General features: G+C 46.7%; 1 protein-coding gene and 1 pseudogene across 1 annotated transcript; both read left to right on the forward strand.

The window, feature by feature from the left end:
• Positions 1-15,895: 15,895 nt before the first annotated feature.
• Positions 15,896-44,142, forward strand: NALF2 (NALCN channel auxiliary factor 2). The gene is made up of 3 exons (XM_043459538.1): positions 15,896-16,903; positions 40,741-40,912; positions 41,273-44,142. The coding sequence occupies exons 1-3, from the start codon at positions 16,031-16,033 to the stop codon at positions 41,656-41,658; spliced, it is 1,431 nt and encodes a 476-aa protein (XP_043315473.1). The 5' UTR covers positions 15,896-16,030; the 3' UTR covers positions 41,659-44,142.
• Positions 30,173-31,173, forward strand: LOC122435393 (annotated as a pseudogene).
• Positions 44,143-71,928: the final 27,786 nt, after the last annotated feature.

Consider the following 71,928-nt stretch of genomic DNA (forward strand, 5'->3'; position numbering starts at 1 on the left):
TAGATTAATGGTTGTTTAGGACTGGGGGTAGGGACAGGGGGAGCTGGAGAGTGGTGGCAAAGGGGTTTAGGGTTTCTTTTTGGGTTAATATTCTAAAATTGGTGTGGTGATGGTTGCATGATTCTGTGAATATACTAAAAATCAGTGTATTGTACACTTCTATGGGTAAATTGTATGGTATGTGAATTGTATCTCAATAAAGCTGCTTCCAAAAAGAGGGGGATAAAGTATCTCATAAACACAATAACATGTAGAATATAAAAACATTATATGACCAAAAAAACCCTAAAAAGTATATACTGTTATTCCATTATATGAAATTCTATAACAGTAACAGAAAATACATGCATGGTGCCTACAGGGGCCGAGTAACTGAAAGTAGAAATGAGAGAACTTTCAAGTGTGATAAAAATGTTTTACACATTTTTGATTTAGAGTGGTAAAAATACAATGTACACATTCATAAAAACGCATTGAGTTATTACATTTGGGATAAGTACATTTCACTGTATGTAAATTTTATCTCAATTGAGACAGAATATAGGAGACAAGAGGAAGGAGAGAAAGGGAGAGGGGAGGGAGCAGATATAGAAGCTATTTAAAGTAAAATCTATAAATTTGGCATTCAGTAGGATACAAAGGGTAAGGAAGAGGAAGGGATCTAAAACAACAAAAGGTGGCAGATTCTATTAGAATCCTGGCTTAAAAACCAGATAATCCTCCAAGACCTGTCTGTGAGACTGGCAATCTCACCTCTCTGAGCCTTGGTTTATTCATCTGTGAAAAAGAATTGTGATCCCTCTTTCACAAGATTTTTATGAGAACTAATGAAATAATACATATAAAGCACCTAGAGGTCTTTATTATTATGACTCCAGATCTCTAACTTTGCCCCTAGATAGGTCAAGTTCCTCCTCTGGGATGGGATAGGGTCTTGGATACAGGAAGGATTTGTATAAGGAATACCTGAAGGAAGGAGCCAAAAGTGAAGATGAGCAGCAGTCTCCCAGCTTGCTGACGGATGGACTTAGAGCCCAAGATGAAAGTCGCTACATCTATTGATATTTCCAGGAGCCCTTCCCCCACCTAATTCTTAAGCTGAGAGGTGAGATGCTGGTGGTATCCTTACTCTGCCAGCTCATATTCAGAGAGGCATAAACCCCTCCAAACCTTCTTATCTCTGTCTGGGCGATCAAGCTTGGCTTTAAACTCATTTTCTGGCTCAATAGGTAGAGCAGTACTCTCTCTGAGAGCAATGGGACATTTCTCTGAGGTCCATGGAAGAGCCTACATCATTTGCATCAGATAAAGAGTCTGTTTCCTCTTCCATTCATGCCCTAATGTCCAAAGGTGTGCAAAGCCCAGAGGGCGAGAGGTGGGCCAGCTGGGTTCTGGATCATGTTTGACCTATCAGAGCTACCTGGCAAAGAAAGATAGAAGCTAAGTCATGACACCTAAGTTAACTTCAAGGCATACTTAGGATGCCTTTGAGAATACTTGTGATAGACTTTGAGACAGATGCTTGGGGATCTTAAGGGGCTTCATGCTGATAATTTTGAGACTGAGCATGCTTTGAGAGGAATTATAACCTTCCCAGTGTCTTGAACACCCTCTTTCTCCATTCACTTTCCATATCCCTAGAAGAGCTCTGACAGAGGAAGTCTGGGTATAGGCCAAAGTGATGGTCTGAGACTTACCAGTCTCAGGACTCGACCAGGTTGTGTCTTCCTCCTGCCCCGACTGAGAGCCATGTTCTTGGCAGCACTGCAGAGAGGGTTGAGAAAGCCACAAGGAGCTAGAGAAAGCAGCCAGCAGTTTGGAGATCTGACAGCCTTATTTCACAAGTCATCTCAGGTGAGGAAAAGTAACCTCAGTTACCATGGGGGGGCAGCAGAGGCCAAATTACAGAGCCCTTAGCCTAGACTCAGAACTCCTGGGTTAGAATCTGTTTGTGCCTGAGCATGGAGCCATGCCGGGGCAGCTCAATCCTGGGCAGCATCACTCCCTGAAGCCCAGTTCATATGGAACCCAATGTAGAGGATGGAGTCAGCCCAAAGAGCAACCAGCGAAGTTAGAGAAGATGAAACGCTCCAGGACAGTGGGGCAGCCTCAGGGACTGAAAATACCGCAAAAGAGAAGTCCAAAGCATGGTAAAGGAGGAAGGCAGTTATTTGCAAATAATTTAATTCAGTCCTTACTATGTCTGTGGGGCTTCCCAGGTGGCACAGAGGTAAAGAATTCACATGCCAATGCAAGAAATGCAAGAGACATGGATTCGATCCCTGGGTCGGGAAGATTCCCTGGAGAAGGAAATGGCAACCCACTCCAGTATTCTTGCCTGGTGAATTCCATGGACAGAGGAGCCTGGTGGGCTATAGTCCATAGGGTTGCAAAGAGTCAGACACAACTGAGCACACATGCAACTTACTACGTCTGTGCACAGAAATCTCTCCCTCCCTAACTGACTCTCACATAGAAACTTTCTCCAACTTTTGATATTCTAGGCTGAGCTGTGTAAGCCTAGAACTTCTGATCAGCTGCTTCAACTTCTCCCCCAGATCATCCTAGCAATGACTTTTATTCCATGTCATTGCTGGGAAACCATGCTGGTTTCTCTGGCCTGGAAAAGCCACCTTCTTACTTTTAAGGTCCATAAATTTAAGGTACCCAGATATTGTAAGAAGGCAATGCAGGGACTCTTCCTAGAGTTTCACCTTCCCCTTGGGTAGACCAAAAGAGTGAATAATCAGTGATTTCTTGGGGAAGAAGGTGAGTCTGGTAACCAGTTCTAGCTTAATTCATTACTAAACTCAGAAGACACTGGCCATCCACATCCTGCAAATGAGCTGAAAGCCAGAAGCACTCCTAAAAAATAGGTCCTTATTGGGAGAGTCCAAAACCAAGCTCAGAGTTCAGAATAGGAAAAGAGAGAGTGCTAACTGACATATCAGAGCCCCAAAGGGGTTCAAAAGACCATGGAGCTGATAGAATAAACAGGCTCAGATTTTAGACCAACCCATGAAGGTGCTGAGCTTCCCTGAGGGATACCTTGCAGAAGGAAGCCTCTCCCATGCTTTTCCTCCTAAGCTCCCAAACCATGTGTGAACTTCATACCAACTCCAAGAGATCCACTAGCTTCCTTCCTGAAGACCTAGGGATTCAGTCTCCTTTCCTTTTCTGTCTTTTTTTTTTTTAATATTATTATTTATATGGCTGTGTCAGGTCTCAGCTGTAGCACACAGGATCTTTGTTGCAGCATGCGGGATCCTTCGCTGTGTTACACGGGCTTCTCTCGTTACGGCACACAGGCCTAATTGCTCCGCAGTATGCGGGAACCTAGTTCCCCGAACAGGGATCGAACACATATCCCCTCCATTGGAAGGGGAAGAATCCCAACCACTGGAACCACCAGGTAAGTCCCTCTTTTCCTGGCTTACCACCAAGGCAATACAGAGCAGAAGCAACACATTGCACATACTAGGTTTGGTGAAGTATTACAGTGGAATGAATATGAACTGGTGAAGTTTCCATCTTCCAAAGTTCCCAGATTGAGGAGACTGAGATTGAAGAGGTTGTGCTCTATCTCCTGACTCCCTTCTGAGATGCCCACTAGAAGGTCTGTGAGGCTTTCTCCCTCTGCATTATTTATCCTGAGGGTGGGAATTACTTCCCCCAACACCCCTTCACACACATTTCTCCCACTCATACCTGAGCAGCAAGGGCATGGAGGCTCCCTTTCTCTGGATCTCAGAGGATGTTTATCCTGAGGGGCATGAAGAAAAGCACCCAGCCCACAAGCATTTTCTCTTAGCCAAGAACCAGACTTAATAACTTGCTAGTGTCTCAAGCAACAGAATAAAGACGCCATGAGAGACAAGAAGGAAATACCTACCTTGTGCTATAGGGGCTTCTCAGGTGGCACAGTGGTAAAGAATCCGCCTGCCAATGCAGGAGACACAGGAGACACGGGTTTGATCCCTGGGTCAGGACCATCCCCTGGAGAAGAGAATGGCAACCCACTCCAGTATTCTTGACTGGAAAATCCCATGGACAGAGGAGCCTGGCGGGCTACAGTCCATGGGGCCGCAAAAGGGCAGACATGACTGAGCATGCATGCACCTGGTGCTTCAAGGAACAGTTCAGGGTGGACTCATACATACTGAGGGCCATATAGCAGACACTTCAGAGCCATCATGACATTTTATCTGCACAAAAGCCTTATGAAGTAGCTATTTTTTCCCATTTTGCTGATAAGGAAACATAGGCTCTGATGGCTTGTGCTGGGCTGGGAGGCAAAACCAGGCCAGGTCTGCCTGACTCCAAAGTCTGTACTGGTTTTACTACAATGTGCTGCTTCCCAAAGATGGTGGGAGCCATAGACTAGAGCTCACAAGGTCAGCTGAAAGAGGCAACTTTTAAATCACTGTGCATGCATGAGTGCTAAGTCGCTTTAGTCATGTCCAGCTCTTTGTGACACTATGGACTGTAGCCCACCAGGCTCCCCTGTCCATGGGATTCTCCAGGCAAGATACTGGAGTGGGTTGTCATTCCTTCCTCCAGGGGATCGTCCCAACCCAGGGATTGAACCCACGTGGCTTAAGTCTCCTGCATTTGCAGGTGGGTTCTTTACCACTAGTGCCACCTAGGAAGGCTTAAATTACCATGCCATACCCCAAAACTAAGGAGGAGAATCACAGACCCTCCAGGGGACAGGACAGCTACAGAGCCAAAGTGCAGCATATGCCAGGATGTGGACCCCAGTCAGAATCAGTGCAAGAGCAGTTGTGGGAGGGACTGGGGAAAAAGCTCAAGTCTAGGAAATCCAGGCCTTCCTTCCTTCAAGGTCCCAGATCATAGATTGAGCAGCATCCAAGGTAATTTGGACTCTAGGGCTCAGCCCAGCTCTGTTGCATTACAATCTCCACTCAGTTCCCTTCTATATTCATCTCTGCTGGTGTCAGAAGATGAAACAGGCAGTGACTTGGTATTGAGTTGTGGAGGATGGAGGCCTACATTTCACCACACAACACACAAAACTACAGAAGGAGACTTTCTGGCAATCGACACTGGATCCCAGACTGGGAGCCTTTTGACCAAGGCCTTGCCCAACCTAGGGGGCTGGTTCCAGAGAAGACCTAAAGGGCAGTGCTGGACAGGCCCCATCTGCCCAATGCCAACTGGAAAATCTACTTGTCTCTATAGATAGGTCCTTTGTTAACCCATAAGAAAGTACTCAGTGAATATAGAAACCAGTTCCCTCATTATGCACTGAAAAGAGCATGGGAAAGAGGCTGTGGTTGCCTCCCAACTCTGGTCTATTAAATCTCCCTTACCTTTAGGGCCCTAGGTCTCACTCTGATCTTACCACTGTCACTCCTTTGGCAAAACAGAATATGGAGTCTCTCAGACTAGAGCAATGACAACCTTGAGAAGGAGGGTATGCAGGAGGGAAGCTCTCACTCCCAGGACCTCCACAGTGGGCCCCATGGTAGGGTTCTGCCTCTTTCTCATTGAACCTGCTGCCATATACACAGCTTCAGAGATATGACACTCTCTTTTTAACACTCTGGCCTAAGAGGGCTACAAAACCAATCTTTGGGTTTTCCTAGGCACAGCAGAGGCAGCGGGAAGCATTTACATGAAGAGCTTCCTAAAGCATCCGGGGGAAGCACAGGACAATGACAGAAACCCAAACAGCCCAGCTTCCACAGCAACATCTCTGAGCCAACTATGGCTAACTCTTCTCTGGGACTCACACTCTGTCTGTACTACATTCAAGCTCCAAAGGATCAGAGGCCAGGCTCCTTCCCTCTCTGCCCCTGGCCCATGTTCACAGGGTAGACCACTCACCTCCAACTTCAGCGAGGAAGCATTTGAGGGCTAAATTCCCTCCCAGCCAATACCACAGAAACCTGATTCCCAGAGACTTTCTAGAGGCCTCCTCCTCAGTCCTGGTTCCCTGTCTGACAAATACATTTCTTTCTCAGGTGATCCTCAGGACTATGATAGATATCATTTATTAGTCCACAGTTCAGGTGAGAACCAGTCCCCTACACTGAGAGGCATGGCTTTGACCCCCATGGTTTTACAATAGTTCAATCTTACAAGACCCTTAATATCTGAATACCAAAAGTAGCCCACATACAGTAAAACAGATGGCACCTCAATTCTCTGTACTGTGAAATGTGGGGACATATATCCAGCCCACAACAATGACCTTTATTAAGAACTCTTTGGAAATAGCTAGGGCAGTGTACTTCTAACCTTACTAGGAGGAACATGAGGAAATAGCTTTAAATTTAAGCAGGAAAGATGAAAATTGGAAGCAAGGTTGTCAGTGAATGACATAACTGAGAGAGCCCTGGAGGTTAAAGAATCTCTAACCACCCCCTAAAGCAATCCTCAATGTAAAAAAAATGTTGGTCTTCCCAAATATGGACTAGGAAAGATCTCAAGGAAGAGATCCTAGGTTTGGTCTTGGATGTGTTGAACTTGAGTTGCATTTTAATCATCTCAGTAGAGATATAAAAATGGGATACATACCATAATCATGGATGAGATTTCCTAGAGAAAGAGAAAGAAGATAATGCAGATTTGAGGAACTCCAACGTTTAAAAGTCAGTTAGAGGAAAATGAGCTCCCAAAGGAAACCAATGAGGCATTCTCAGGTAGGAGAGGTAGGAGAAAAACAAAGAAAAGAGGCTAATGGGAGAAAGTATCTCAACAAAGAGGAAGCAATCAATAACATCAAATGCCACTGAGATGTTAAGGAAGATAATGACTGAAAGAACTCTTTGAATTTAATGGCATGAAGATCATTGGTGACCTGAGTGAAAACACTTTCAGGGTGGTGGGGAGGAAGCATATTTGGAGTAAGCCAAAAGTTAATGTAGACAACTCTTTTGAGTTTATTTTGGCAGGGGAGAATAATGACTGATAACTTCAGAAGAGTGTGGAGTTGAGGGGACATTATTTTTAAGACAGGAAAAATTTACCTGCTACTGAGAAGAGTCCATTTGAGAAAAAAAGATTGAAACAATAGACTAGAAAAGAGACTGTTGATAGTGTGAAAAGGAGGGCAGGAAAAGGCTACAAATACCAGTGGAAGGAATGGGCTTCTGAGAAGAACAGCCACCTCCTCCACTGTTACAGGAGGAAAAGTCCGACAGAGATGTTGATTAGGTAATGTGGGAAGTGGAGGCTCTGCCTAGTGCATCAATCTTTTGATAAAGTAAATGATATTATCTCTCATAGTCACCTGCTATGGTAGAGAGAGAGTAGACACAAGGATTGGAGGTTTAAGAAAAGAGTGGAGAAGATTTGAAATAGTCATTCTGGAGTGTTACAGGTACTAAAACAATTGAGTACCTAGTAAGATTATGAAATAGTATTGATGGCTCGATTGAGATTGCTGGTTTCTAGTAGAGTAGACCCAATTTGTGACAATAGAGGTAGGTGGCTCAGGTGGAGTGGAAGAGATGACGATGTTTAGGAAGCAGGAGGTCCAAGTGATGGCTGAATCATCAACAAGGATAGTGAAGTTCCTTAGGATCATGACAAGATTTGCAGTGGGGAGAAAGCCAGTGAAACAAAAACCAAAGTCTTCACTGAGAAAGAGGATGTATTCATTTCCTAGGGCTGCTCCAACAAATTACCACAAAATGATTTGCCTAAAACAGAAATTTATTCTCTCACAGTTCTGGAGGCCAGAAGTCCTAAATCAAGGTGTTGGAAGGGTCAGTTCCTTCTAGCACCCCTGAGGGATTATCTATCCCATGCATTTCTCCTAGTTTCTGGTGATGGTCAACAATCCTTGGCATCCTTTGACTTGACCTATAGATATCACTTCAATATCTGACTCTGTTATCACATTCCCATCTTCCCTCTGTGCCTGTCACTGTGTTCAAATTTCCCTTGTCTAATAAGGACACCAATCAGGGACCCACCTTAATTTAGTACGACCTTCTCTTAACTTGATTACATTTATAAAGGCTCTATTTCCAAATAAGATCACCTTCACAGGTAACAGGGGTTAGGACTTCAACCCACTATGGAGGATACGTACATGACACCAATGAAAAGGAGCGAGTGATATATCAACATGATGTGAGTCTCAAACAAGCTACAGTTTTTGCAAGAGGGAGGAAAGCTAATGGGCTGGAAGTAGTAGTGGGGAACAAGGAAGGTATCTATCCCACCTCCTGACCTTAAGATACTGGACAAGACACCAAGCAGCCTTCACATAAGAAAGCAGCAGGGGAAACAGAGCCTTCTGGGTAGAACTAGGTTTCTAGGTTTCTAGGTAAAAGAGGTTGAGACTGCTGATTAGGGAGCAGCTGGTCAAGAGGGCTCTAGTGGAAGACTCAAGAAAGTGAAGAAAAACTGGAAGAATGGATTGGATAGTAGTACCACCACTACTCTGATAGTAATGTGAAATTCAATGGGAGGGTAGAGGTGAGGCTTACACTTTGGGAATGAACTGATGACATCAGGAAATATGGATCAGGGTGGATTTACTCCTAATGTCTATAAGGAGTTATCAGACTCTGGGCCTGGTGGCCAGAAAATCAGGTCTCTTGGCCTGGGTTGGTGGTAGCTGCAGGAGCTGCAGGCCCCAGGGTAGAGGTGGCTGACCATCTCTACCATTGTGGGCTACAGTGGAAGAATCTACGGTGAGGTCACTCTGTCAGTTTTCTAGAATTGAGGTTGGATTCCTCACACTAGAAATTGGAAGCAAGAGGGAAAGCCCAAGATGGGCTAAGATATGGACATTTACTTCTCTTGGTTTCAACTGAGAAGCTATCAAAGTATCTAAGAGGAATCCCCTGAGTTGGAGGTCTTAAAATGGTGCCCTATATCTGTCTGCACCATCTATGCCAACTTACTCACCACAGCTGAACAATCAAGCAAGCTGCAAATGGTCTCTGGTATTCAAATCTCAGAAATTACCCAGAATTACCAGCCCTTTTCAAAGAGGAGGTAAGGTGAGCATGAATTTTTATGTTCAACTTCTACCTCAGCCACTTTCTAACTGGGTAATCTTAGACAAATGACTTAAGGTGTCTGTCATCATCTGGAAAATGGAGACAATAACAATTCCTATCTCACAGAATTGCTGTCATAGAGGATTAGTTCAGTTCAGTTCAGTTGCTCAGTCGTGTCCGACTCTTTGCAACCCCATGAACCTCAGCACTCCAGGCCTCCCTGTCCATCACCAACTCCCGGAGTTCACCCAAACCCATGTCCATCGAGTCAGTGATGCCATCTAACCACCTCATCCTCTGTCATCCCCTTCTCCTCCTGCCTTCAATCTTTCCCAGCATCAGGGTCTTTTCAAATGAGTCAGCTCTTTGCATCAGGTGGCCAAAGTATTGGAGTTTCAGCTTCAACATCAGTCCTTCCAATGAACACCCAGGACTGATCTCCTTTAGGATGGACTGGTTGGATCTCCTTGCAGTCCAAGGGACTCAAGAGTCTTCTCCAACACCACAGTTCAAAAGCATCAATTCTTCAGCGCTCAGCTTTCTTTATAGTCCAACTCTCACATCCATACATGACTGCTGGAAAAACCATAGCCTTGACTAGTCTTGACTAGACTTGACCTTTACTGGCTTAATATATGTAAATGCTTAGACTGGTACCTAGGACATAAAACAAGTACTGTATAAATGTTTGTTTTTATTGTTATTGATTCTCTCTCCCACTTAATCTCTTGATACTACCCTGGTTGCTATAACATCCCTAGCTCTGAACCCTAACTTTAAAAATTACATCTGAGCCTTCCCCCTGGGTCTATTTACCTCTAGACAAATAACCCCAGGTCTTTCAAATGTTCCTCATATAATGTGGCTGTTGGTGCACCAGTCTAGTGACTTGCCTTTGGACACTCTGCACTTTGTCATGTATCCTTATTTAAAGGGGATGTCCAGGATGGAGCACAGTGCTCTGGGTGGGATGTGACAAGTGTAGAGAAGGGCAGAACCATCTTTTCTCTTGTTCTGGTTCTACACTTCTATTAATACAGCCTAAAATCTAAGTACCTCTTTTGGCAGCATCATCACTTTGTTGGCTCGCACTGACTTTACAATCAAATCAAGGTCTTTTTCACACGTGCTATGGTTAAACCAGGCAGGTCTCTTCTATCCTATGCTAGAAGAACAAACCAGCTGTAGTTGCTGTGAGGAATTTAAGTCCAACAGTCAAAGCCCAGTATCTGCAGAATTTACTAAAAAAGGAAAGGTGGTCCAGGCAAGCAGTTGGTGGTTGGGGTTCATGACAGATGCTTCCAGTTGCCTACTTAGTATGGATTTCTCTTTCCTGATCATTTACAGTATCCCAACTTTGCTTGGAGCAGCAATGTGCCCAACTAAAAGTATTGGATTTCCCAGCTTCCTCTGTAGCTAGGAGTGTCCATGTGACATAATTCTAGTCAAAGAGATGTAGGTAGAGATCACTGGGTAGAGTGCTCCATTCTGGATTAAAAAAGTAAAGCCTCTCTAGAAGCTCCATTGTCCTTAGCCATCTTGCCCTGTGAATGTTTCCCTTTCTTTCTGTCTATACTATAAACAGGAGGTCCAGAGCGACAGCAGCTGTCTTGTCACTCTGAGACAAAAAGCAAGTAGATGAAAGCTGACCCTAAGGGTGGTGGAGATAATAAGCCAGGGTCTGGATGGCATTTCTGAACTTCCCTTCCATCCCTGGGCCATGTACTCAGGGAAATTTTGTTGCATAAGACAAAGAAACCTATCTATTTAAGCTACTGTTATAGAGTTGTCTATGTCTAGCCTAAAGCACACCTAACTGACTTAGGGTTATAGTATAGGAAAATTGGGGATCCAAATGGAAGGTAAACATGACTAGAGGCATTTAGACATTTATAAATACAAGTGGGCAGCAGGATCAAAGGAATCTATCAGTAAGCCATCAGCCACTGTGTTAGGGCTTGGGGTTAGGACTCTCTCCCTAGATGGTGAACTAAAAGAGCATGACTGGGCCTAGGCCTTAACATGAAACTGGTGATCAGGTTGCAAGACTCAGACATAGAACATGAGACAGAAGGCCAGGGATCAGAACTGAACAATAAGATAACTTCAGTGGAAACTTGAGATCAGACTCAGACCTGTGGCAAAGGGACTACTTGTTCCTGAGTTCCAGTGCACAGAGTGGGGTTAACTTCAACCCTTCCTGTCTTAGGACAGGTATAGCCTGCAGGTGGGAGGGAAATTAGTCCAACTATGGAGGAAGGAAGGGGACAGAAAATGGGATCAGGCAACACCTGACAAGCTTTAGCTCAAGTTGTGCTTTAAGCCATCCTGGCAGTCTTCCTATGCGTTCTTCGATTCACCTTTAATTATGGGCTCTCGTTTTCATCTTTTGCCCATGCCCTTTTAAGATCTGAGCTTAACAAAAATGTCCCTGTGTCACCACATTAGTCTATTTAAATGGATCCCACTTCTATTTCTGCCTAATTGTCAGAATTTCACTATGGGGAAAACCCTTTCCCTCTTCCTTCTACTCCAACTTGTCTTCTCCGCTGTCCAGATCGAAGGCACTCTATCACTCTTCTTGGGCTCCCCTCAGAAGTGATCCACCTTTATCCTCTGGCTTTAGACTCTGCTGACCTGGGAGCGGGTATAGAGAATGGGCTGGAAAGAAGGCTGGCCAGGGCCCACAAGCTCTGGGGAGCAGCAGCCACCCCCCGGCCCCCCACCCCACCCACAAGGCTGTTCTGTTCCAGGGGTCTGATTAGAGGCCAATGCCTTCCCTTCCCTATCCCAATTTCTTGTGTCCTATAGAGCAGGATAATTCCCTCTGACCACAGATGTGCTACCACTTCTTTGTGTGCACTGGGTACTGTGTGGATAAGTTATTGCTACATTGCATTCCTGTGATAAATGGACCTTTGTGAGACACTTTTCATCCTGTCTGTGCTGGACAGAAGGGAGGAAGTCTTGCCTGAGTGATTTCTCACAGAAAGCTCCAGAGGTGCTCAGAGCTGATAGCCTAGGCCTGGCAAGTTGCTCTTTCACTGGCACTCAAGAATGTCAATCATTGTGGTCCTGCCAATCATCTGTGAACTGGGTATCTGTAAGCCATTAGCCTTCTTTTTAAAACAGAACACTGAACCCTCCAAGGACTAAACAAAGAATGGCTCTGGAAAGATAGTTCCTAGGTGGGCAGAGGCAATTGTGCCCATGTCACTAACTCAGACCCTTTAGTTTCATCCTCCTCCTTCAAGCCCTGTCTCTACTTGATTCCTTATATCCAGGCCAGTCCCAGGTTCGTTCAATTCTACGCCTGTCATTTCCCTCCCAGGTGCATTTCTTATCTCTACTCCTGCTGCTGCTGGCCTTGTTCAGCCTCAATACCTCTTACCTGGACTATTAACCAGTCTCATAATTGGTTTCCTTGCCTTGAGTCCTCCTGACCCACCCCCTGCCCCACCCAACCCAGCTCCATCCTACAGCCAAATCAATCTAAAAATGAAAATCTGATTGTGTCACCTCCTGCTGAAAACCTTTCAACCTCTCCCATGGTGCTTAGTACCCTTGGGATAAAGTCCAAACTACTTAGCATGGCACCCAGGGCCCTTCATGATTTGGTTCCTGCCAAACCTTCAGCCTCATTTTTGGCATTGCTCCCATTTCACACCTAGTCACAATGAACTACTTTGCAGGTTTCTGAGCACGCCATTCTTGGCTTTGCTCCTAGGCCTTTACACATGACATTCCCTCTGCCTGGGACATCCTTCACATCCTTCTCTCCTATCTGTCTAGCCAACTCTTACTCATTTCTTAAGACTTGGATTAAACTCTCTCAGCCCAAGACACGTATTTTAGTGCTGTCTGTGTCTCTGATGCCTAGTACAGTGTCTGGAATATAACAGATCCTCAGTAGATGTTTGCTGAGTAAATAAATTCATTTACTCAGCGACCCCATGGACTGTAGCCCACCAGGCTCCTCTGTCCATGGGGATTCTCTAGGCAAGAATACTAGAGTGGATTGCCATGCCCTCCTCCAGGGGATCTTCCCAACCTAGGGATCAAACCCAGGTCTCCTACATTGCAAGTGGATTCTTTACCATCTGAGCCACCAGGGAAGCCCAATAAATGAATGAATGCTCCCCAACTCAGTTGGCTGTGTGCAAAATCATCTCTGACAGATGCTGGCAGAGTTGATCAGTCCCTCCCTCTAAGGAGGGAGCCCTCTCTCTGTCTCTTGCATATTATCCTTATTATACTGGGTTGCAATTCTTTCTCTAAAATTCTGCCTCCCTAATTCAACTGTGAGCATCTCAAGGGCAGAGCCATGTTTGATCCACCTCAGGCTTCTACCTAGTCTGCAGCATAATGCTTGAAGTATAATGAATAAGCCTCCCAAACACCTGACAGTTTTGTCCCTTGTCTCATATTCCTTTACTCTCTTCCCCACAAATTCTCACCACTAATACAGCCAAATTGTCACACTTGTAGCTTCACAACCATACAAAACTCCTCCTCATCCCTGAGACTTTTCACCTGCATTCTCTTATTTAATATGCCCTTCCCTTCCACCCACTCAAATTCTGCTACTTCTTTAAGAACCGGCTCAAATTTTCCCTCCTCCAGAAATCTTTCATGCATCTGTCCCAGCCCACCTCTGAGTAACGCTAATGATGCCCACCCATCTCATTCAGCCCTGGGCATCCCCTCATGTTACTCACGGGAAAACCAAAACTCAGAGAGAGAAAGAGGACTCTCTCAAGGGCACAATGCATGTGCAGTGGTAGAACTATTACCTGAACCCAAGTCTCCAGTCCACGAGTCCTCCCAATAACCAAAATATATGTCTTATCTATACTTTCCTCATGAAGACTACAATTTCCTTGAATGTAAGACTATCTTCCACCCATTTATCTTTCCAGGACTTAACTGGAGTCTTGAAGGCTCTAGAGCCAGACTGCCTGGGTTTCTCTCTTGGTTTCATTGGTTACTAGCCGTGTGACTTTAGACAATCTAACCACTCTAAATCTCAGCTTCCTCATATATAAACGAAGATAAGACCAATGCCTATGTAATCAGACTGTTGTGAATATTAAATGAAATAATGAATATAAAGTGCCTAGCACTCAATGCCTATACACTCAATGAAGGCTATACACATTGAGTGCCTATACACTCAATGAAGGCTACTACTTTCTTAATTGTTGGTATTCTTAATACTAACAAATCCTTACTGGCAGTGGTTGATCAAAAATTGCAGGTGGGAGTTACTGGGGTAGGAGGCAATGAGAAAAGGAAGCAAACAACCAGCTCAGTCTGAGATTTGGTGGAATCCAAACAAGGTTAGTGGCGCGGCAGGACGTTTGTACGTCTGAGTTCCTAGTGCCATGTGACTGTGAGGGCCCCAAGCACATGGTTCCATCCTGGCGGCGTAGCTTCCCTAACTCTCGCTCAGCTATTCTCAGCAGTCTGTAGGGGGAGCCAGGAAGCTAGGACAGGGAGAGGTTGCTGGAAATCTTACTAAGGGCAGACACCCCATCGCTACTACCCACTGTCTTGCCCCTCCAGGACGCTCTCCAAGCTCTGTCCTCTGCGGTAGCTTAGCCGGGAGCTGTCCTTCAGCACCAGAGGCCGCGTTGGCCTCAGGCAGGACAGTAAGGGCGACAGCGGAGTTAGGGACAAGGGACTGGTCCGATCCGCAGCCGGCTCCAGCGTCTCCTAGTCACGGGAACGGGGGCGGCGACCCAGGGTGGCAAAGAGACGCTACGGAGGTGCCTCCTGCTTTCTGCCTCTAACAATCACCCTCAGAAGTCCCCTAGCCCTCGGGGGGTAGTGAGCGGCCGCTACGGGGACGAAGGCGGGCGCCCAGGTCTGCGGGGGAGGGGGAGCGCCGGGGCCTGGGACTCAGCGTGCGGCGTGTGCACGCGGAGAGCGGGCGGATGAACGGAGGCGCTGAAGTGAATGGAGTTGGGGGTGGACTGGAAACATCCCCAAACAGCACAGGCTGCGGCCGGCTGGGGGGTGGCGGGCGGGGCGGGGGGGGGGCGTAAGTCCTGAGGCGCAGGCGCAGTCGGGGCCCCAGTCCCGCTCCCTCCTCCTCTTCGTGGCTCTTTCTCCGCCCCACTCCCCCCCAAACACACTCGCACACGGGCTCTCAAGGTGTTCTCCGCACAGCGGAAGATGGCGACAGACTGAGGGGGCATGGCTAGCGGGAGCCACGGGGCCGTGCCGCTCGGCGGCCGCCACAGCGGTCCGAACGCGAGGCGGAAGCTAGAGGCGCACTAAGTAAAGCCCCGCGTCGGCGTCCGGCGCCTGTGGCGCCGCGGAGAGCTAGGTGGCCCGCCCGAGCCGGAACTCCGGAAACGACGGGCGCTGAGCCGGAGCGGAGCTGGCCCGGGAACGGCCCCGGCGAACAGCCAGAGCGCGAGCGAAGCCCGAAGGGCTGGGCAGCGGGCCGGCCGGCGGGCCCAGGAGGGCGCAAGCGAGGCAGGGAGCGGTGCGGAGCGGGCAGCCGGCCGGCGGGCGGGCGGGTGGACGGGCGGGCGGGAGCGGAGCGGCGCGGGGCGAGCAAGCTGAGCGGAGCGCGGCGACCGGGCCCGCACGGCGGCGCTGAGGGGCGCAGAGCTGCGCCGAGCCGAGACGGCCGGAGCGGAGTGCTAGCCGGGCGGCCGCCGGCGCGGAGTGGAGTGGCGCTGAGCTCGGGGCAGCTGAGGGGCCCGACACTATGAGGAGTGCGGCGCTGCCGCCTCAGCCGCCACCGCCCCAGTGCCCCGCACCGCCCCGCGCCGGGACGCTGGGCAGTGCCTAGCGGGCCGGGCGGCCGCGCCCGGGCGGCGAGCGAGGGAGCGCGGGACGGGCGCGAGGACGGCGCGAGAGCGCCCCGCCACTCCGGCCTGAGCGGGGCCCCGGGCCGGCCTGCCTCGCCATGCAGCCCCCGAGGTAGAGCCTGGACGGCGCCGGGGAGCGCGGAGCGGCGCGCAGCCGCCCGCCCGAGACGGCCGTCCGGCCTCGCGCCCGCCTGCTCCCTCCAGCCCGGACCCCCCTGAAATATGTTCAGGGGCGCTTGGATGTGGCCCGGAAAAGACGCCGCCGCGCTGACTATCTGCTGCTGCTGCTGCTGCTGGGCTCCCAGGCCGAGCGACAAACCTTGCGCCGACTCCGAGCGGGCGCAGCGATGGCGACTGTCCCTGGCGTCCCTGCTCTTCTTCACCGTGCTGCTCGCTGACCATCTGTGGCTGTGCGCGGGGGCCCGGCCCCGAGCCAGGGAGCTGAGCAGCGCCATGCGGCCGCCCTGGGGGGCCGGCCGGGAGCGGCAGCCGGTACCTCCTCGCGCGGTGCTGCCCCTGCCGCCGCCGCCGCCGCCTCCCGGCCAGCCCAGCGCGCCCCCGGGCACCTGCGGCCCGGGATACAGCAACCTGACCAAAGCCGCCGCCGCCGCCGCCGCCGGTCCCGGGCCGGACTGCGGCGGCGTCCCAGAACCCACGGGGCTGGACGCAGCTTGCACCAAATTGCAATCTTTGCAGAGACTTTTCGAACCGACTACCCCAGCGCCCCCTCTGCGGCCCCCCGACTCCCCTTCCCGTGCCCCGGCCGAGTTCCCCACCGCCAAAAAAAACTTGCTCAAAGGCCACTTTCGGAACTTCACTCTTTCCTTTTGCGACACCTACACGGTCTGGGACTTGCTGCTGGGCATGGACCGCCCCGACAGCCTGGACTGCAGCCTGGACAACCTGCTGGGGGACCTGCTGGCCGTGGTGGCTAGCCCGGGCTCCGGGGCCTGGGAGGTGTGTAGCAACTGTATCGAGGCGTACCAGCGGCTCGACCGACATGCTCAGGAAAAATATGACGAGTTCGACCTCGTGCTGCATAAATACTTACAGGCAGAAGAGTATTCAATCCGGTCCTGCACGAAAGGCTGTAAGGTAGGGACTGGCGTCCGCGGCCACAACGGCTACCGCTTTGGCGGCGGGAACGGTGGCGGTGGAACCGGGAGAAAAAAGGTTTCCCCCTGTACCCACCCGACCGCCTCCCATCACCCCCACCGTTGTCAGTGGGCCACGGGTAGTGCTGCTGTGGGACCCTCCGCGGAGAAGGGGCCTCAGGGATTTAGGTCAGGTAACCACCTGGCCAACTTCAATTGATTCTGGGTTTGGGCACCATCGGACAAGGGCTTTCTTGCATCCCGCCCCCTGCATGAGGCGGGAAGGGTTGTGGGGGGGGGGCAAGTCAGCAAAGGGGTGGAAAGAGGGCTCTGGTTCCCCCAGCCCCCATCCTTAGCCAGCGGTGCCCCTTTCCTTTCCTGGACTGGAATGGAAAGTCCTGGGACTGGCTGCTACAAGGGGAAGGCCAAAGGTGAGGGGAAGAATATTTGCCATCTAACCCTCACTCTTCAGCCCCTGCCAGTGGGTGAGGGGAGGGGCGCTTGGTAGTGGGACACAGCACACTGCTGACCTTATATGACCTGAGGTGGCTGGTCAGAGCCTAGGCAAGTGGAGCCCCGGGGTGCCTGTTTTCTCCCAAGAAAGGAAGCTGCTAGCTCCTCTCCCCCGACAAGAGAAGGAGCTGGGAACGGAGCACAACAGCTTGTGAGAGGATCACTGGAGGCTGGTGCATTACAAGTCTCAGGTGTCTTCCCAGCACACTGGGGTGGCAGTGGAAGAAAAGCCGGCTTTCTAGCTGTTGGGGACAGGCATCCAGAGGAGAGGTGAGGCTGCTGCAGAATGCACCCGCCTGGGGCAGAGCTGAGTGTTGAGAAACTTCTTGACCCTGAGCAGGGTCGTTCTGGACAGTCAGTGTGTGAGGGCTGTAAACATTTGGGACATGGTGCTACTCCTTTGTTTGTGCAGCCTGCCAGGTGGCCTGCCTTTGAAAGGAAAAGGAACAGCAAGGTCAAAGGGTCAAGTGAAGAAGAGGCCAGGTGGGGTGCTGGCCTCACCCATCCTAGAACTGGGGGCTGAGAGGGAGACTGTTACCTCCCAGCCTAGCTTGTCTCCCTCTGAGGCTTTGGGGAGGGGCGGAAAGTGCGCCTTTCCATGCAGTGTGACACCGTGGCTTTCTGCAGGGTTCCAAGTTCTCGGTGAGCTCCTTAGGGATTTGAGCAGGGGGTTGGGGAGGAAAGGGGTAGCTCCTTGCTCCTGACTTCACTTTCTTGTTCTCCTTTTTCCTGTTCTCGTAACCTAGCTGTCTCCCTCCCGCCTCCCTCAGCCTCAGCTGACTCACTGCCTCACTCACACTACCAAATGAGATATTCCACTTCTTAAAGGTGTACAGACAGACATGCACACACTGCCAAACAGCACCACCACCACCCCAGGCAAAGTCACACAGAGATGGAGAGAGGTCGGCACACCCACAAACAGTGCCACTGAATCAGACATGGTGTCATACACTTGCGCATCTCCCCAGCATTTCAGGACACACAGGCAGAAAAACCGTCACATGAAAAAAGGACACATTTTGTCACATAGGGATAGGCATACACCCTTGATGTCAGCCACAGATACACACACTCAGCACAAACAGAAGGATGCAGCCCACTAGCAAGTAGAATAAAGGATGTCTGTCTTTTTGTGGTCTTCACTCTGACCCCATGGCCCTGACATTTTCTTTCCCACAATCTGCAGGATAAAAGAGAGACCATGCCACAACTTTCCCATGGGGTTTTCTTTTTCTCCAGGTCACAGTTGGCTTCAAACTCTGTCTGATGTGGCACTAAATAATAACCCCTCCCATTGATTATTTTTATCAGGCAGTTTGATGGAGAAAGGCAACTGGTCTCTTGGATTCAGAAGGCCTGATTATCTCTACCACTTGTTTGTAGTGTGACCTTGGGCACGTCACTTCACTTCTCTAAGCTTTTGTTTCCTCATTCATAAAACAAGGATAATAACCCTGGCTCTGCCCACATCCTGAGACTTTTGTGAAATTGAAGTGGGAAGAGGTAGCTGATAATATTTTGTAAGAATAATAGAACATCTGATGGTGATGTCCTGCTTAGGGTTTTTATCCTCTCTCACATATATTATGAGATCACAACTGCCTGGGGAGGCTGGTAATACCAGCATCATTAGCTCCATTTTACAGATGGGGAAACTGAGGTGCAGGCTCAAGCAGTTTACCCCAACGCCACTCAGCTAACGAGCAGGAGTACCAGGCCTCTAACCCTCATGGTGTTGGTGCTAAGCCCATGCTTTGGCCATGGTGTCTTATGTAGTCCACAGTGGCCTGGGTCCTCCCTGCTCTCCTTTGTCTCCTTGTCGTTTTCGCTCTCTCACTGTCTCTCTCTCTCCCTCTCAAGTGAACTCCGCCTGCTCTCTTGCTGCCTGCTGTGCCGGGAGAAGGGCAGTGCAAGCTCCACGGCTTTCTTCCTGTCTTTCCCACCCTCTCAGAGAATGTGCTCTCCCTCCGCTGAGGCCTACACCCACAGGCCTCTCAATCCAGCTGTATTACAGGCCCTACAGGAAAAGACAGCCCTGTTCCCCTCCTTCCTGCAGCCTCTCTCACTTCACCCCAGTGCCCCATCTCTATCCCAGACCTTTTTTGCAGATCCCTAGTCTGACCTGCAGCTTCAAGCCCTCCTGCCCAGCCCCTCCCCCAAATGGGACCCCTTGGAGATAATGCCCTGTCCTCCAAGCTTCTCCAGGGTGGAAAGCCCACAGCCCCAGGCCAGGGTGAGGAGGCCTCTTCTGCTGCTGGAAAACAAACCTAGAGACTTTGCTCCAGGGCCAGGTGACACCCCCCCCCCATCCCCAGGGGCCTGTCCCGAGTATCTCAGATCTTTCCGGGGCAGCCCCAGAAACCCTGTTCTCTCCCTTTGCAATATCTGCCCCTGTTTTGGGCCACACAGGGCCCCACGCATCATACCTGTCCTCACTGCTGCCTGTGACACCTCCCAATTTAGTACCAGCTGCGACATTTCCTTAATGTGCGACTGACTTCCTCTCTTACAGCCTGGTGATGATAACTTAGACTGATGCCCATCCCCACCCTGGCCTCTCCCAACCCCCAGGGCCACTCTCCACCCCTCCCTTAAGTCCCTGTGCAGGTACCCCCTCAGGCTTTGCCTTCCCGCTCTGCTTGGCCCTCCTGGCCCTGCCTACAGTTACTGGACCACCCCCTCACTCCCCCAGCCCTCTCCATCTCCCAACCCTGCCAGGCCCTGCCTGGTTCTGATTGCATCTTCCTTCACCCCTGCCCCTTCCCTATTCTAAATTCAGTATAGTCTGATGGGGACAGTGGTGAAGATGAGAACAAAACCCTGACCTCTTCTCTCATAACTCTGATCCAGGAGGAGATAGAAGCCCAAGAGAAGGCCAGTTCTCAGCTCTCTCACTAGCCATAGGGCCAGGGAAGGATGCAGTAGTTCTCTTCTCCTCTAGACTGACCTGCACCCACCTGGCAGATTGTATATTTGGTTCCGGGTCTCACACTGAGCAGGTAGGAGGAGGCTGAAACCCAAGTTCTCCTGGATATAGTTGAAGGAGCTATTTCACCAGAAGAGGAGACTCAGGAGGGTATGGTCTCTGACTTCAGACCTCAGAAGAGTTGTCGGGGTGCCAAAGAAGAGGCATGTCCTGCTTAACCCCAGGGGGACTTCATGGTTAGAAAGTCCTAGGCTCAAACCCAGCTCTTTTATGTATTACCCATGTGACCTTGAGCTAGGGACTTCAGTTCTCTCATCCTCAATTTTCTCATCTGTAAAATGGAGCTAATTCATTAGAATGGCCCTGTGAGCTCATTATTAATGAGAAATCTGCACAGTACTTAGACCTGGAATATCAGAGTTGTTCAGTTAACAGTTTTTTTTCCTTCCAGAGAAGAAACAGAGTACCTTGAGAGGTGAGTTCCTGCTCCCAGGGGAAAGGTCTAGGCTGATTCAGGCAGACCCCTGGAGGACTTGCTGTGGAGATGACTGACTCCAGTTTATAGGGCAGGTTGGACCAGCCACCTCTGAGGTCTGTGTCAGCTCAGAGCTCAGGCTCATGAGCAGAGGCTGCTCCCTCAGCAGCAGTATTGAATAGAGAGGGCCAGGAAGGAGGCCTAACACCCACAAGCAGGGGAAGGGGCTGCCGGAGCCAGCACCTTGCCTTCTGCCCTTACTCTAGGGGCCCTGCTCTTCCTCCACTCCGGCTGGCAGCTGTTTCTGCCTCGCTGCCTTCCTCTCTCCTCCCACCTGCCACAGCTTTCCTGCCAATCAGGACTCCCAGGCTAACACTGGTGCTGTGAGCAGGAAGCTCAGGGCACTGGGCTAAGGGCAGGAGCCCCAAGTTGGCAAGTGGTCCCTGTTGTCACCCAAGCTTGGAGGCAGGAAACAGTGCCCCACAGTCAGCTTCCCTGACCCAGGGTTCTTACAGGCAGAGAACCTGTTCACATGTGGGGGGTGGAGGAAGGAAGGGGGGGGTCAGTCAAGAAGCAGGCTCCTAGGAACCATGTCAAAGCTTCGAGGAGGGGCATCCAGATCTGTGGAAGTTCGTTGGCCACAGACTTGAGCACTGGGCTTCTGGGAAGGGCCAGAGATAGGGAAAAGGCAGTGTTTGTAGCTCAGACAGGATGTAGGAGTGTAAATGTGGGAGTGGGAAAGTGTCCTCATGCTGCCCACACCACTCTGAACCCCTTCACCCCATCCTGACCCACCCCACTCCCAATCCCCACATTCGCCCCAATTCTGACCCACCACCAACATCCCCTATCATTACACCAAGGACCACACAAATTTCCCAACCTCCTGCTAGAAGGTCTCCCTATGTTAGTCACTCAGTCGTGTCCAACTCTGTGACCCCATGGACTGTATCCCCCAGGCTCCTCTGTCCACGGAATTCTCCAGGCAAGAATACTGGAGTGGGTAGCCATTCCCTTCTCCAGGGGATGTTTCTGACCCCAGAGATCAAACCCCAGTCTCCTCCATTGCAGGCGGATTCTTTACCGTCTGAGCCACCAGGTAAGCAGAAGGTCACCCTAGACCCTTCCCAAACCACACCTGCACCTCACTCTCTATTTCTTATCCCCACACCTACACTACTCTAGTCCCCACTTCTCCCCACAGTTACCCCCACCTGCTCCCACCCCTTCCTTTCCCCCTCGCCCTTCACTGCTCCCTTCTAACAGCCAGCCCTCTCCCCTCTCCCATCCTGCTCCATTCCCCTTGTCTCTCACACTCCCCAAACCTTTACCCTGCCCCACTGTGATCCTCTTCTGGCCTCATCCCCTAAACACTATACCTCTTGCCCTTGTCACCTCCATGCCCCCTCACCCCTCGCATCCCTCACAGCCCACTCACTGTTTGCCTCTCTGATCCCCATCCATCTTCCTGCCCCCTTTGATCTTCTGGTCCCCTCTTCTCCTGTCCTCTCTCTGCCTTGCTGCTCTTTTTCTCCTTCCTGCCTTCTCTCCTCCCCACTCAGGGTGGACATGTGCACACATGCTTAGACACATAGATACACAGACACACAGTCTTCATGGCAACTTCCCATCCTTCCCACAGGCTGGTGCCTGACTACTATAGTCACCATAGCAACGGGAACCTCCAGGAAGGATACACTGGTATCTCCTGAAGGTGGGGGCGGGGGGAATTAGGTGGAGGAAGGGAGCCCAGCAGCCTCCCACCCATCTCTTGGTCTGGCTGGAAGAGTCTGCTGAACACAGTGGAGGGAAGGGTGAGGAAAGGGGAGACAGTGGGTGCCGGTGGGGCTTGGACTAAAGGAAGGCCAAGGATCTCCAAACACATCACAAGCACGGGAGGGTGCTCCTAAGCCACGTGGCTGTGTGTTGGTCTCCTCCTGCAGCATCAGTATCTCAGGGAAAGGGCACACCCACCCTTCAGTATGTGGGTACATCTATAGGACACCTTAGACTCGAGGGTGGGAGTTTGCCCTAGAAAAACTTCTCCCTCAGGGCAGTCCCACCCTGTGAGGCTGTTTACCTGTTGTGTGCCCTTGCACTGGGGAATCAGACCTGCCCCTCCCTGCCCCCAGCTCACATCTCAGCTGCATGTGGATTCCAGCTGCAGGTGTTTGTTGGAAAGCCAGAGGCAGCTTCTGAGGCTGGGGTAGACAAATGTGGGCCTCCAGGAGCACCATTCTCTGATGCTGACCCAGGAGGCCTCTTGGGAACAGATATGTTATTCCTATGGTTACAGGGGTGCAAACCAGGGTGTGTGCAGTGATGCTGGACCAGACTTTTCTTCCTGGGCATGTAAGGGGGTTCAGAAAAGCCTGAATTTTTTAGCCAGATAGGTGCTTAGAGGGGAGAGCAAGGGTACCAGGTGAGTTGAAGCTGGCCCTGGGGAAGGGAGAAGTTACTGTGGAGTAACAGGAGCTGCCAGGGCCAAAGCTCCTGTTCGAATGGATTCTTGAAAAAGGAGCTGGAACCTGGACTACAAGTCTCTGGGCCAGAAGGCAAAAGGCAGGCTGGCACCAAAGAAGAAAGAGAAAGGGGAAAAGAAAACTGCCAGCTTTCAAGTGCCTAGGAGATGCCAGGGGCTTTATGTGTGTCCATGAACTCAGTTAGTTCTGACAGTCATCCTAGCTGGCAGGTACTCTTATAATCCTTTTTTCACAAATGGGACAACTGAGGTTCATCAACAGAAAGGGACCCATCCCGGCCACATAGCTGAAAGGTGGGAGGATGCCACAGGTCTGTCCGTTGTCTCCCCAGTCACACATGGATAAAGACGTTCTTAATAAACTCCCTCCAGCTGTCAGAGGCAGTGCCCAGCTGACTACTGAGAGACTGGAGCGAGAAGCTGACCAAGTGCCAGGGGATCCAGCAACACCTACTGCCAACTTGTAGGGAGCCCCTGGAGCGGCTCAGATCCAAAGTGGGGACCTACCAGCACCGTCTTTGTTCAGTACCCCAGTCTTTCACCCTTGAGCCCCAGTGATAATCACTGGTATCCTCTTGGGATGGTGACAGAAGATGAGGAAGAGAGGTGTTTACTCCCTTCTATTTCTAAAGGCTCTTCCAAGGAGATGGGAGGAGCTGGATTCCTCTTGCCTGGAGGGAAGGTATCTATTATATTCTCAACCCAAATCTGCTAGAAGGATCAACCAGGATAGGAGAGGAGTACGTCCCCCTAAACAGGCCTGAGCCCTGCCCAGCCTTTGCTGGGAGAGAAAACTATAAGACCTTGTTACCCCAGGGCCTCTGGGCTTTGGACACACAGTTCCCATGCCAGGGTTTTGGTGAGCCCTGGCCTAGGATGGCTAGTTTCTCTTAGAGGTAGAAGGAAGTACAAACTCACCAAGCTCTGCCTGGAGAAAGACATGTGGCAGTGGTGGGTGTTACTATTGTTCCCTGTTTCTGTATTTGGTTTCCAGCAGATACCGTGGCTACCTGGCTGATCTGTGGAAGGTGAGCATATCTGCTTAGTGCTGAACTCAACTAAAACTTCCAACCAGGTTAATCCTTCAGAACTATTATAGCCTCAGAATCTTAAAAGAAAAAAAAAACTTTTTTCTCAATTACCAAAAAAATGATCTTTGAAATGTTTTGAAAAATAGAAATATAACAGTTTGAAAGGGTCCTTGAGATGTTCTTAATGTTAGTGTATTTCCTCCCAATATGTCTTTTTGTGGCATAGTTTTTTACTGTAGTAAAATATACATACATCAAATTTACCATTCTAACCATTTTTAGGTGTACAGTTCAGTGGCATTAAAGTATATTTGCAATGTTGTACAACCACCTCCACTATACATTTCTAAAATGTCTTTATTCTCCTAAATAGAAAGTCTTTACCCATTAAACAATAACTCTCCATTCCTCCTCCCCCAGCCCCTGGTAACTTCTATTCTTCTTCACATCTCTATAAATTTGACTATTCTAGATAATTCATTTAAGTGGAATCATATATACTTTTTGTCCTTTGTGTCTGGCTTATTTCATTTAACATAACATTTTCAAGGTTCATCCACATGGTAGTATGTATCAGTACTTCATTATTTTTTATGGTTGAATAATATTCCATTATCTGGATATACCACATTTTTAAAATTCATTCATCTCTATGGACACTTGGGTTGTTTCCACTTTGGGACAATTATGAATAAAACTGCTATGAATGTTCATGGACAGGTTCTTGTGTGGACCTATATTTTCATTTCCTTCCATCTTTTGGCTACTGTGAGTAATGCTGTTATGAACATTGGTATACAAATATCTATTTGAATCCATGCTTTCAGTTCTTTTGGTTGTATACCTAGACTTGCTGGATTACATGGTAATTCTATATGTAACTTTTTGAGGAGCCTCCTATTGTTTTCTACAGTGCTGCGCCATTTTACATTCTTACGAGCAATGCACAGGGTTCCAATTTCTCTACATCCTCATCAACGCTTACTCTTTTCCTTATTTTTTTTTTGATAGTAGCCATCCTAATGGATGTGACTATATATTTTTTACATAGTTGAAATCATCTAGGTTTTTTACTCTTCTCTTTCTAACTTATTGCTAAAGTTATACTGAGTATCTTTCCATGCAATTAAATATTCACAAACCATATTCTTTTCATTTTTTGGCTGCACCACGTGGCCTGTGGGATTAGTTCCCTTATCAGGGATTGAACCCAGGCCCTTGGCAGTGAAAGCACAGAGTCCTAACCACTGGACGACCAGGAAATTCCCACAAACATCATTCTTGATGAGCATATAATATTCCATCCCATGAATTTAGTGCAGTTTATTTACCTAGTCCCCTATTATTAGATACTTACTTTCAACTTTTATAAATAATGCTGTGATGGATAACTTTGTCCATAAATCTTTGTCACATCTACAATTTTCTTTTTCTAATAAATTTTCTACCTCAGTCATTTTTTCTTATTTCTGTACTTTGCTAAGTTTCTTAAATCACAAAATAATGCACCTTCATTGTACCAAATCTAACAATACAGAGGTTTATAAAAAAATATTTAATAATCTTCCTGTTCCCTCCTCTCCCAGTCCTACTGCCCTGAGGCCACTGATGTTAACAATTTGGTGTGTATCCTTCCATCCCTCTTTCTGAGCTTACATCAGCATTTGTACACAAAATGATTCTTTCCCTTGTTTTGCATACATGTGAAAGCATATACATTAATTCTGCAGAATGAGCTTTTGGGATGAGTCTTATGGAATCAAAGAGTATTAACCTTTTTAAAGCCTGTGGCATACAAATTTCTTTCTTACCAAATTTCTTTCCAGAAGGGTGATTCTAATTTAAACCCTCACCACAAATGTGAGACTAATTTACCACTCTTGTCCAGTATTGAGTATCATATTTTTAAAAACTTTATTAATTTGGAGCTAAAAATGGTATATCATTGGTTATAATTTGCATTCCTTAGGTCAAACATTTGTTTTTCTTATTTATGGGCCATTTGTATTGCTTGCTTTGTGAATTGTCTGTTTATGTCTTATGTCTTTATTATTGATTTGTATGTACTCTTTTATGTGTATTAATGAGTATTAATGAGTTTTTTCTGATTACATTTATGGCATTTTTTTCCATTTATTATTTGACTCTTGGAGCTGAAAGGGGTGCATTGGAAGGAAAGGAACTATCCCAGGCACTTTTATATACTTTATCTCACTTAATTCTTATATCTGTCTTGTGCCTATGTATTTATCCCCGTTTTACTTAGAAGACTGGCTCAGAGAGGTTAGGTAACTAGCTCAAGGTCATCCAGCTAGTAAGAGTTGGAGCTGGAATTTGAATCCAGGTCAAATCCAGGGATTTAGTTACCAGAAGGCAATGATACTACCCAATGTGTACCAGTGTAATTTTACTATAGGTAAAGCTTTGTGCTACTTGATTTACAGACATCATTTACAGAAAGTTTAAGGATATATGCTCATACTATCTCCATATTGTAGATGAGGAAAGTATAGATCAGGGAATTTAAGTAACTTGTGTGAGGTCTCATAACTAGTGACAGCAGACCTGACCTTTGACCACAGGACTGTATGAAGTTAGAGATGTTTGACCCTGTCTTCTCCCTATACATGCTGCCTCCCTAGGGACCATCTTCTTGGATACAAATTGAGGCTCAGGGAGAGAGTACTTTGCTTACAGTCACATAGCAAATTAGTGACTGAGTCTCGCCCTCCTTACAGATGACTTGTCTAAGTTTATACAGCCAGTTCATGGCAGAACCCAGCTCTGGCTAACTACCTGACTGGAGCAAAGGCTTTTCGATGAAGAACATTTACAGAGCAAACTGGGGAGAAAGAACAATTAGGTAGAGTGTGTCGCTGCCCTGAAACCTTTCTAAAGGAATGAACTCTGGTATTGGAGCCTTCTAGAGCAAGGCAGTTCCAGGAGCCCCTACATGATAAGACCTAGGACAGGAAACCTCATGTCCAAAGACAAGAAGACCTTTTTACAAGGAGACAGCTGCCTTCCCATCACCAGTTGCTAAAGCAGGAACAGTTGCCTCTTTTCAACACTCCCAGGGTGTGTGTGTGTGTTTGTGCTTGCACACATGCATACATTTAGAGAAAAGAGGAAAGGGAGTGCTTTGATGGAGGAGTGGAAATGGTCTTTTGTAGCCCCTCATACTTGAATGTTCTTCACCCCACACCCCCTTACAAAGAAAACTTATATCAGGAATGAGCTGCATACACAGATTTTAGAAAATCACTCTCCCATCCAGTCCTGGAAATCTCTCCCCCAACTTGACCTGAAATTCCATCAAAAAGATTTGAGTAACAAGCTAATTACTTCAATGGTCATAGTGAAATGGAGGGACCATCCAAGAGGCAATATCATATATAAGAGCTTGGGCACTGAAGTCCAGGTAAACCTGACTTCAAATTCTGGCTCAAAACCTGCCTACTACATAAAAATCAGTTATTGAGACCTTTCATCTCTCTTGGAACCTCACTTTCTTTGAATTCAAAACTAAGAAATTGGGTCATTGTGAGGTTTCAATAACATATAACACGCTAATCTCTCAAGAACACAGTGCCTATGAAATGGAAAGTGCTCAAGAAATGGTAGCCACCATTATTGTTATTGTCTGTGTGGCCTTGGATGAGCTATTTAAATTCTGATCCTTCCTGTTCTTACCTGTAAATATGTCTCCATCTCAGGAGGTGGTTGTGAGGATTCAATGAGTTAATAAATGTCAGTTGCTTAGAACAGAGCCTGGCATATAGTAAGCACTTAATAAATGGTAGCTATTATTATTCTCACCTTAATTAGATGTGTTTAATCTAAACGACTGCTTAATACTCAATTGAGATCAACAACACTTTCCCTTAGGAGGAGGAAAAGGTAATTTGGGAGCAGGAGGTGATGTGTTCAGCGTGGAGGTGGAAAGTTAGGAGCCAGAAGGCAACTGGAGAGGGTCTAGTGAGTGAGAACACAGAGACGTGTTCAGGTAGGAGAGTGTAGAGCCAGAGATGGAAAGACTCCAAAGCCTTTGTTTACCTCACCCTCAGAGACCAAGCACAACTGACAGGTCCTTTTAGTAGGTCTCTGTTCTCCCCATCCTGTCATCTGTTGAGCAAGGTTCTGTGTCTGAGGATGGAGTAAGGTAAGGGCAAGGAGCTGGTTTCAGAATGATCCCCGCAGGAAGCTGGAGATGCCTGCCTGAGCCTGAGCCCGAGCCCAGGATTAGCAGCATGTGGCAGACAGGCATGCCTATGAGCGGGCAGTGGGATTTCATGCCCAGCATGTTTGTGTGCAGCTCAAATGAAGCTATGGTTGTCAGTGTCACAGTGGCACCATTTCTGTGGTGGGTAGCCTGCACTGCTTGGGTGCAGAGGCCACCAAAGTTCCCCTCCTCTCACACTAGTTCTTCTCTTTGGCTATGGGACCACTCATTAATTTCACTGGCCTGTTAACCTGGCCCAAGCCCATGGCCCAGACAGTGGTGATGGAATAGACGATCCACGACTGGACACTAGGACCTGGGGTTTTGGGGCTGATTCTGGTAAGGTTGATCAGGTCAAGTTTTGGGGACTTTGTTTTGTTGTTTTTGAAGTTCATGGCTGCATATTAGTTTATATTCTTATTTTATTTTCATTTTATCAAAGTAATATTTGTTCATAGTTTTAAAAGACATATAAGCTATACATATATTACTGAATACTAAGTTAAACACTTAGCTTTTTCTTTTGATATTTATTGTCACATTTTTCATGATGTGCCAATACTGCTGTTATTTTTTTACTTTTCTGTTTGAAATATCTTTGTGCATACGAAGATACACACATATACATATATATGTATACCTATCACATATATACATATATATCCTTGTAGCATCTATCTCTTTTAAATTATATATAATATAATATCTTTTAAATAATAAATAGCAATCTCAATGCTTATAATTAAAGCAGAAGCCCTCTGTTCCAACCCTAAGCCTCATTCTTCAGAGTCAAATACTTCTAAACTTCTTAGCTGTTTCTTCTGATATTTACCTCCACATCTCTAAATAATATGCCAATATTATTATTTCTTGTTTTTTTTCTGATTTAAATATGTACTGACTTTTTATAGAGGGGGATTTAGCTGTCTTACTACCAGTAGCACCGTATGCACATTCCTCTCATATATCCAATATTGTCATATCATAATTTCTGGTTTTAACAGTATCCCATATTTATATTATTAGGATTATAAATATTGTTCATAGCTGAGTCATATAGAATACTGTGATTATATTTTCTTCCTTGGCCAACTTGTTTTCCTGGAGTTAATAATTGCCTCTTTTTTCCCCCTATTTGCTTAGTTTTCTATGATTTTTTTTTTTTTTTTTTTGCTAATGCATTCCCAATTTCTCCATCATAGCTGTAAAATTCATGTAGCACATTACATAACCCATTACTTCCATCCTTTTCTTGGAGATCTCCACCTTCCTCCAGTCTGGGCTAGTTGCTGGAGGCTTGGCTTTTAAGTGCTTGGATTTCAAGTACTTAGCAGGCATGTCTTCTATACACCTAGTTCCTTGTGAAGTCCTGAGGGAAATACACAGATATGTAAGATACAACCCCTGTCCTCAGGGAGCCTACAGTCCCAAGAATGTTAATAATTCATTCAGATATCTCACCAGAAGGCTTGAGCGCCTTCCAGGGACTTTGATCTAAGCTATGTCTTTGATCCCACACTCTAGGCAGAACTTCCTCCCTCCATTTCCACTAAATTATCAGAAGAATACATATAGTCTCCCAGAGAGCAAATGTGTTCTTAGACTGTATTAACAGAAACAGAGCTTCCAGGATTGGAGGACTGATACTTCTACTTGACTCTGTTGATAAACTCTGTCTAGGGATTGCGTTTAGTTGCAAGGAACATGGAAAAATAGGAACTTGTCAGAAGATGATGATGGCGTAGCAGCTTGGACCAGTCAGAGGGCCCTGAAAAAGGTGGTTTTGGGATGTTGTCCAAAGTTGGCTGTAGCAGCCAGAGCCCCAGCTCCAGCACAGGGGCCTGTGCAGAATGTCTGATATTTAGCTCCCTGTGGTATACTGATGAGCAGAACACTTCCACTACACACTTCAATTTTGCCTAAGGAGATATATGCAAGAACTTTCTTCAGAATCACTGCACCATTAATAAACAAAAGAAAAGAATATTCAGAGAGGAGAATTATAGGATGTTCTATGCAGGAAATATATGATGTAGTATTAGGAATGGAGGATTACAAGCGTTTTGCTCCTTGGTGCAAAAAATCAGATGTAATATCAAGGAGATCTGAATACTGCAAAACATAATTAGAAATTGGGTTTCTACCTGCAGTGGAGCACTATATATCAGTAGTAACCTTAGTGTAACCACATTTGGTAAAGGCATACTGTGCTGATGGGAAGCTCTTCAATCATTTGGAGACTGTTTGGCATTTTAGCCCAGGTCTTCCTGGCTACCCAAGAACTTGTACTTTGGATTTTTTTAATTTCTTTTGACTTTTGCAAACTTCTACCACAGCTTGCCACCTGGTTTTTCAATGAAGTTGTAAAGCAGATGATGTCTCCCTTTGAAAGAAGAGCATGTAAGCTGGTATGGTCCAGAAACAAATATACTTCGGGAATTAATGCTTCATGAAGTTCATCACACATAAAGAGAAAAACAAAGGTCACCTACTTGCAACTAGTTTATTTACTTTTAGGAAGTGCTTTCATCATTTGCTTTTAGAAGTCAGAAAGAAAGAAAAGTGAAAGAAAGTGAAGTCGCTCAGTCATATCCGACTCTTTGCAACCCCATGAATTGTAGCCTACCAGGCTTCTCTGTCCATGGGATTTTCCAGGCAAGAGTACTGGAGTGGGTTGCCATTTCCTTCTCCAGGGGATCTTTCCAACCCAGGGATCGAACCCAGGTCTCTCACATTGTAGGCAGACACTTTACCATCTGAGCCACCAGGGAAGTCAGAAAGCATTTGTCAAACCTAGCTTTGATTATAAACTTGTACCATTGAAAGTTTGCACTTGAAATATGGAACCACGTGTATGTAGAATTTAATCAAGTTTAATTCAGACTAATATGTATATTAGCATATTTATAATAATGGGGTGTCATCACTGTTACTAGAATACTGACATCACTCTTCTGAACAGAAATCAAAACTGTAAATTTAAACCTTTTAATTATCATGTCACCTGAAGAGGCTGGTTGAGATACTCATGAAGTGTGTATAATATTAACCATATCATGTTTAAATTATTGAATTCAGACTATTTATAACTTATTGTCTTAGGGCCTGCCTCATGGCTTAGGATATTGAGTAGTCATCAGATAAAGTAAAACTTTGACTTAAAAATATTGTTAATGAAGATTCCCTGGCACTTTTCTTATTTTTAAATTGTTCCTATGGGTAGTGTAGATAATTCAATGTTAAACTGAGTTTAGCTTCCAGATAAATAATTTTTTGTTGAGTGGTCCCGAGTTTTAAGCTACTTTTCTCTTTGTTTGCAACCCTCTCCCCAGTCCTTTGACTGCTATTTAATAATGCTGAATCAGTGTCAGATTTTGTCTATAGCAATGGACAGTAGATGAAGATAAATTGGTTGATAAGTTTGCAGCACCATGCATCCTTATTTTCTATTTATTGTGTGTATTCACTTTCAATAATGTATTTCAAACTGATATTTTTGTAAACAAATCAATGTAAGGACTGAAGTGGTAACTTTAATAAAGTTAATTTGTTTAAAAAACGAAAAAAAATAGGAATTTGTCTGAATAGGAACAACCAGGATAAAACAGAAATGGAAACTACATCCCCCAAAATAGCTGAAAAACTAGTTTGGCTTCTTGGAAGAGTAGTGTACACATAGCTCTCTCCATTTTTCTTCCTCACATTCCCTTTTAAATTGGTTTCTGTCCCTACTGCTCCACTGAAACTGCTCTCACCATGATGAAACTGCCAGCATGTCCTCATCTGCTGACCACTCTTATTCTTTGAAACTTTCCTCCCCTAATTTACAGAATGCCACTCTCTTCTGTTTCTTTTCCAAGCTCTTTAACCACTCCCTCATCTTCATCATACTCCTTCTTCTACCTACCCCCTAAATGTTAATGTTTTCCAGGGATCCACTGTTGGTCCTTTTCTCTATGTATTCATTCTCCCTAGGCAACATCCTCTACTTCTTTGGCTTCCACCATTGCTTTATCAGTCAGAGTGAGCTAGGTTGTGCTGTAGTAGCAAACAATTCCCAAATATCAGAGGCTTATCACAACAGTTATTTCTTGCTCATAATACATGTCCAAAACAGGTCATCAGGGAGCATCTGTTCATGATAGTCACCAAGAGACCTAGGCTAGTAAAAGACCCATTTCAACATCACTTCCACAGTCAGCAGCAGAGGGAAGAGAATGTGGCAAATCATACTCCAGCTTCTTAAAGCTTCTCCCCAGAAGTGATCCAGGTCACTTCAACTCACATTTCATTGGCCAAAGTCTTATGGCCACAGCTAATTTCAAAAGATGTGGGAAAGTATAGTCCTGCTATGTTCCTAATGATTAACTCCTTAACCATTGGTAACTCCCAAACCTTTATCTCTAGCCCAGACCCTCCTTCTGAACTCAGACCATTATGTCCAACTGCCTCCTTGACATTCTACCTTGCCTAGTATATATTGACCTATACTTCAAAGTCAGCATGACCAAAAACTGAATTCATCTTATTGACCCCCAAATCTACTTCTCCTGCTTTCCCTTCCTTAATGAATGAAACTACTATTCATCCTGCCACCCAAACAAGAAACCTGGTAGTCATCTTGACCCCCTCCCTCACCCTCAATCCCCATATCCCTAATTTATCTCTTCTCATATCCATCCCCTTCTCTCCATTTCTTAATTCTGCTGCTACTGCTTCAGTTGAGGCCCCTACCATCTCTCACTCAGATTGTGGCAATAGTCTCCTAGCTGATCTCTCTACCTCCAGTCTTGATGCCTATAATCCATCATCCACATTTTCAGAATATAAATCTAAAAGGTTAGTCATAGAAGTGATAAGCAGTCTTTTAAAAAGCAGTTATTTAACACTCACGAAAGGTTCTCTGTTGCCTATGGGATGAAGCCTGGCATCCAGAACATATAATATATTATGATATTATGGGCATGGCCTTCCTCTGCAGCCTTATCTCCCATAATGGCCCCCTTTGTATCCTCTAACTATGCTGAACTACCAACAGTGTCTGAACCTGGCTGTATTTCAAACCCCCAAGCCTTTATACCTGCTTATTCCTTTGCTTTAAGTGCACTTATTCCTGCCATATTCTATCCAGTGAACTTCAACTCATTTTTTCCAAGCCCCAACTCTAGCCTCTCCCATATGGAAATGTTTTCTTATGCTTCACCCCTCAAAACACAGTTGATCCTTCCTCCCTTTATGGGATCACTTGTACCAAGTACATACTACTTATTACAGTGACTTCTAATGATTGATACACAAGGTTGTCTCTCCTGCTCCTTAAAGATAGCAATCTTGTCTTCCCTATCTCTATCATCTTTAGCTCTCCAGCACAGTGCCAGGCACTCAAAACCTGTTCAAAAAGTGATCATTGCAGGAAAAAAATTAATTGGAAGACCTGGCCTGATTCAAGGAAGTTTACAAATACCTCCTGCAGGGCTGGCATGGAGACAGGAAGTTTATGGCCCCAGAAGAGCTAGTAGGAGCCATGAGTAATGCCACAAAGAGGCATTATGTCAGCTCAAAAGGAGAAAGAATTCTTTAGCTGTGAGAGTTGTCTGAAGGTACGGGCTTCCCTAGGAGAATGTGTGCTATGACAAGAGGTTTACAGTCAGTAGCTGGATAAGATGTGGCAGTGATGTTAAAGTGGAACTTCCAACAGCAGATAGGGAGGTGGGGTTATGATTGTCACAGTCCTTTCCACTCTTGCATGGTCATGAACCTGCCTCCTCTGCTCACCTGATTGATATGGGTCATCTAGGCTCCTTCAGAGAGCTGCTCTTGTACCAGGGTCACCACTTCTCCACTAACCAGGCTGCCCCTGGTCTTGGAGCAGGTGGCCTAAGAGGCTTGGAGGTAACTGGCCCCTCTGGAACTACACTGACTCTGGGTTCTTATACACCTCTCCAGCTATCTCCCCTGTCTTTCCTCCAGGCCAGGCCAGGCCACTCTGACTCATGACTGCTCATTCTCAGCAGCAGGAAAGCTATTGCTTATTTTTATAGCCACTTAAGTAAAGCCATGTCACCCACCTGCATTTGCTCTGTAATGCCTCTAATCTCAGTCTGACTTTGCCAGTCCCAAAGAACTACTCCCAGAGTCATGTCCATTATCTCCCTCCCCTGGGTTGGAGAGATTGACTTTAACCTTACCCTGTTCTGATCCAACTCTTTGAAAGCCCAGAATCAGGAATAGGCGCACGTGGCTCTTTTCAGACCTGCCCGCGGAGGTCCTTCACACAATGCTAGGTGTGGACGCAGTGCAAAGAGACCCTGGATTAATCATCAGAGTAACTCCCTTCTAGTCCTGGCTTTATATTAATAGTTGATTTCTTGCATGTTTCTGAGTTGGCTGAAACAAGTCCCTTTTCTGGGCCTCAGTTTCCCCCTAGGTAAAATCTAGAGGCAGGGTGGTTTACTTGTGTGCTGTGGACAGTGGGTTTCATCCCCAAGCCCAGCCCAGACTGCCATTCTGCCTGCACAGTCTCTGCAGGTGCAGCTCCTGGCCAAGTGTCCCAGGGGTGCATTAGGACAACAAGCAGCAATGAAGAGAAGGTCTATTGGGAGTATTTGGATGGGAAAACAGGCCCTAGGGAAGGAAGCAAGTTGGAATCCAAAAAGGAAACTGCCAACTTTCCGGTTGGCAAGAACTGAAGCCCTACTTTCTGGAGGGTTTTCTGGTCCCCAAAACAAGGAGTCCAGGGTGGCCTCCTCTTCCTAAACCTTCTGGCCCTGAGTCTTGGCTGTGGGCTGTGTATGTACACACATACATTCCCGCAGCACCCTGGGGCCCTGGACAGGTCACCTGCTTCTTCGCAGGGGAGCATAGGAATAAGAATGCCTGGGCCAGGGCTGCACGCCAGGGAGCAGGAAGTTAAGGCTCTTTAGGTCCTCCCACTCTACCCTAAACTAGCAGCTGCAGAGCCCAGGATGGGTGGGGATCCCTGTCATCTTACCCGCTCCCATTTCAAGAGTGGTTTAACAGCCCAGCCGGGAGGAGGAATGGGATAGCCTTCTCAGCTTCCTTTTTGGGTTAATTGGTGTTCCCTCTAGTTACTCCCTGCTTCCTTCCCCTCCCAGTTCCCATAGCAACTTGGCTGTATCTGCCAGAACTTGAGTGAGCCCAGCAGCAGCCTGCTGGACGTGGGGAAGGGGCTTCTGTAGGGAAAAGAGGGCACTGCCAGGTCAAGGCTTCCACCCCACCCATCGTCTGCTGCTACCTCAAGGGTCCAGGATGCTTAAGCACAGAGTACAGGGTGTGATAAAGAAGCCTTTCCTGCCAGAGCTGGAGTTTGAAGAAAAGCCCAGAGCAGGCCTGGTTCTCCTCAGCTGTCCTCCCCTCCCCACACACCTGTGTCCTGAGTTTAGCATGCAGTCACTGATAGGATGGTCCAGGAGGAAGAACCCTGGAGTTGGAGTCTAGAAACTGGGTTTCAAGTTCCTCTCTCTGCCACTATTTAGTGTGACTGTAGACAAGTCCTTCCCCCCTTTTCTGAGCCTCAGTTTCCTCAGCTATAAAATAAAGCAAGGCTAAGATCTCTGCATATTAAAATTACCTGAGCTGTTTTGAAAAACTCTAGATGTGTAGGTTCCACCCACAAGGATTCCAGCTGCTTGGTCTAGAGTGCCATGTGAGCCAAGCAGGAGCGTTTTTAAAAGACTGAGTGATTCTAATATGCAGCCAGAATTGAGAAATGGGCAAAAGATCTCCAAGGGTCTCCCAACTGACTGTTGTCTGGTTCTGAGACATTTCTTCCTTTGCCCTGCATGCCCCATCTCCAGCCAACCCTACAGGTCTCGAACCTGGCTCTATCAGCTCTGCCCCTTCCTTGTGGATGAATGCCCAGGACCCCTGCAGCTGCCCAAGCAACACAATCCCCTCTGGCTCAGTCCTAACACTGATGAGACGAGGCAAGTGACTTAGGCCCTTCCAGGGAAGAGGGCTGCAGAGACTAAGGCAGGCTTGCTGTCCAGGTGGTCGCCCTGAAAGCCAGACTTTTCATTTGAGAAGGATCCCAGCCCCTCTTAAAGCATGTAGACCAGTGCAGCGACCTCAGCTGGCCATCTGCTGAGCCAAGGAACTGGATTACCTCTCAGCCCCTTCTTCCTCCATTCCCCTCACTAGTTCCTTGCCTGTTCCTGCCTTGCCACCCACAGGCCTGGTGTCTTCCTCAGGCAATCTGCTCGCCCACTTGTTGCCATGGTGACTCTGAGGAGTGGGGCTTGAGGGAGGGTCATCTAACTAAGGAGAAAGGCCTCCCTCCCACAGTCAGGCCACCTCTCTCCCTGCCTCATCTCCCTCAACTCCCGCCCTCTCTCCTAGGGCAGAGACAGGGAGTGCCCAGCCACCAGTGCCTGCTGTTAGGCTAATTGCAGTTGCCTGGGAGGAGGGCTGACCCTCCACTGCAGCCTCCTCACCTGGGAGCAGGAATATTGAACCAGAATCGCCCAGGGAGAATCCCAAGGGGGCCACTGAACCCCAGTGGTAGAGATCTGTGCTGTTCCACACAGTCCAGGGTGAGGATGGAGGTAGACTCTGGGTCCAGTCTATAGAGATTGGGGAAGAGGCTGTGGACAGAGAGATTTCTCTGGGAACTCTGGGGCCCACAGGATGGAGGGGGGTCTCTGAGGTCCTGAGGCCCTTAGCATTATGGATTTCCTTTTGTCTTTTCTTTCTTTCTTCCCCATATCCTTCTGCTCTTATCCCTCTTTCTTATCTCAGCTTTCCTCTGCTCCCATCTTTTTCACCTTCCATATTCCCATGCTGGCTCTTAAACCCTCTTTCTTACTCCTCCTTTCTTGCCTCTCCTCTTCACAGCCCCTCTTCCACCTCTCCTGTGCCTCACCGTTATCCCCTACTCTTTCTTACCCTTCGTCTTCTCTTAGCCTCACCACACCTGTTTGCCTCCCTTATACCCTCCATCTCTCACTCCCCTGCTTCCTCCCCAACCCTTTTTTTCCTATCCCTCAAGTACCACCATTTCTCCCCCTCCAACTCCCTACTCTTTGTTACCCTGTTTCTTCCTCTCCTATTCCCTTGTACTGCTGACCCCACTACCATTCTCTCCAACCCCTGAGCCCCTCTCGTACCACTCCAGCTCCCTCTTCCCCTGCCTCTTACCTTTACTTGTCGCTTTCCACCCTCCTTCCACTCCCTTCTCACTCCATTGCACAGATCTTTTATGCCAATAATTTCACTCTTAAGAGTTTATGTAAATAAAATATAACACAAGTATTCAAGAGAGATGTGTATAGACCTATTCACTGAAGCATTGTTTGTGATCGTCAAAACCTGGAAATAAATGTCCGTTTACAAGAAATAGGTACCCTTTGCACTTTATTCATACAAAACCACTCTCCATTCTTCCAACACATTGTACACTGCACTCATGTCTGTACCTTTGCTTAAGCTGTTGCCTCAGTCCAAAATGCCCTTTTGTCTCTGTCCCATCTCTGCCTTTCCCATCTAAAATCCTACTTTGAATCCCTGCTCAACTCTTATCCCCTTATTGAAATCTTTCCCAGCTTTCCTATTTGCTTCCCTCCCATGGCCAGTGATTTAATTTCTCTTATAGAAAATGTGCCATAGTTTCAAGTTAGATGAAACCAGAATTTCTCTGAGAGTAGGAACATGTCCTCATATACTTGTCTGGTTCGTTCCATTAACAGTTGTGTTTTTTTACATATATTGTACTGAGTACATAATGGTAGTAAGACACGCCTACATCTGCTTTCATGCAACTCACACTTTAGTGAGGCTGACAGAGAAAAACAAAACAAGGATGCAGACAAACTCATACTTGTGGCAAAGAAACAGTTAAGGAAAAGAATGGTGAGGGGTCATTCTCTAGCTAGAGTGGTCAGAAAGACCCGCTTTGAGGAGATAACATTTGAACTGAGGCTTCAAAGTTGAGAAGGACCCAGGCAGACCAGAAATGGGGAATCAAGAGCATATCAGGCCAAGAGAACAGTGTGTGCCAAGGCCCCAAGGTGGGAAGAAGTAGGGCATGTTCAAGGAAAAGAAAGAAAACCTCAGCGTGTGGAGCATGATGAGCTGGAAGGGAGAGGTAGAAAATGAAGTTGGAGAGACAGACAGAGGCCAAGTTATGCAGGAATTTGAAGTCTGTGGTTGAAAGTTTGGATTTTATTGTAAATGCATTGAAGGATACGAAGCAAGGCAGTAACATGATCAAATGTCATTTTGAGATCCCTCTTACTCTTGTGTAAACAGTAGATTGGAAAGAGCAAAACTGGAGGCAGCGAGGCCACATAGGAGACTGTCATACAGGTGACAGATGACAATGGCCTGCACAGAGTCGTGGACATAGAGGGAGACTTGGCATGCCTTGCTGATGGACTGTGTGTGGGAATGCCTATTAAGAGAAACATGATGGCCGACACCTAAGTTTCTGGCTTGAATATTCAGATGCATGATTGTGACACTTAACTGAAGTGGTCAAGACTTACTGGTGTGGGCAGATTTGGAGTTAAAAAAAAGAAGACAGGAACTGAATTTTAAGATTTAGAACATGTTAAATTTGAGAGGCCAGTGAGATAGCAAAGCTGTGTTCCTCAGGGGGATAATCTGCACCACAACCCACTACCACCATCCCCCACCACCACACCCCTGCCCCCACTTTGGAAAAGGCCAGTGTGGGGTTACATTGCCAAAGTCCAGGTTCACAATGGAGTTATTTGCTTTTGAGTGTAAATGTCTAATGTCTGTGTAAGAAACTCTGACCATGTTGCCCAGAGTGTGGTGGAAAGGAGTCTGGAAGCAAAATGACCTGGACCCTTGTTCCAAAGGCAGATTCCTGAGCCCTCCTCAGTCCTCTTGAAGCTGAATTGGAGGGGGCCTTCTGCCTATTGAACAAGTATCCCAGGGGATTCTGAGGCACACTGAAGTCAGAGAGCCACTGCTACAGGGAGCAACTGAAGACATGAGGACTGGATGTGGGCAGAGCTCTGGGCATCTTGTTAAAATGCAGGTGTGACTTGTCAGGTCTGGGGCAGGGCCTGGGAATCTGCACTTTTCACAAGCTCCTCAGTGATGGTGATGCAGCTGGTCCAGATCCACACTTTCAGGAGCAAGAAGTTAGATCAGTGGTTCTCAATGGGAGATGGTTTTGTGTCCCTTGCCCCCCACCCTGCTCAGGGGATATTTGGCAATAGGCAGAGACAATGGGGGGGGGGGCGATTAGAGGATGTGACTGGCAACTGCTGGGTAGAAGCAAGGAATGCTGCTCAATATTCTACAGTGCACAGAACAGCCCACACTACAAAGAATCCTGCAGTCCAAAATGTCAGAAGTGTCACCATTGAGGAACTCTGGTCTTGACGATAGCCAAATAGTACAGAGCAGGAAACCTTTCTTAGCTAGGACCCAGTGCCCGGTAAGAGAGGGCTAGATGAGGGGCAGAAAGTAAACCTGTGAAGTGAAATGGCCAAGCAAAGTTCGAAGCAAATGAAATGTGGTGCCTGCTCCACTCCAAGGCCGAAGTCAACAGGACAGAGCATGGATTAAGTAGAGCTTGAAGGCACATCTGGTGCTTAGTAAGGCAGATTCCTGTTTTTATTAAAAAATAACCCCTCACATTTGTACTGCACTATAGAATATAAAAACATTTTCATATGTGTCATATTATTTGATCCATACAACACCTTAATGAGATAGAGCAAAGATTATCCTCTCCATCTCTTTTCTTGAGTTTAGAAACTTAACACCATCAGCCAAAGAAATGTTTGCTGAATCGAATGCAAGTGAAATTTACCTCAATATAAGTAACCTCAGAGAAGTCCGGACATCTCTTGGGACCAGTTATAAAATGGTGCAGTTGGTTGGGATGACTGGTAAGACCTTTTCCAGCTCAGATACAGGAGTCATTTTGTGATTTTACCAGTGAATAAATTAAAAGTCTTCGATTACTGCAGACTGGGGACTCTGAGTTCTGGCTATGAAATGTGAGATTTTGGGGTAGGAGGTAGTGGTTTTGACCCAAACCCTTCTTCCCCAGCCCCTGGATCTTGGGGTTGGCTTAGTAAGCACACAATACCCTCCCCCAACAGACTACAGGTACACCCCTCCTCATCACTTTCCTCTGATGCCGGAAGGGGCTGGCACCTGGGCTGATGCTCTTTCCTCTCCCCACAGGCTGTCTACAAGGCCTGGCTGTGCTCAGAATACTTCAGCGTGACCCAGCAGGAATGCCAGCGCTGGGTGCCCTGCAAGCAATACTGCCTGGAGGTGCAGACCCGGTGCCCCTTTATCCTCCCTGACAATGAGGAAATGGTATACGGAGGGCTCCCTGGCTTTATCTGTACAGGTAAAGACAGGGCCCTGGGAGAGGGGGAGGCTGGGGGCCCAAGGCAGGCACCAGGTTAGGGCTGTGGTCGGGGAGGACAACAGGGAAGTTGGGTTAGGGGAAAGTTAGTGGCTGCTGGAGTGGGTAGTAAGACCCCAGGTGGGGATGGGATGAAGTAGAATAGGGCCAGGGAGTTATCCCAGAGAAACTATCTGGGGTCCCTGGGAGATAGTGTCCAGAAAGGGATTGTACTAAGGGACAGGGGGAAGAGTCTTGGGCAGGACTGCCAGAGCAGCCCCAGCTTTGACAATCACCTCTCTCAGAAAGGCATAGCCAGCAGCCCCCTTAGCACCCCACCCCGCCTTCCTTATCCATTGGCAGGGTTGCTGGATACTTCACCAAAGCGGCCAGAAACCAAGTGCTGTGACGTGCAGTGGGTCTCCTGTGAGTCGGAGAAGAAGAAGTTCAAGGAGTCTGAAGCCCCCAAAACCCACCACCAGCAATTCCACCACTCTTATTTCCACCACTACCACCAACAGTACCACCACTACCATCCCCGCCACGAGCCCCCAGGCCGTCTCGGCCACAAGCCCTCCCTGCTGCCGGTTTCTGGGGGCTCCCGCCTCAGCCCCAGCAGGATCCGGCTCTACATCCTTGTTCTCGTGCTCCTCCATACCATGGTGTCCTTCTCCAGCAGTCAGAGTGGTGGGGGACCGGGCCTGGAGGCACTGCCTGCCCTAGACGAGGGCCTGGCTCGGGAAGAGTGACCGCAGGGAGGGAGATCAGACCTCCACCACACACCGACATCAACTCCAGCTCCCCCAGGGGGAGGGGGAGGGGCCCCTCCCATGGGAGGTGTAGGACCAGGTAGGGGGCAGGGGAAATGGGGGATCACACATCACCCCCAACCAACCCCCACCCCAAAAGCAGCTCCAACAGAGCCGCCAAAGGGCCCCCAGGAAACTGCAAAACTCATCCGGGAGAAAAAGGCAGGAGCAGCAGGTGCCCCCCTCCCAGGCTCCATATATGGAGCTTAGCCAAAAGAAAAGGGGAGGGCGGGGTGGGGGCTGGAAATGCCCACCCCTACTGAGAGCCCTGACCCCAGGGAAGAAGGCTGCTTATCTGATCTTGGCCCTGCAGGGAATGTTGGGGGGCACAGAGGGGAGAAACTCTTCCCCCCTCTGCATTCCTTTTGTTGCCACGATCCTTAATTCCCTCCTGCCCATACTCCTACAGGCAACGGCAGACGATGCAGTGGCCTTCCTCCCGCTCCAGCGCCCCTTGTCCCATGGCGGAGGGGGGCCTGCCACAAGGAAGGACCAGGCTGGGACACAAGGTGTATGCAGTTGCAGCTAGGTCGGGGCCCCAGTTAAGCTGTGCCCCAGCACCCTAGGTGATAGGAATAGTGGAGGGTGGGAGTGAAGAGGAGAGAGGAACACAGAGGGCTTAAAAAGATGGCTGAATGGCCTGTCACCACCTGGCACTGGGGAGGCAGATGATCAGTGTTGAGGCAGGCTCAAGGACACCACCCCAAATCAGAAAAGGTTGCAAAAGGAGCCCTCTGGGGAAAAGAGCACAGGGACTGGGGTCTTGGGCCTTGAAACCGAAGACTGAGGGCACATGGTCAGACTGCCACTGTCTGAAGGGCCATATCTTACAGAAGGTGCACATACTCCCAAGGGCCACTCTTGCCCTGGAGATCTTGGCCTTGGGGCCAAAGACGTTTCCATTTCTGATCTCCACGGGGAGGAGGGACTTAAGCCCAAGAGGGTCAGGCCTGGCCTGGGTCCCCAAACTCCCCCAACTCATCCTAGCCCAGGCCTCAATGAAGGAAACCCTGGTGGTGTTGCCCCAGGGCTTTCCAGAGATGAGCCTCCCCATCCCCAGCCTGTCCCCATTCCCAGCCTACCAAAGAGTATTCATCCTTTCCAATCCCTGACCCCATGGGTTACTACCCTAATTGTGGAACCACCAGACTGCTCCTCACCCTACAGCGGGCCCCCTAATCCAGCCACCCTTGCCCCTCGCTGGAGAAAGTCCAGAAACTGGCAAGAGGACCCACTGGATAAAGACAATGTGCTGCGGTCCCTTGGCCAAGAGACTTGAAGTATTTAGTCATGCTACAGTGCTGCACGAGAGAAGAGGCCTGCAGAGACCCTTGGGGGCCATCAGCCTCGTGCTGATCTCCTGGGAGTGGAAGGCCTGGGACATCTACAAACCAATAGGCACAGACAAGAAAGGGAGCCACAACTATGTTTCTGGGACAGGCCAAGTGGCTTTCGGTGCCAGAAGGGCCTGTGTCTGGGATGAGATGCCAGTGAGTTAAGGCAGGGGGTGGGGAGTGGTGGACCTGGAACTGCATTAGGCAAAACAAAGAAGGGGACAGCTGGAACCAGTTGGCTGAGGGATAAATAAGAGACCTCAGTAGTAGAGAGGGAATCATTCAGGGGCCTCATCAGGGTCCCCAAATAGGCTTTGTGAGGCTGCAGAGTCCTTCCACACCAGGTTTCTCATTTCTCACAGCGTGTCCCCCCACCCACCCCCAGCCCTGTGCCCTGGCCACACGCTCCCTGTTGGACCTTCAGCATTTCAGGCCTAGCCACATACCCCATCTCTAGAGTGCTCTTTTCAGCTGGGGAGGGTAAGAGGTGCTGGCTCCTTTCCAGAGATGCTTCTGTAGACGTGAGAGACCCTAGGTACTGCCTTCTAATTCCTGCATCCTCAAGAGGGGCAAAGGGACTGGGAAGTAAAGGGGGGGCCTTAGGGCCCCAGGAAATGGACCCTTGGAGACTCCCACCCCACTTCCCCCTCACCAAGTGCCCAGGAGACCCCTGGCTCAGACCAGCCCAGGGCCTTGCCCAGTGGCAGGGGAAAGGGGCACCTCACTCCACTTCGAAGTCATTTGACTGTCCCCATCCACCCCACTGCCCAGATCTTCCACCACCCCTTCAGTTGCCTCTGCCCTTCGTCACAGGCAGCGGAGCTGGGCAGCTTTCTTACGCCATTTTCTACACTGTGCTTCATGAGTAGGACTTTCTTGCACTAGTTCCTATGACTGAGTCTCCAAGTCGGATTCCTAGTAGTCCCCCTCCCTCACCTGGCTATGACTCACTTGTTGCCCTACCCCTGCCTCTGTGTTTCGGTGAGAGTCTGTATGTGTACCGCTTTCTGTTTTGTTGCATTGTGGGGCAGAGGCCTCTCTGCTCTTGTTTAACCCCATAAAGAAATAAATGGTAAAGAGTTGATGATAACCCTCCCTTCATGGTTTTCTTCCATGGCGTCAAAATTGCCCGAGGGAAAATGTCTGTGGCTTGGAGAGGAGGCGGGACCAGGAGATGCTGACCCCTCTGCCCTGCTGCTTGTCGGCTCAAGTCTCAGAAAAAAAGAGTAACCTCTGTAGCAGGCCATTCGTGAGAAGGAAGTCCAAATTCAACCTCCAGCAGGGATCAGGCAGATAAGTGTGAGCGAAGGAAGTGGACCAGGCTGGGCTGAAGTACAGACACACCAAGGCCGGAAGTGGTGACAAGTGCAGGGTGTAGGCATCTACATGGACAGCTCAAGTCAAGGATTGACTTGTGGGAATATGGGCCCAATGTTGACAGGTCATCTCATTCTTCAAGGGACATCAAGACTTGAGATTTTTATGTGAAGCCTTGAATGTTGAAATGTTGGCTCAAGTCTAAAACAAACAAACAAACCCACATACCTCTCTGTGGGCTAAATATGCAGGCCCCACATGGCCTAGGGATTAGCAGTTTTTCACCTTCATGGCAGCCTTTGTTTTTAGTCTCCCAGCCTCATCTCTCCCACACCACCTCACCAGGCCCATCTTCCCATCCCAGGTGGGAAAGCGCTCAGGTAGCAGAGGAGAGGCGGCAGACAGAGCCCTCTGCCACAGCCACATTCTCACATACCTAGGATAGGGGAGAGTGTGACCTGGGAGGGAATCTTGGCATCCTCACTGAGCTGCCGAATTTCTTCACTGAGAAAACCCAAGTCCCCCAACTCCCCCAGAAAGCAGCAGAGCACGGAGTTTAGGGCGCAGTCTCTGGACCCCGACTGTATGAGTTCACAACTTGGCATGAATTCCTTGACTTCCTTGAGCCTTAGTGTCCTTATCTAGCCTGGTTATTGTGAAAGTTAGATGATAGACATCAAGGGCTCTGCACAACAGCTGGCATGAAGGAGCTGCTGAACTATGGGTCATTATTATTGTCATCAGTCTCTTAATCTTTCAACTCTTTCCTTGAACTCCACCTAAAACAGTCACCAAGTTCTATCAATTCTTCCTGTATGATGTATCAAATCCTTCCCCTCTTTCCCACCCCTGCCTCCCCACGTAGCCACTTCAGGCCCTCTGCAAATTTTGCTTGGTCTACTACAATACCTCCCAACTAATCTCTTGTTCAATTACTCCGATTCTGATCCATCTTCCCCAGCACTACATGCTTTGGCATTTAGGAGGCACACTATAAATATTTTGTGAAAGAACTGCTGTGGTAAAGTACACATCTAATCTTCCCAAAGAGAACATATTATACCTATGATCAAAAACATCAGATGGCTCCACATTGCCTGTAGAATCAAGTTTAAACTTCCTAGCAAGACTTTCAAGGCTCTTTGAATTCTGATTCCCATCCAACCAGTCTGAGACTGTCAAGCACTCCCATCCCATACACCTTCACTGAATGAGCTCTGCACCTTCTCACCTCTTGTCCTTGGCTCACATGGCTTCTTGTGACCAGGATGTCCTCTCTCCATCTCTACCCATCACTGCCTTAGCTAGTTTTCAAAGTCCAGCTCAAATGCCACCTCTGCTACAAAGATTTCCTTATTCCCCTTCTCCCAGGCTAAACACTCTATTCTCCTCTTCTGTACTTCTACACCACTTTGTACCTGAATCATGGTACTTATCACATCCTGCCTGTATTCGACTTAGTCATTCTTTCATTCAAAACATACCTATCAAGGAATTACGATAAGTCAAGTACTATGCTATGTGCTGGGAATACGGCAGTAACAAGACATAGACATGTTATTGGTCCACAAGATAACATGATGTCATGTGCTCAGCAACCATAACATACTTACTATAACATTCAAGTTTTTGTCTCACCATATGTCCATGAGGCAGCCAGGCTCTCTTGACCAAAGCACAGGAAAGTAAGGCAAGAGACTGGGGGAGGCTATGTACCCACAGTGCCAAGAGAGTAAAGGGCACAACGGCTTTGCCAAAGAAGTGACCCTACCAGCCCTACCAGCCCTTTGACTCCTGGATTTTGCCCTGCAGCTGCTCCTTCATCCCGGGCCTGGGCCCTGGTGCACTCCCTTCAGAGCAGTCCAACTGCAGGCAGCCTCAGTCTCTTACAGTCTCAGCATGTGCAGGAGAGGTGGCAGCAGTCACACCCCTGGCCATGCTACAGAATCACCTGGAGAATTTCCACTCTGGTCTCACCAGCAGAGATTCGGATTGAATTAGTCCAGGTTGGGGTCCCAGCTTCAGTATTGTTTAACAAACTCTACAGGAGGTTCTAATGTGCAGCCAGGCATGCCAATCACAGGATGAAGAGATGATTGGGGCTACATGAAGTCCTTGTTATTCTCAGATAAGTGGTGCTAGAAAAAGGCCTCTTACAATGAGTCCATTTGAAGTGGTGACCAATATTTCACAACAGAGAAGGGGAAAAGGAGGAAAAGGTTTGACTGTGACTTTATCTTGGAAAATAAAATGAAATGGTGAGAAACATTTTTATTTAAATTTAAAAAGTGTAAATAATTGCAAATATGCACTCATTCTTTGAACAAAGAATGAATCAATCATTGGGGGATGACAGTCTTCCTGACCAAAGTGCATGACAACACAATATTGACTTTTGCCACACAATCATAAAGTTTTGTTTTGTTTTTCCAAAATTAGAGGCTTCTTCAGTTATCCCTAGGACCTCCTGTAATCCTTTAAGAGTTAAATCATTCTCTTTGAAGCCTTGATCCTGTCATTACCCAGGTCAATTTTCTTTTCTGACAGTGGTAGTGACTGGTCTATCTCTGCCAAATCCCATTTTCAAGGACCTTACATGACGTTAGAGATTGTCTTCTATGTCACTCTCATTGTCTTCATGAAACCCTGAATCTTTTTCAAGACCTGCAGTTTCACTCTGAAATTTATTAGCATTGCATAATACTAGCAATTAACAAGAGGCTGAAAAAGACCTTAGCATAATGGGTTTGGATAAACAGTATTAGGCTATGAAATGGGGGCAGAAGGACTTATGTGTAGGACTCAATTAGTGAATATTTAGTGCTAATAACGATTTTGCCTTTCATAAAGTCACTTTTCCTTTTTGGGCTTTTAATCTACTTATCTATAACATGAAGGAATAGGGTTAGGTGTTTTTAAAAAAAACTAAATAAATTTTTTACAAATTAAATAAATTAACATATGAAGTAGTATATGTGATAGCGTTAAGTGCAGTGTCTGGCACAGAGGAAGAACTCAAAATCCCTGCTTTTCCTTCCCTCCAAAAACATTCTTAGATTCTTTTAGGAGATACTGAGGGACAAAGAAGGAAAAAGGGAGATATGCATCAGAGTAATTAGAAAGGAGACCCAGAACTTCTGCCCTAGGCCAAAGTTTCTATCTTATTATGATTCCCTCCTGTCACAGTCTCTGCGGAGGGTCACAGAGATCTAGTCACTAAACACTAAGCACTGATTAGATTTAGGGGTGTAGAGTGGGAGTTCAAAGATCACTCAGATAGGGAATGTGCCCTCAAGAAACTTCTGGGTTGGTCAGGGAGAAAACACATGAACAGAAATCACTCAAAAATACCTCTAGAAAAAAAACAAAAAAAAAAGAAAGAAATACCTTTAAAAAAAAAAAAAGAAATACCTTTAGAATCCGACAATTTCTCCCACCTCCATTGTCACCACCTAGACCAGGCCACCATCAACTCACTTCTGGACCTCTGCAATGACTTCCTAAATGGTCTCCCTGCTTCCAACTTGGCATCCCACCCCCTCCCCCCAACATACACACATAGTCCACCCATAGTGATCTTCCAAAAATGCAAATCAGACCATGTCTTTCCCCTGCTAAAACATTCCAGTAGTTTCCCACATTAATCAATGGGAAACCCCTTACCATGACCCACAGAGCCCTACATATCCTGTCACTTGCCTACCTCCAATCACCCAATACACTCCCTTTAGTATCCTTCAGTCACTGTGCCTTATTTCTTTTCCTCTGATATACTAAGCCTGTTTCTGTCTCAAGACCTTTCTGTGTGTCCTTCTCAGCTTGAAATGTTCTTCCCTTAGATTTTTTTTTTCCTTCCCTTAGATTTTTGCATTACTGACTCTTTCTTGTTATCGGATCTAAGCTCACATGTCACTTTCTCAGAAAGGCCTTTCCTGACTCTTCTAGGTATGGTACTGCCCTTCTTGCCCCCAGACACTGCATCATACCACTTGTTTCTCCATGATCAAGTGTTGGTAACTATTTGAAATGATCTGTTTATACATCATCTTTCTTGTTCATTGCCTCTCTTTCATTTGAATGTAAACTCTGAGTAAACAAGAGTTTTCTGTCTACTCCCTGCCTCCCCAGTGCCTTAGAAAAGCTTCACTACCTGAATGGATATTAATGCAGGTGAGTGGTTCATCTGGGTAAGAGTGAGTGGTGCTTGGATGTGTGGAGTGCATGGCAAAGGATGAAGACTGAAACACAGCTTGAGGTCAAAATATGGAAGGTCTTGAAGGTCACGCTAAGAAATTTGAACTTTATACGGAGGCCCACGGGGACCACGGAAGATGGTTGAGATTAACAGGAGTATTATCAGCTGACCTGAAGAAAGATTCATTTAGTGCCACCTGCCGGGTGGATTGGTGAGCGAAGCGAATGGGGGCCCTGGTCCACTCAGCTCCCCCCACTCTTCTGGGGCCACTCAAGAGCCCTAACTGCCGTTCCCCGACACTGGCCGCTGGGTGGCGCTGTGGTTCCTCCTACCCGGGCAGGAGGCGCCAGGGAGGCGGAGGCGCAACCGCCGAACCGGGCCTTGGCGCGGGGGGTCCGTCGGCGCCTGCCCAGCGGGCTCTTCCTAGTCCGCCTAGTTCTCCCTCCTCCGCGCTGCTCCACGTCCAGGCCCGTCCCGCCCCAGCCCCCATCTTCACCCCCATCCCACCCCCACCCCAGCCCCGGGGGCCCCTTCTGCCTCTGGCGCTCCTCGGCTTTCCGACCCGCCAGGCCAAAGTGGGGCCAGAGGCGGGCGGGCCAGAGGCTGGGGGCCAAGCGGAATGCAGGGGCTCGTGGGGTCCCGGGGGCGCCCTCCCTTTTCAGCGCATTCGGTCTTCAAGTCTCCCTGGACCCCAGGGACGAGATAGAGCTCCCGCGGCCACCGCCCTGAGCTGCCCCGCCACCCAGTCCAGCCAGACCCGAATTAAAGCGGTATCAGGGATGCAGGGATAGCCTTTTGATGAAAAGAGGCCCCGGTTATGAAAGGGCCAATTCCTCATTTGTGTTAACAGCCCTGCTTTACACCTCGGCCCCCTGAAACTAGAAGTCATTCATCTGGGACTCCTCCTTTGGCCCTTCTACTCCCCTACTATAGGCCCAGATATCTGATAACTCTATGTATATTATATATCCTAAACTGATCCTGCCATTCTTGTCTGCCCAGTGCCTCGTTACCTCCCGACAGGCCTCCCTGCCTCCAGCCTCCTGCCCCTGCAGCCCAGACTTCTTGCACAGGACTAGGAGCCTCCTGGAGCACCGGTCTGGCATCCTGCCCATATAATGGCTCCCATTGCTTGGAAAAATGGAAAGCTGGCGTTCAAGACCCTCCACTGACCTCACTGTTTTGGCCTCTCCTCAACTTACATCTAGAGTAAAAGCCCTACCCCTGGTATGCTGCCCTGAGTAGAAGAGGAACTAGAAGGGGAAGTGAACACAGTGGGAGGCTCTGTGGGGCTCTGTACAGGGCTCCATAGGCATCTGTTTGAACAGCTTTAGCTCATGATCACACTGTCACAGCTGGAGAGGTGCAGAGAACGGAGCACCTGCCTCCCTTAGAGCAGCAGTCCCCAAACTTTTTGGCACCAGGGACTGGTTTCGTGGAAGATAATTTTTTCCATGGATCAGAGGTGGAGGGGGATGGTTTGGGGATGATTCAAGTGCATTATATTTATTGTGCACTTTATTTCCATTATTATTACATCAGCTCCCCCTCAGATCATCAGGCATTAGAAACTAGAGGGTGGGAACCACTGCCCTAGAGCATGAGAACATATCCATGTTTATTCCTTTGCCCCCTCTCTTTGTCTCCTTTGTCCCATGGATCTGTTCTACTCTCCTGCCATCTCCCTGTCCCCCTTCCCAACCACATTGCCCACTCCTTTATGCCCCCTCCTACAGATCCATGAGGCTTTTTTTCAACAAGGGCACACCATCCTTTCACAAAGTGGTTGATGACATGCATGACCAGGTTTCTCCATGATGTTCAGTCTCACTTTCAGCAGTTTTTTCTTGAGTAACTGAATATTCACAGATGCTAAGGCTATAGGGAGCTCTTCGTGAGTAAAGGCTGCTGCTGCTGCTGCTAAGTCACTTCAGTCGTGTCCGACTCTGTGCCACCCCATAGATGGCAGCCCACCAGGCACCCCCGTCCCTGGGATTCTCCAGGCAAGAACACTGGAGTGGGTTGCCATTTCCTTCTCCAGAGTAAAGGCTAGAGATGCGTATATTGAACTTAGCCTTGTTGAACCTGGCACATAAACATGGGAATTAACAAGGAAAAGCATACAAGTGAACAGGAAAACTGGCAAAGGCAGATGTATTGGCAAACAAAACACTAATGGTTAATTCTAGGCTGCCCTGTGCCCTTGAAATCTGTGCCCAGAGTTAGATATGGCTCATTCATGGTCTTAAAAATGGCCTGATAGATGAAAGAGCTTGGGATCAAAAACATAATCCTGAGAAGAGTGGGATAAGAGTAGGCAGCTCATCTTCCCTTACTCCATCTCAGGGTAGCTTCCCCAAAGAAATGACAGCTTTCTGTTCCCCAAACAAGCTCTACTGCTAAAAATACCCTCTTCCATTTGCACTGAACATGTACACACAGTGTCTTGCGCTCCTCACAATAACCCTGTGCATTAGGTATTATCATTTTGAGTTTACAGATGAAGAAACTGAGGCTCAGAGAGGCTACAAGCCCCACCCTCACACCTACCGTCCTCCAAAGAAAGAAAACCATAAATAAAATGCAGAGCAAAAGGCCAGGACTAGAAGCCAAGAAGTCCACCTCCCAGACCAGTGCCAGCACCCTTTCACCCACAATTTGGTGACCTACTGAGGACCCAAAGGTAAGACAGCCGGCCCAAGCCCTGGACCATCACTCTGTTTTCAAGAGTGGTTGAAAATGCAGGCAGTTTGAGTGAAGTAGAGGAAGGGGCTTTTACCTGGATCCTGGGCTATGCTGACACCCACCCTGGCTCTGAATGATGACAGGAGAGCTTAGTGAAACATTAAGGTTTACAGGACCAACAAAGCAAGAACCAGTCTTGCCAGACAGCCTCTAAAGCCAAGGTCTCCAATCAGAGGCTTCCAAAGACATTTTGTTCAGTTTGGCACTGTTGGTCTGTGCAGTGCTTAAATTTGACTTTGGTTCCCTCAATAAGAGGTTTAATAAGAATGTTAAATGAAAGTTCAGTGAGAATATAGTCATTAAGAGCATGGCCCAGTTTTGCCTCCTGACTCTGCCCGTTGTTCTGTATTACTCTGGGAAGGTTACTTAAAACTCTCTGTGCCTCCACTTTGCTCATCTGTGAAATGGAGATACACCATAGCCCTCTACCTCATAGATCTACAGCAGTTTTTGAGTTAGGATATCTAAAGCACCTAGAAGAGTGCCTGATATGTAGTAAGTGCTGTATGCATGTTTGCTGTTACTATTACTATTTTTATTGTCTATAAATTGAGGAGTGTTCACATAAAATCCTTATTTTCTCTTCTTAAAATGTCAGCAGTTCTGATAGTACTGGGGCCCCATTGCCTGCTGGAACAGAATTGGCCCTCTTCAGATGGAGTGCACCGTTGCTTAGTAAACCACTTGGCAAAGTCACTACTACAGTGATTATTCCACGTCCAAGTGTACTTAAGTTAGTTTCACTCTGCTCCTTCCTGCCTGGGCCACTTCATCTACTCTGGTTGGCTTGGCTTTACTCAGCCTCTATGGAGTCCAGGTTTGGGCTGCCTCCTTGGCACCTAGAAGTGAAGCCTTCTGAGCATTTCAGCTGAAGTGAAAACGGATTGGCAAGAGCAATGACCAGAAGACCAGGACTTAAAAACCATACTTCTCCAAAAACATTTCTCCCAGTCATCTGGGAGAGAGGGAGCTCCAAAGTGGGCAAAGTACTTGCATCTGAGTTGGGCACCCTCCCAACCAAGGTACCCCTCCTTTACCCAACCAAAGGTCCCCAGTTCAATCCAACAGACTTCTTTCTTTTACCTTTTTCTCTTTTAAAATTTGCATGAAGCCTTGGGCCAGTGTAAAGGTACAGAGGTACTGGAGAAGCAAGGTAAAGGAGACAGAGCACCTGCCTTCTAGAGACTCGCAGTATAGATTCTGAAAAAGTCTGAGTTGAAAGGACTCTGGAGAGGTAACTGAGGTGATGATGGCTTTCCCTCAGAGTTCTTTGCAGGCCTCAGGCTTTAGAGATGTGCTTTAGGTGTTCTGCAAACACTGGATGTGTTGGTAGATATCAGACAGTAACCCTTTATTTCAGATCACTAATTTAATCAAAGTTGCCCTGTAATTCAGATTGGTTTACATTCTAATAAGGTAAATGAGATAAATTTGAACTCAATAAAAAAGTGGGAAAGTGGAGGAAGTGTTAATTCTTTAGTTGTGTATGACTCTTTGCGATCCCATTGACTGTAGCCTTCCAGACTCCTTAGTCTATGGGATTCTCCAGGCAAGAATACGGGAGTAGGTAGCCATTCCCTTCTTCAGGGGATCTTCCCAACCCAGGGATCGAACTCAGGTCTCCTGCATTGCAGATTCCTTGCTGACTAAGCCACCAAGGAAGCCTATTAAACACATTTTTATTCACAAAGTGCTGCTTTGATCTGTTTTATATAGTAGGGTTCTGTGTAAGAGTTCATGAAAAGTGGGAAGGTTCAGCTGCTTTAAAAGGTTCTTGTATGACAGAAAAGGAAATAGATCTAGAGGAAAGGAAAAGACTTACCTAAGGTCACCCAGCCTGGTCCAGAAGCAGGGCCCCCTGCCAACCAGTACTGGGTGATGACTACTATAAGTATGGAATACAAAATCCAATTTAAGAATTGAGTTGGGTTAGGAGCATCCTTCCCTGTGGGATCTTAGCATGGCTAGAACAGATCATGGCTCCGGATACTTTGGAGCTCAACCATTTTCTCCATCATATGACTTCCTTATGGGGTCTGAGCATTCAACAAGCCCCAGGTGTAGGCTTCTTTCTGTCAGAGGCACCACCCTCCTGCTTGCTCTGTTTTCTGGGGCATCCTGAGGTTCCTTCAAGCCAGAGCCTGGGCTAGGAAAGCCAAAGTTTATTACTTGTTCAATATAGCCTGACTCCCAAAGGCTGGATCTGAGCGCTGAGCCTCTTGCCTACCCTTCATTGGAGCTTGCAGCCCTTGCCATGTTCCTGCTCGTTCCACACCCTTCCTCCCAGGCGTTGGACCCCTTCAACGCTCACTTGCTGGCAGACGTTCCTATGGACCCTCCCCTTTAGTCACCACTCCCCCTGAAACCACTACTGCTGCCTCAGAGCTCCTGCCTTTTATCTTGCCCCAGAAGCTGAGCCCTCTGGTCCCTTAATTGTTTGGGTTGCGCTTTTCTGAACTCGCTCCAATTGAGCTCTATAAATTGAAGATAATTGGACTGTCTCGTTCAGGTTATGAGTCCCTGGGGCAGTGTCTTCTGGGTCTGGTACAGCCCTGCCCAGAAAAGGTGGGAGCCAAGGGGAGGGGCACAGGGGAGACCAGCCTAGGGGTCTGGCTCAGATCCCTGGGGAGAAAGCAGAGGGTCAAGGTACAGACATTCCTCCACCTGCTAAGCTTTGCAGCCTCAATATGCCTGCCCTGTTCCTCCCAGGCCAGTAACTGTGTGAGAAGCCAACCCTTCACCACCAATGATGTTGGCAGCAGTTGTGTGCTATATAAAATTGTTTTTCAAATACTGTCCAAGAAGTTCTAAAATTCTACACAAAAGATCCTCCTTGGAGGACTCCTGAGTGAGTCACCAGTGAAGAGGTAGAAGCTTATAGGAGGAAACCCAGATTGAGAAGAACCCTGGGCAACTTGCCCCTCAGTGAAAGTGCTCCGTTCCATACAATAACATCTTCCCAGGTAAGTTGATGCTGCCACCTATCTTGGAAGGTTGACTTGGCCACATCCAAGGTATCCAGGGAGATGGGATTTATTGTTGCTCTAAGAGGTGGTTACAGTAAGGATTGAGGGGCTAAAGTGATACTGTTTGGCTCTACACTCATGACTCCCTTTCTGCCCATCATCTCATGATGTCATATTGTCATGATGCTGCAGTAAGCCAGGACACATCCTAGAGCATCCCTCTGGCCATTATCCCTGGGTGTGGGACATGCTCACTCCCCACCACTACCAAGATTGTGCTCCAATGGCTCATCCCCCTGCACTTCCCACTGTGTCAAAACCTTCCCATTGCTGTCCAATTCCTGAAGGTAAGAGAACCCACATCATATCTTCAGAGCCTGGCACAAAGTAAATGTCTGTTGAATAAATGAATGTGAGTTAATGAATGCAGGATTATAGTCTGAATTCTTCCATGCTTTACACCTTGACAGAATCTATCTCCTTCCTTCTTTTGTGAGTCTAACATCATAGCATTTCCTCAGAGGAAGTGACAAGGGGACATATTGCCTGTCCTCTTGTCTCCAGTTGGGACTGTAACTATATGCTCCCAAGTAGAAGGTCTTTTAGGGTTTCCACGGCTGAAAGGGAAGCAGCTGGGCTGTGGTTGAAAGAGCACTCAAGCTCGGAATCAGAAGTCCTGTTATGAGATCATTGTTCTTGCACTCACTAGCTAGAACTAAATTGCAAGAGAAGAAATGAGGCTGGAAAGTAGGAATAGGCTTTGTGCACCACTTGAGAGAGAATTTGGACCTCCATTCATTCAACAAAACTTTACTGAAGATCTGATCACTCTGGGTGCTGGGTGAAGCAATCATTGAGGAGCAAGACAATAGACAAGGGGACAAATTAGAAGGCCATATCATTAGTTATGGCAAAATGTAAAGATTGAAAGTGATAGGAGCAGAGAGCACTAGAAACACTGAAGAGCTATTTAGGAAGTAAAATTGATAGGATTTAAGGGAGAGAGGACAGTCTAGACAACTACACTACACCTGGGTTTTTGTTGTGAGAGACTTAGTGGATAATAGTATCACCAATAAACCTGAGAAACGATGGGCTCTGGTTTCACAGTTTGATGGGAGAAGACTCAGGGAAGTTAAGAGCTTGTTTGGGACATGTGAAATACTAGGAGGAGAAGGAAGAGAGAGCCAATAGACAACTGGATATACAGGTTTAGAGCTCAGGCAAGAGGCTCGACTGAAATGAGAGTTTGAAAACTCTTTGGTATGAAGTTAGCTAAGGAGAAGGTCCCCTTCATGGATCACAGCCTTGTTGTGGCAAAGGGGCTTGCATAACTCAATGAAGCTATGAGCCATGCCATGCAGGGCTACCCAAGATGGAAGGGTCATGGTGGAGCGTTCTGATAAAACATGGTCCACTGGAGGAGGGAATGGCAAACCACTCCAGTATTCTTGCCCCGAGAACCCCATGGACAGTATGAAAAGACAAAAAGATATGACACCAGAAGATGAGCCCCCCAGGTCAGAAGGTGTCCAATATGCTACCGGGGAAGAGTGGAGGACAATTACTAATAGCTCCAGAAAGAAGGAAATGGTTGGGCTAAAGCAGAAATGACGCTCAACTGTGGTTGTGTCTGCTGATGAAAGTAAAGTCTGATGCTGCAAAGAACAATATTTGCATAGGAAGCTAGAATGTTAGGTCCATGAATCAAGGTAAATTCGAAGTGGCCAAGCAGGAGATGGCAAGACTGAACATCAACATCTTAGAATCAGTAAACTAAAATAGACAGGAATAGGAGAATTTAATTAAGATAACCATTACATCTACTACTGTGGACAAGAATCCCTTAGAAAAATTGAAGTAGCCCTCATATTCAACAAAGAGTCCAAATGCAGTGAAAGTGAAAGTCCCTCAGTCGTGTCCGACTCTTTGCTACCCCATGGACTCACTATACATTCCATGGACTTCTCCAGGCCAGAAAACTGGAGTGGGTATCCTTTCCCTTCTCCAGGGATCTTCCCAACCCAGGGATCGAACACAGGTCTCCCGCATTGCAGGTGGATTCTTTACCAGCTGAGCCACAAAGTACTTGGATGAAACCTCATAAATGACAGAATGATCTTGCTTAATTTCCAAGGCAAACCATTCAACGTCACAGTAATCCTTGTCTATGTTCCAACCACTAATGCCAAAGAAGCTGAAGTTGAATGGTTCTATGAAGACATACAAGACCTTCTAGAACTAACAGTAAAAAAAGATGTCTTTTTCATCATGAAAGTGTTAGTTGCTCAGACGTGTCCTACACTTTGCAGTCCCATGGACTGTAGCCTGTTAGGCTCCTCTGTCCATGGAATTTTCCAGATAAGAATACTGGAGTGGGTTGCCATTTCCTTCTCTAGGGGACCTTCCCAACCCAGGTATCAAACCTACATCTCTTCTGTCTCTGGCATTGGTGGGTGGGTTCTTTACCACTAGTGCCACCTATCATAGGGGATTGGAACGCCAAAGTAAAAAGTCAAGAGATTCCTGGAGTAACAAGCAAGTTTGGCCTTGGAGTACAAAATGAAGTAGGGCAAAGGCTAACAGAGTTTTGTCAAGAAAACAGACTGGTCATAGCAAACATCCTGTTCCAACAACACAAAAGATGACTCTACACATGGACATCACCAAATGGTCAGTATCAAAATCAGATTGATTACGTTCTTTGAAGCCAAAGATGGAGAAGCTCTGTACAGTCAGCAAAACAAGACCTGGAGCTGACTGTGGCTTGTATCATGAGCTCCTTATTGCAAAATTCAGGCTTAAATTGAAGAAAGTAGGGAAACCACTAGATCATTCAGGTACGACCTAAATGACAGTGGAAGTGACAAATCGATCCAAGGGATTAGATATGGTGGACCGAGTGCCTGAAGAACTGTGCACAAAGGTTCATATTATTGTACAGGAGGCGGTGACCAAAACCATCCCAAAGAAAAAGAAGTGCAAGAAGGCAAAGTGGTTGTCTGAGGAGACTTTACAAATAGCTGAAGAAAGAAGAGAAGTGAAAAAAGGGAGAAAGGGAAAGATATACCCAACTGAATGCAGAGTTTCAGAGAATAAATAGCAAGGAGAGATAAGAAGGCATTCTTGAGTGAACAATGCAAAGAAACAGAGAAAAACAATAAAAGACTAGCAATCTCTTCAAGAAAATTGGAGATAGCAAGGGAATATTTTATGCAAGGATGGGCATGATAAAGGACAGAAACTGTAAGAACCTAATGGAAGCAAAAGAGGTTAAGAAGAGATGGCAAGAATCCACAGAAGAACTATACAAAAGAGGTCTTAATGACCCAGATAATTATGATGGTATGATCACTCTCCTAGAGCCAGACATCATGGAGTGTAAAGTCAAGTGGGCCTTAGGAAGCAGTACTATGAACAAAGCTAGTGGAGGTGATGGAATTCCAGCTGAACTATTTCAAATCCAAAAAGATGATGCTGTTAAAATGCTGTACTCAATATGTCTGCAAGTTTGGAAAACTCAGCAGTGGCCACAGGACTGGAAAATGTCAATTTTCATTTCAATCACAAAGAAGGGCAGTGCCAAGGAATGTTTAAACTACCAGACAATTGTGCTCATTTTGCATGCTAGGAAGGTTATGCTCAAAATCCTTCAAGCCAGGCTTCAGCAGTATGTGAACCAAGAACTTCCAGATGTACTAGCTGGAAAGGCAGAGGAACCAGAGATCAAATTGCCAATATTCATTGGATCACAGAGAAAACAAGGGAATTCCAGAAAAACATCTACTTTTGCTTCATTGACTATCCTAAAGCCTTTGACTGTGTGGATCACAACAAACTGTGGAAAGTTCTTAAAGAGATAGGAATACCAGACCACCTTATCTGCCTCCTGAGAAACCTGTATGTGGGTCAAAAAGCAACAGAACCTTACATGGAACAACTGACTGGTTCAAAATTGGGAAAGGAGTACAACAAGGTTGTATATTGTCACCCTGTTTAACTTGTATGCAGAGCACATCATGAGAAATGCCAGGCTGGATGAATCACAAGCTGGGATCAAGATTTCCAGGAGAAATATCAATAATCTCAGATATGCAGATGACACCACTTTAATGGCTGAAAGTGAAGAGGAACTGAAGAGCTTCTTGATGGTGTGGCAGAGGAGAGTGAAAAAGCTAGCTTTGCTTTTTTTTTTTTTCCGGTAAGTGGCCTGAGGTGACCTCTAAAAGTGGTGCGCTATTCACTCGACCCAGAAAACCCCACAAAATCATGCAAATCAAGAAGTTCAAATCTTCGTGTTCACTTTAAAAACACTCGTGACTTTGCACAGGCTATAAAAGGTATGCATATCTGAAAAGCCACCAAGTATCTGAAGGATGTCACTTTAAAAAAGAAGCAATGTGTGCCATTCCATCATTAAAACAGTGGAGCTGGATTCTGTCATTACCAGTGGAGTTGGTAGGTGTGCACAGGCCAAACAGTGGGGCTGGATGCAGGGTCGGTGGCCCAAAATGAGTGCTGAATTTTTAACTGCATATGCTCAAAAATGCAGAGAGTAATGCTGAACTTAAGGGCTTAGATGTAGGCTCTCTGGTCATTGAGCACATCCAGGTGAACAAAGCCCCCAAGATGTGGCGCAGGACTTACAGAGCTCATGGTCAGATCAACCCCTACATGAGCTCACCCTGCCAAATTGAGGTGATTCTCACTGAAAAAGAACAGATCGTTCCTAAACCAGAAGAAGACGTTGCACAGAAGAAAAAGATATCCCAGAAGAAACTGAAGAAACAAAAACTTATGGCCCAGGAATAAATGCTGCAAAAAGTAAATGCAAACAAAAGTAAAAAAAAAAAAAAGCTAGCTTAAAACTCAACATTCAAAAAAATGAAGATCATGGCATCTCACTTCATGGCAAATAGAAGAGGAAACAATAGAAACAGTGACAGACTTTATTTTCTTGGGCTCCAAAGTCACTGCAGATGGTGACTGCAGCCATGAAATTAAAAGATGCTTGCTGTTTGGAAGAAAAGCTATGACAAACCTATACCACATATTAAAAAGCAAAGATATCACTTTGCCAACAAAGACCTGTCTAGTCAAAGCTATGGTTTTTCCAGATGTAATGTATGGATGGGACAGTTGGACCATAAAGAAGGTTGAGCGTCAAAGAACTGATGCTTTCAAATTGTGGTGCTGGAGAAGACTGTTGAGAGTACAAAAGACTGCAAGGAGATCAAGCCAGTCAATCCTAAAGAAAATCAACCCTGAATATTCATTGGAAAGATTGATGCTGATTGGAGCTCCAGTAACTTTGGCCACCTGATGTGAAGAGCCAACTCATTGGAAAAGACCCTGATGCTGGGAAAGATTGAGGGCAGGAAGAGATGGAGGCAACAGAGGATGAGATGGTTGAATAGAATCACCAACTCAATGGACATGATTTTGAGCAAACTCTGGGAGATAGTGAAGGACAGGGAAGCCTGATGTGCTGCATTCCATGGGGTCACAAAGCGTTGGACACAACTCAGTGACTGAACAACAACAACAAAAGCAAGAAGGTATAGAGACAAGCAATGAGGATTAAAAACAGGACTTTCAAATATGCCAACTTTAAAAATACATATGAAAGACTATGTATAGGGGGATAAGTTAGGAATTTGGGGTTAACAGATACACACTACTATATATAACATATATAAATAATAGAACCTACAGTATAACACAGGGGAACCATGTTCAATATCTTATACTAACTATAGTGGAAGAGAATCCGAAAAGAATTATGTGTGTGTGCATGCTAAGTCTCTTCAGTCGTGTCCGACTCTGCGACCCCATGGACTGTAGCCTGCCAGGCTCCTCTCCATGGGGATTCTCCAGGCAATAAAACTGGAATGAGATCACCAGTCCAGGTTGGATGCATGAGACAAGTGCTCGGGGCTGGTGCACTGGGATGACCCAGAGGGATGGGATGGGGAGGGAGGTGGGAGGGGGGTTCAGGATGAGGAACATATGTAAATCCATGGCTGATTCATGTCAATGTATGGCAAAAACCACTACAATATTGTAAAGTAATTAGCCTCCAACTAATAAAAATAAATGAAAAAATAAATAAATAAATAAAATATTTATTTAAAAAAAAAGAACTGGAATGGGAAAAAAAAGAAATGGAATGGGTTGCCATGCCTTTCTCCAGGGGATCTTCTCGACCCAGGGATCGATCCAACATCTCTTGTCTCCTGCATTGGTTGGCGGGTTCTTTACCACTGGCACTACTACCTGGGAAGCCTGAAAAAGTACACACATATATATATGTGTGTGTGTATATATATATATATAAACTGAATCACTTTACTGTTTATCTGAAACTAACACACACTGTAAATCAACTATATTTCAATTAAAAAAGACTATAGATAAGGCAGCAATGAAGACTGAGAAGAAACAGACCGTCAAAGAGTTAGGAGGTGAGCCATGTTAGGAGACAATCATGAGAACCAAGGTAGGTTTTCAAAAGGCAGTAGTGCTTAGCACAAATGGTGTAGAGAAGAGGTCCAATCAAAGAAAGACTGCAAATGCCCCTGAGGCTTCTGCCCTGACAATTGCCCGTACAATTAACATAGTAGCAGAAGCCTGGTAGCTGTGGTCTGAGGAGTAACTGAGAGGAGAGGAAATGGAGGCAATGAATTAGACCACTTTTTCAAGGTTAGCTGAGGCTCAACACATGAAAATCCTAGCTGAAAGAAAATAGATGCTCAAGAGAGAGTTTTTAGAAGATGAGACGTGTGTGTGTGTGTGTGTGTGTGTGTAATTGCTGGGGAAGAAGCCAGCAGAGATTGAAGAGACAACAAAGAAGCAGGCATGATGATTGCATCCAGAACACAGAAAGAAGAATTAGCCTTTTGCAGGAAAAGAAATACTCCTCTCAGAGCAAAAGGAAAGAGTGAAGACTAGGAGATGCAAAAAAAAGCTTGTGATTCTGGAAGGGGAGCTCATACCTTATGGCCTCTATTCAAAAAAGGGGCAAATGTTTAGAATTGTGGCCAAGGGAAATGGGAGAGAGTTGAATAGAAATAAAAGGATCAACAGTGTTCAGAAAACAACTAAAACAACTAAAGTTAGAAATCACACATTTGTAGTAGTATCCATTTGACGAGCATCCAATTCTTCTCTAGAAGTTCTGGCAGAAGAACAGAGGAGGCGGATTTTCCAGTTGAATCAGGGTTTGGGATTTGTAAGATAAGTGTGATAGATAGGTAAGAGAGCTTGGATGGTAAAGTTATACTGGTCAGAATGATTAACCACAGAATCCAGAATGTGTAGGGAAAGAAGCAAGGACGGAGGATTGCTAATAAATTAGGAGAATGATGGGGTTAAGCGTCTGAAGTTGTAATGAGATAGAAGAGGTATGCAAGTAGGGAAGTATGAGAGCTAGAAGATTGTAGTGGGACTCTTGGGATGACAGAAGTCAGAAGTAATGAGATTCTAGCTGATATCAAGGTCAAGATAAGACCATGAAGTTGGTTTTCTGAAGTTTGGTGGAAATGAAAGTCATTAGAATTGAGGATGTCAAGGATCTGTGAGGCCAGGACAATGGTCCTTGATCCAGCTTGTATTAGAAATCTTAATGTTCATTGCAATCCTGACACACTAGAATCACCTGGGAGCTTTAAAGAAATCTATGCTAACATCCACAGACATTCAGATTCAATTGGTTTGAGTTGGTCCTAAGCATAAGTATTTTTTAAGTTTTCCAAGTGATTGCAGATTGAGAACCACTGGATGCATGCACTCATGCATGAGAATCATCTGCATGCATTTTGAAATCAGCCAGTGGACAACAGCAGTTGAAATAGGAAAGGAATATATATAAACCAGAGGGAACCAAAATCATCTAGGAATGTGGGAGAGTAGATGACAGTGATGGTGGAAGGAGGAGGATAGAGGGTGATAATACCAGGTGGAAAGAGTATTGAAGGAGGAAGTGGTTTTACACAATAGTGGGGAGCAGTGGTCTGGGAGCAGCTGCAGGGATTTAGGTGATGCTGATCCTAATTTGAGGCAGTGCACTGGTGGGATGTGGGAGGCGGAGCTGAGTTGTAGAGAAAGTATTGTGCCCACAAAGAACCTGGTTTTTGGAGTTAGTGCAGGAGGTACAGGGTGCATGCTGAGAAGAGGCTGAGCATGTAGAGGAACTTGCTTACCTTAGAGAGGTATTTGTAGAGCACACATTGGAATCACGGCTGCCACACTGCTCAGCTCCAGAGATGCCATTCATATTGGGAATGATGGGCCGGGTAAGGAAGAAAGTTCAGAGCAGTATGGGGGTGGGAGAATAAAAGAATGTTTGCAACTAGATGAGACTTCTGTGATTCTTCTCCCTCATATTGCTTTAAGTTTTGGTTTGTTTGTTTTTGGCTTCATGAAGAACTGATTAACAAATAGGTTTTGTATCTCACTCATTTCAAGTGGGTTTTTTCTAATGGCCTTCACTTTACATTTCTCAATGCATCTTTTTTCTTGAATTTTTCTCAGCCTTATTTGCCACTTACTCCTTACAATTTCTTGATGTGTCCCAGCTTGAAAGAACACTATTGTGACCTGATTTCACCACATCACCTTGCATTCAAAGGTCAGAGAGGCAACCGAGTCCCCCTACAATAAGGGCTGGTCTGCAGTTTCAGAGAAGCTGTTGAAGCTTTTACCACAAGGCTCCAATTGGGCATTACCTTCTGAAGACCTGATTCTTTCAGAAATAAGAGATGTGATAGATGTCTTCAAGAGAAGTGCAAAGGTACAAAAGGAGTTCCATGGTTAAAAGAAGTCACAGTTAAAAGAAGTTTAACCTTTGGGCCTCAAACACTGATGATTAGCGGACTAGAACATTCATTAGCTGAATAGATCAGAGACAGAATACTGACTCTGGTAAAGGTTAGAAAATAGATTGCAAGAGAGTAGGCATTTCCTATGTTAATTGGGCCTAGGAAAAGCTTCTGCTCTGAGTTGGCTAATCTGAACTCTATTTTCAAGGAAAAAAGCTCACGTAATAGTGCCCTTCCCCCACCCCATGCTTCGCATCCCCATCACAGCTATTTAGTGCAGAGTGAAAGCACCCGGCCCTGACTCTGGGAAGAAACAGCCAAATCATATTTGGCTTGGGGCTTGGCATTTACACATGTACCCTTACCTAACTTCAACAACCTATGGAACTTCCCAAACCAACCATACCTCACCTAGACAAGACACCAAGCCTAGGTAGTCTTTCTCAAACCTAGGGAAAGAAAAAATGGGTATGAATGGATGTTCCCAGCCTGTGATAAAAAGACTTGTAGGATGACCCCCTTCCAGTGATCCATATCCTTATATAACCTCCTCCCTTTGAGTGTAGGTAGGAGTATTAAATATGGTGTGCTATGCTACCACATTTCAAAATGGATGTTCCAGATGTAATTAAAGTCTGTAATCAGTTGACTTTGAGTTAATCAAATGAGAGATTATTCTGAATGGCAACTGAATCAGGTGAGCCCTGAAAAGAGACAAGAAATGTTTTCAACAAACAATGCCGCTGCATTTGGATATCCATAGGCAGAAAAAAAAAATTAAAGTTTGTGTAAACTTTGTACCTCATATAAAAATTAACTCAAAGTGGATCATAGATTTAAATATAAAATGTAAAACTATAAAATTTTTAGAAGAAAACATAGGAAAAAATCTTTGAGACCTAGGAATTGGTAAAGTGTTCTTAGGTTTAATATGAAAAGCCTGATCCATAAAAGAAAAAAATGAATATATTTGATGTCATCAAGATTAAAAACTTTTTCTCTGTGAAAGATTTGTTACAAGAAAGAAAAGAAAGCTACAGACCGGGAAAAAATATTTGCAACCATGTATACGGTAAACAACAAGTATCATGAATGAACTCTCGAAACTCAGTGGTAAAAAACCATCTAATCCAATTAGAAAATAAGCAGAAAGTATGAAGATACACTGAAGAGAATATGGAGATAGTAAATAAGTAAATGAAAATATGTTCAACATCATTAGTCATAACGGGATTAAAGTCACCTATCCAAAAGGCTGGAGAAGGCAATGGCAACCCACTCCAAGATTCTTGCCTGGAAAATCCCATGGATAGAGGAGCCTGGTAGGCTGCAGTCCATGGGGTGGCTAAGAGTCGGACACGACTGAGAGACTTCACTTTCACTTTTCACTTTCATGCATTGGAGAAGGAAATGGCAACCCACTCCAATATTCTTGCCTAGAGAATCCTGTGAACTGAGGAGCCTGGTGGGCTGCTGTCCATAGGGTCACACAGAGTCAGACATGACTGAAGCGACTTAGAATGCATGCCTGCATTGGAGAAGGAAGTGGCAACCCACTCCAGTGTTCTTGCCTGGAGAATCCCAGGGACGGGGGAGCCTGGTGGGCTGCCGTTTATGGGGTCACATAGAGTCGGACACGACTGAAGTGACTTAGCAGCAGCAGCATCCAAAAGGCTAAAATAAACTTTTTTTTAAAGTGACAACACCAAATGCTGGTTAGGAGGTGAAAAACTGGATCACTCATACACTGCTGGTAGAAATGTAAGATAATATAGCCACCTTGGAAAAAGAGTATGGTAATTTCTTTAAAAACTATAAATACACTTACCAAGTAGCTCAGCAACTGTACTCTTATGTTTATCCCAGGAAAATGAAAACCTATGTTGACACAAAAATCTGCACACAGTTGTTCATATCAGCTTTATTTGTAACAACCAGAACTGTAAACACCAAGATGTCCCTCACAAGTGAGTGAGTAAACAAACTGTCTTACATCCAGACCATGGAATACTACTCAGCTATAAAAAGGGACAAACCAATTGATACCTGCAAAAGCTTAGGTGGATTCCAAGTGTATTTTGCTGAGTGAAAAAAAAAAGCCAAAGGCCTCAAAAAGTCACGTTCTGTATGTTATATAACATTCTCAACATGACAAAATTATAGAGTTGGGGAGCAGATTAATAGTTGCCAGGAGTTAGAGATGATGGGAGGGAAGGGGGTGGGCATGACCATAAAGGAGTAGTAGGAGGGAGACTTTTGAAAGGATGAAATGCTTCTGAAACTTGACTGCAGTGGTGGTTACACAAATTTGTACATGCAATACAATTGCACTGAATTATATGCATACTTTGCACCAATGTCAGTTGCCTGAATTGGATATTAAACTGTAATTAAATAAGATGTAATCACTGAAGAACACTGGATAAGGAAACATGGGTCTTCTCTGTACTATATTTACAACTTCCTGCAATTTTATAGTTATTTCTAAATAAAAAGTTAAAAATGAGAGAGGGAGAAAGTCAGAGAGACAGAGAGGGCCAAGCAGATGCTCTTTTTTGGCCTCATAGAAGTAAAACACCATGTTATGAACTGCCTATGGAAAGGGCCATGTGGCAAGGACCCAAGAGTGACCTCTAGGAGCTGAGAGTAACCCCCAACCACCAACCAGTAAGAAAATGGAGACTTAAGTCCTACAATCACAAGGAACTAAATTCTGCCAACAACTAGTGAGCTTGGTAGAAAACTCCAAGCTTCGGAAAAGATTGCATTCCTGTGGACACCTTGATTTCAACCCAGTGAAACCCCAAGCAGATGACTCAGGTAAGCTTTGCCCAGACTTCTGAAGCATACAAACCATGAGATAACAAATTTGTTGTTGTTTTAAGCCACTAAATTTGTGATAATTTGTTACCCAGCAGAAGATAACTCAGGTACATCCCCAAGGGTGAGATGCCTTTGAACAACTGGGAGCTTTCCTTCTAGGGGCCACAGTTGAGACGTACACCACAGTCTGACAAAAGAAATCAGATCAGCAACATCGGTGGGGAGGGTCCAGTCTTGGAGTTGAAACAGATGCTCATGGTCTTTCCCCCAAAATATGATTTTTTAGTTTAGAGTCTTGAACTGCCTCCAAACCAACCCAGCCCTGCTGGCTGCTTGACCCTGCAGTCTGCTGTCACGTCCCAAATATGCTGTTCACAGTCACAAATGAATTGTGCATTGATGGCACCATGCATTTGCCCTGCTTCTTGCTGCAAATTTTCAGCTGGAATTAATTCCTCTTGCAGCCTTCCTGGCCCCGCCTGGGGAGGTGGCCTCACACCCAGGGCCCCAGCTGCTCGAGCAGCCCTATCTAGTTCATAGGCAGATGCATCAAGCCAGCTTCAGCTTCAGAAACTGGCTCCATTCCCCTTCCTCCTAGGCCCCAGAGCCAGGGCCGGGAGGACACCCAGGCTGGCTCTCACTGAATACCAAAAAGGTCAAAGGAATAGAGTGGGATTGCACAGTGGGCTGGGAGCTTTCTTTCAAACTTGCTGCTTGCTCACTCTCTCAGTCTACTCAGGCTGCCTTAACAAAATACCACAGATTGAGTGGCTTAAACAACAGAAATTTATTTCCCTACAGTCTGGAAGCTGGAAAGTCCAAGATCAAGGTGCTGGCAGACTTGGTTCCTGGAAAGGGTTCTCTTTCTGGCTTGCAGACAGCTGCCTTTCTCACTATGGTCTCACATGGGAGAGCGAGCGAGCTCTGGGGTCACCTCCTCTTACAAGGACACCAGCCTGTGGGATTAGGGTCCCACTCTAGAGGAGCCTGCTGGCTACAGTCCATAGGGTTGCAAGGAGTCAAACACTTGCAACTAAGCATGCACGCACATACGTATGCATGCACTTATGACCTCATTTAACCTTTATTACCTCTACATAGTCTCTATTTCCAAATATACTTGCTTTGGTGGTTAAGGCTTCAATATATGAATTTGGGGGAAACAAACATTTAGTCCTCAACAGCCACCTTCTGCTGTGCTGCCAGCATTCACAAATACTGTTCCGCTACAGGTGGGCAGGGTTGGGGAGGGGTAGAGAAAAGAGTCATCTGATCATGCCCTCAGAAGCTTGACCAACCTCACTTCCAGGATTGGAAGGTGGTATGTATTGTGGAAGGGCTTCCCAGGTGGCATTAGTGGTAAAGAACCTGCCTGCCAAGGAAGGAGATACAAGAGACTCAGGTTAGATCCCTAGGTTGGGAAGATCCCCTGGAGGAGGACATGGCGACCCACTCCAGTATTCTCACCTGGGAAATCCCATGGACAGAGGAAACTGGAGGGCTACAGTCCACAGGGTCGCAAAGAGTCGGGCACAACTGAAGCAACTTAACACACATTCACAAATGTATAGTGGACTTTGGTGTTAGGCGTGTGTTTCCATTTACTGGTTGTGAGACTTTGGGAGAATCATTTAAACACACTCAGCCTGTTTCCTCATCTGTCAAATGGGGACTATAACATATATTTCTCATGGGTGATTTGAGGGTTAAATGTAAAAGCACCCTATCAGCACATAGCACATGGTGGGTATTCAATAAATATTGGTGTCCTTCCCCACTGAATCTCTCAGCCCATTCCCCACACCACCTACCTTCACCAGGTCCAACGCATGCTCTGACTACCACACACACTGATGTGTTTGTTCTGGGTAGAAGACAGCAATACTCAGCCTCCTTGAATTTAAGGCTGTGGTAGGCGGAATTTCTAAGAATGACCTCTAGGATTTCATGTCCTCATTCCCAGAACCTGTAAATGTGATAACACATTACGGCTGTGCTTGTGCTATGTTATATAGCCTAGTTGACCTTAAAAAATGGGAGATGCAAGGGAATAGTTTTCACCCTTAAAAAGGAAGGAAATTCTGATGAATGCTACATCATGGATAAATATTGAAGACATTATGGTACATGAATAAGCCAATCACACACAAAAAAAGTATTGTATAATTTCATTTATATGAGGTACCTAGAATAGTCAGATTCATACAGAAAGAAAGTAGAATAGTGCTTTCCAGGGGCTGGAAGAGGAAGGAATGGATTACTGTTTTATGGATATAGAGTTTCAGTCTGGGGTTTTGCAGATGAATAGTGGTGATAGGTGCACAGCAATACCAATGTATTCAGTGACACTGAATTGTACACTTAAAAATGGTTAAAATACCTCCAACTAATAAAAAAAATTTTTAAAAACAAAAAAAAATGGTTAAAATAGTATATTTTCTGTTATATATATTTTACTATACAAGAAAGGGATTTTTCTGAATGGACCTGATCTAATTACAGGAACCCTTAAAAGTGGAGAACTTTCTCCAGTTGGTGGCAGGAGAGAAGGCAGAAGGAAAAGTCAGCGTTGATACCTTGTTGCAGGTTTGAAGATGAAGAGGGCCACAGGAGAAGAAATGCTGGTGACCTCTGTTTAAGCAGTGAGGGCCCCCAACTGACAGTCAGTCAGGAAGTGGGCCTACAACCATAAGAAAGTGGATTCTGCCAACAACTTAAACCAACGTGGAAACGGATTCTTACTCAAGCCTCCAGATAAGAACCTAGGACAGCCAAAACCTTGATCTTGGTCTTAGAGACTCTGAGCAGAGAACCTAGTGGAACCCATCCGAACTTCTGACCTGCAGAACTGTGAGCTAGTAAGTATTGTTTTAATCTGCTTTGGGTTTTAGTCCTATGAGGAAGAACCAGTTCATGCCCTAGAAATTTGCTGCTATAAGCTTTACTCTTTTAAATACATATGCATGCACTTTGCCACCTATTTTTTGAGTGCCTCCTTTGTGCCAGACAGTAGGCTTTGAAGATGCAGGAACAGCACAGATGGAGCTATGAAACTTCCAGCTTTGCCCAAGGGCAGTATTCCTCACTCTGGCCAAATGGAGGCATGCTTTCTGATCTGTTATCAAAAATCCCCTTGGGCCTTCCCAGCACCTGAAGGCTAGGTGCCATTCCCTAGTGGTTGTGATGGGAGTGGAAAAAGGGGCATTGACAGAGAGGTCCAGGTTGGGCAAATCTCTCCAAGGCTCAGGGCCTGGGCACAGCAATTCTGTACCAAAGCATGTCAACATCCCTTGGGTCTGCTTGTGGGAGCTGGGCAGGGCTCTCAGTATCTTGGGACAGACTGAGGCCCAAACAAATGAAATGGAACATTCTGCCTGAATTTCTGAAAGAGTAAGCATAGGGGGAGTTCCTATGGTCCAGCAGCTAAGATTCCATGCTCCCAATGCAGGGGATGTGGGTTCGATCCCTAATCAGGGAACTAGATCCCGTGTGCCACAACTAAGAGTTCACATGTCACAACGAAAATTGAAGACCTTGCATATTGCAACTAAGACCCAGTGCATCCAAATAAATAAATATTAAAAAATAAATAAAAAGAGTAAGTGCAGGGACGGGAGGTGAATTGAGTGTTACCTAGGGCCATTTTCAAGGTTCATTGTGTATGTGTGTGTGTGTGTGTGTGTTAGTTGCTCAGTTATTCCTGACTCTTTACGACTCCATGGATTGTAGCCTGGCAGGCTCCTCAGTCCATGGAATTCTTCAGGCAAGAATACTGGAGTGGGTTGCCATTCCCTTCTCCAGGGGATCTTCCCAACCCAGGGATCAAACCTGGGTCTCCTGCATTGCAGGCAGATTCTTTATCACCTGAGCCATCAGGGAAGCCCAGTCAAGGTTCATAGTGGTTATTTGAAAAGGAGAGCCAGAGAGAGGGCTGCATGGTGGAAGATGTGCTTGAGGGTGACTGGGAAAGTGGCTGGGAGCAGAGAAAGACTGGCCAAAGATAGCAGAAGTGCATACACAAGCCAGATGGGCAGGAGTCCAAGCCGGAGAAGAAAACAGAGTTGGAGTGGGATACCGAGAGAAGGCAGGGAGGAAGGGGCAACAGTGGAGAGAGGCCCAGGCCTGGCCAAGCTCAGGACTTCCATCAGCAACTGAGAGCCAGGGTGGGGCCTATGCTTTGGAGACCTGATTCTTCTTCCAGGCCCTCCTGGGCAAAGCTGGGGCCTAAGCTTTGGGGGAAGTGCCAGGGGTGAGGCTGGGGACAGTTCAACTCTCCAACCCCTTAGCAGCCCTTACTAACTCACTGGTAATCTGTTTATGTGTTTATTTGCAAGATTGGTTTCTGCTTCAGTGAGGGGAAGTTTGGCTCCCTGCCCTCAGTCCCCCAGTTCTGAGTTAAACTCCTCCACAGGGCAAGCTGCCTGCTCCCTACCCCACTTGGCTGACTTTCCCCTGCCCACTCTGTGCCTTTGGCCCCTGGCTGGTGGACTAAGAAATTCTGGAGGGCTGGTCCTCTGGGACAGGCCAGGATTCTGGTTCCCTACAGACCCAGACATCTGGGGTGGGGGTGGGGCGGGCCTGGGCAGAAACTCAGGCTCCATAGGAACCCTGAGAAAATCAAACTGAAATCTCGCCCAGGGAAATTTGCAGTTGTCCAGCAAGAGCTTCATTTTAATACATGCGGTAATTTTTTGTTGTTGTGTTTATTCAGACTGCAGCAGCTGCAGAGGGAGAGGTCCCCAAGGAGGGCAATGAGGTTGGAGCAGAGTGGCAGGGTGGGGAGAAGGTAAAGGCTGGGTTGCCACCAAAGGCCAGAGTTTAATATGGGGGAAAGAGAGAGGTACAGGCAGTTGGAATATAAGAGGAAATACTTAGGGATGCAGGACTGTGTCTGGGGGGAGGGAAGAAGGGGAGGTATAGCAGCAGCCAAGGGTGGGGTGAAGGCCTGATTAGGGTGGCACATGGTGTGGATGATGGAAATGGGGCAGAGTAGGGAGGGCAGGAGAGAATCACCCTTTTACTGTTGATGATGATGGTCTATTGCCATCATTATTCAGCACGTGAAATATTTTTCTACTGCAAAACTGAAGAGATAAAATTCTGGAAGGTCATTCCCAAGGATAGGAGAGGGGCACCTGAATGAATCATCAGAGAAACCCTGGGGAAGTAGGTGGAGTTTGTAACCTGAACTGGAAGAAGCCTGATGATTCATTGGGCTCGAGACCTGTCAATCCTCTCTCCTCTGCCAACAGACTGAGAACTGGAGGTGTTGCTCAGGGGAGACATAGAAACCCAGTGAGTGCTGTAATAGGGGGAGGGGAGTGAGTTTTGAAACGGGAAGAGACAGAGTGTCTGCTATTGACCTTTGAAGGGGCCTGACCTGAATCATAGAACCAGAAATGACCTTGTGATCATCTGATCTAATCTTTTAATCTTACACTTACAGAACTGGAACTCAGAAAAGCAAAGTGATTTGGCCAAGGTCACAAAGTTGCAGTAGTGAACTGGGCAGATGGACGGGCTTCAGAAAGAGGCCACATAGGTCACTAGAGAAAATGGCCCCAGATGTTAGCCTAGATAAGGTCTGCAAATACTCGATGCCATTTAACCGCTGCAAATACAGCTGGCCCTCCATATTGGCAGATTCTGTATCTGAGACTTCAACCAGCCACAGATTGAAAATTTATATTTTCAAATTTGCTGTTGTTGTTGTTGTTGTTCAGTCGCTCAGTCATGACCAACTCTTTGTGATCCCATGGACTGCAGCACACCAGGCTTCCCTGTCCTTCACCATCTCCTGGAGCTTGGACTCATCTCCATTGAGTCGGTGATGCCATCCAACCATCTCGTCCTCAAAAATCAAAACTTGAATTTGCCCTGCTCTGGCAAATATTTTCATAGCATTTACATTGTATTTACAACTATTTTCATAGAATTTATATTGTATTAGATACTATAAGTAATCTAGAGATGATTTAAAGTATAAAGCACGATGTGCATGGATTATATGC

This window comes from Cervus canadensis, chromosome X (assembly GCF_019320065.1).
Source record: "Cervus canadensis isolate Bull #8, Minnesota chromosome X, ASM1932006v1, whole genome shotgun sequence".
Classification (NCBI taxonomy): Eukaryota; Metazoa; Chordata; class Mammalia; order Artiodactyla; family Cervidae; genus Cervus; species Cervus canadensis.

What these genes read in the sequence shown, in the direction of transcription:
- NALF2 (XM_043459538.1), top strand. Translation starts at nt 16,031, where the DNA reads ATGTTCAGGGGCGCTTGGATGTGGCCCGGAAAAGACGCCGCCGCGCTG. An exon ending in CCTGCACGAAAGGCTGTAAG is followed by an intron (nt 16,904 to 40,740) that starts GTAGGGACTGGC and finishes CTCTCCCCACAG; the next exon opens with GCTGTCTACAAGGCCTGGCT. An exon ending in CCCTGGCTTTATCTGTACAG is followed by an intron (nt 40,913 to 41,272) that starts GTAAAGACAGGG and finishes ATCCATTGGCAG; the next exon opens with GGTTGCTGGATACTTCACCA.